Source organism: Haemaphysalis longicornis, unplaced genomic scaffold, assembly GCF_048455015.1.
Source record: "Haemaphysalis longicornis isolate Haplotype H1 unplaced genomic scaffold, Haemaphysalis longicornis Haplotype H1 scaffold_9, whole genome shotgun sequence".
In the NCBI taxonomy this organism is placed as follows: Eukaryota; Metazoa; Arthropoda; class Arachnida; order Ixodida; family Ixodidae; genus Haemaphysalis; species Haemaphysalis longicornis.
The window spans coordinates 125,464,368-125,536,456 of NW_027526460.1; positions in this window are offsets into that span (position 1 = coordinate 125,464,368).

The following is a 72,089-nucleotide window of genomic DNA, read 5'->3' on the forward strand; positions in this document are numbered from 1 at the left end:
CCAGGAGCGGCTGGTTCATGACCGGGGGTCCAGTCGATTCGGACTTGGCAGCCTGATGTTTGGAGCGCAGTGATTTGATGAATAATGTGGTGGACAGAAGGGTGGGTGGACATGGGATGACAAAGTTCTTGGAGAGCTTCATATGAGTCTGTTAGGATGCGAAGGTTGGGGGGAATGGGGAGATGGTAATCGTACATAAAGTAGTCGAGAGAATCGTGGATAGCGATGAGCTCCGCGTCCGTTGAAGTAATATTGGGAATACGGTGATATTGGGCTCCCATGATGGATAAATTGTCCGGGCTGATCCATGCTGTGCCGACGTGTGGGTTTATGTGGCTAGCGTCGGTGTAGACGTCAGTTTCACCCGGTCGTTTAATTGAGGCAAGACGTCGGCAGCGTTGCTGTCGAAGCTCGGGCTTCCTGCGTGCGACGGGTTGATAGGTGACGGATTGAGTGAAGTGGGGCCGCTGCCATGGGGGTATTGGGGCTGGAAAATTAGGTAAGGGAATATTGCTTCATTGATCCCACGCGGTGAGGAGCACGCCTTGGTGGGTGAGTTGTCGTTTAAAATTGTATTGATCCGTTTGTTCCTGAATGATGCGGTCGATTGGTGGGAGGGTCGCTGCTTGTTGGAGGTTTGCAATTTTTGTATGACGTGGGAGGCCAGTGATGGTGCGTAGGGTGGAATTGTGAAGAACTTGTAGCGTGCGTCGTTGGGTGCAGTTGAGGTCATAATGTGTCTCTCCGTACGAAAGAATGCCCACCGCTACTGCCCTGCCGAGGGTGGTGATAGCCTTTTGTTTGGCTCCCCCATGTTTGTTTGAGAGCCGTCGGAGGGTGTGCTGCACGAAGTTCCATTTCTGCTTAAGGCGATTAAGCCATATTGTGGGGCTGTTTCTGGTTCCAATGTAGACTCCGAGGAGTTTAATTGGTTCCAGTCTGGCTGACACAGAAATGGAGGCGACACTGACATGAGGTGGCACGTAATCGGTGGGGGGTTGACGGCCGAAGATGGCGAGGAATTCTGTTTTGTGAGGTGCGAGGGACAGGCCAAGGTCGGGGAGGACCTTTTCGAGTCCCGTCACTGCGCACTGGAGGTCGGTAATCATGGCGTCTTGATTTGGGTATTGGGCTGATTCGGTCCATATAGTAATATCGTCGGCGTAGATAGTAAAGCGCGCTGTGGACTCAGTGGTGATCCGTCTTGCTATTCTGGTCATGGCTAAGTTAAAAAGAGTTGGGCCAAGTATGGAGCCTTGTGGTACACCCCTATCAAGGTAAAAGACTCGGGGAGACCAGCCGGGGTAGGTTCCGTGTAATTGAATGGGGCGAGCTTCAAGGAAGTTTCGGATCCAGGTTTGAGCTTTCTGGCTGGGAAATGCCTCAGCAAGTTCTTCAAGGATTGCTTGTTGGCTAACGCAGTCGAAGGCTTTCTGTAAGTCTAGTGCGAGAAGGTAGTCGGGGGGTTGTCGGGAGTATTTCCGGTTAATCACCCGTCTGAGGAGCCAGAGGCTGTCAGCGGTGCTGAGATTAGGGCGAAAACCTGTTTGTGAGGGGTGAAAATAGGGCCTTACGAATTCAAGATAGTGGGCGATTCGGTTATGGATGAGCCGTTCTATTAGTTTGCAGATAACGGGAGTAAGGGATATCGGTCGGAGGTGCGAGAAGTCGTCGGGGGTTTGTTGCTTCTTGTTTGGTTTCGGTATTGGAAATATAAGCGACAGTTTCAGGTGGTTGGGGACGAGTCCGGTTTCCCACGAGTGATTGAGCTGTTCGAGGAGGTGCAGCTGGGCTAGTTCAGGTAGATTTCGTAGGTGAATCCATTGAATTCCATCGTGGCCAGGGGCGGATTTGGCCCTTCCTTGACGGAGCGCTGTAGTGAGTTCAGCAAACGAGAATGGTCTTTCAAGTTCAGGCACTGGGTCGTGTATAGTAATATTTGGTAAAGGTTGCGGAGGAGTAAGTGAAGCGTGAGGAAAGAAGCTGCGAAGGAGAGTTTCTTCAGTTAGGGAGTAGTTTTTGCTGGTGAGCATTAGAGTTGCCACTATTGGTGTGCGGCTGCGTTTTTTGTCACCAAGGCTGCGATGAAGTTTCCACAAAGAACTGAGTCCAGGGAGTCTGCCGAGGTCGTTGCATAATGTCGCCCAGTTGTCGGCGGCCAGTTGTTTTTGGTAAGCCGTGATCGTTCTGTATTGGTCACGTATGCGACATAGAAGGGAATGTCTTCTGCCGGAAGTACGATAGAGTTGCGTGAGGTACTCCATGCGCTTCCATAAGTTGGCCAAGTGGTTGTCAAAAGGAGGGGAAGTTTCGTCGCAAGTTATGGTCTCTTTTGAGGCAAAGTACGAGTTCCTAATTATGCCAGTCATTTCCTCCAGTGAGGACGGGGGATCGTATTGTAGAAGCTTCTCTCGGAAAGTGGCCCAGTTCAAATGAATGCGAGTAGTCTGACGGTCTCGTATGCGTTTTCCTCGAAGAGTTATGAGTATAGGAAGGTGATCACTACCCCAAGTAGTGGAGTAGGGGGCCCAGGTTTTCACAAGGCCCGGGGAAGCCCATGTTAAGTCAGGGGTGGTATCGGTATGATTGGGATGGAGGGCGATCCGAGTAAAATAGGTGGTATCATTGATAAGATGAACGTTGGCCACTTCGGTAGAGTCGAGGAGGTATTTTGCCCTACCGGAGTTGGTGGGATAGCCCCAGGTAGTGTGGGGGGCGTTAAAATCACCTCCGATGAGAATGGGGGTCGAAGGGTATTCATTTCTGATATGTTGGAGCCATGAGAAAGCATCTGAGCATGTTTGATATCTGGGTCTGTAGTAGGCGGAGACCAGGATGAGCTTCTTGGCCCTGGGAGGACAGGCGATGATTGCGACAACTTCGTAGAGGGGGGAGGAAGAAAGCGGCAAAGACAACTGAGTAGCTGGGACAGAGGAGTCAAGCAGGATAGCTGCGTGGCCAGGAACTTGGGAGTTGCGTGGAATAGAAGGATTGATGAAGACGTTGTATCCTGGCAGCTGAGGGGTGGTGAGGGTTTCATGAAGTAGGAGGGCGATTGGTTTGATGTGTTTTACTTTGGCTGCGATTATTGTCTTGGCCGTCGAAAAGCTTCTGCAGTTCCATTGAAGAATGGTGGGAGGGTTATAGGTCATGGTGTGGGTCGTGGTGGGACTTTGCGAGGGGGTTCAGGTATGGGTTCCGAAGGTCGGACGTTGGTGATGACTTGATGGAGAAGGTCTCGGATTTGCCGGAGCTGTCCATCGAAATACTCATGCATACGACGACCATCCTCCAAGCGGGCGAGGCGTTCCTGATGTATTTCGGTTCGAATAGTTTGAAGCGTTTGAGTTAGTTGGGGATCGTTTTTTGATTGAAAATTAGTGGTTTTCTTGTAACTGGGGCTGCGGTTGCGGCGGGGGGCTGGAGTACCAGATCGGTTTGGTTGAGAGGTAAACGATGTGTTCGTTTTAGTTGACTGGGCTCGCTTGAGGTCTGCAATTTCTGCTTTGAGTTTCAGATTTTCAGCGCGGAGAGCATTTAACTGGTTTAGGATTTCGGTGAATTGGGAACTTTTGTCCGTTGTTTTGGAAGAAGTTTTGGGATCGTTTTCAGGAATATTTTGTTTGAAACGGTCAGCCCATGAGATGCCTTGAACTTTGTCCTTGTTGGGAGAGTTCGAGCTTGCTGTGGGGACGCGGCCAGGGCATGTGGGATTCAGCGAGATGTGGCCAAATTCATCACAAACGACACAATATATGGATGGTCCGCAGTCTTCTTCATCGGGATGAGTTTTGCCGCAGGAGCGGCAGACGGTTTGGGAAGGGCAATATTTGGACAGGTGGCCTATATTGTGGCAGTTGTGACATACCATACGGCGGGGTTGGTAGGGGGACACTTTTACTATGGCCATGTAGTATTTGATCACTTTTGGGGGAGTAGGTGAGTCGAAAGTAATAACGGCCTTATTAGTGCGGCCTAGTCGGTGGCAGTTGAGGATCTGTGCTTGTTCAGAACGAAGCCACTTTTTGATTTCATCGTGAACATGAGATTGCGCGTCGTGTGGAGCGCCCGGCCTGGTCCAGGCATAGAGTTTCTTACAGTATACTTACTAAGAAACTCTATGGGTCCAGGCTTGCACCACGTGTGGAACTCCCCCCTTCGTCGTCTTCGGCGCGGCGGACCCGTGGCCCGCCGGTCGCTACAGGGCTCCCCGGCGTATAACCGGAGGCCGTTGGGTTCCCCACGTGAAGTTTTAGATGCGACGCTCAGAGCATCTTTTGTCGGTGGCCCTGTCCTTCCTGCGTGCGTCCGTTGTCCGAAGCCACTCTCCCCCTCCTCTCTCGCGAGGGGCATTGGATTGGATTCGATTGGCTTGGCTTGGATTGGATTTGGATTGGATTGGATTAAAGTGGATTGTGTTGGATAGTGTTGCGTCATAGCCACGGCACTCTCTCTCCGCGGTCTCCTATCCTTCGGGCGCGCTGCGCATATAACCGGTGTGCCGCTCTCCGGTGGCTTTTCGGTCGACGGTTGCTCTCCCCTTGCGCTTGAACCCCCCTCAGCGTCGCATCACACCAGGGTTCCCGCGAGGGGAGGTGGGCGTAATTTTTTTGGTTGGTTGAGCTTGGGAATTCCGGGGTAGGGGTCGAAGAGAAGGGGGGGTGAGAATTGCAAACCTGCATCTTTGAAAGTCTTTGCACTGCTGGGTTTCCGCCTACTTCTCTCTCCCGGAATCCGCTGTCAGTGTGGGTAGAAGCTTTAAGTCGGACCGCAGTTCGTCTGTATCTCCAGCTTTGCACCACAAGTGCAAGCTGCACCAATTTGATTCCAAACCTGTTCACTATCATTATCATCACCATCATCAGCCTGTCTACGGCCACTGCAGGGCAAAGGCCTCTCCCATAGATCTCCACTTATCCCGGTCCTGTGCTAACTGCGACCAAACTTTCCCACAAGCTTCTTGATCTCATCTGCCCACCTAGCTTCCTGCCGCCCCCTGCCAGGCTTGCGTTCTCTAGGGATCCACTCTGTTACCCTTAATGACCAACGGTTGTCAATTGCCTTCGTATTACATGTCCTTACAACGCCCATTTTTAAATGCAGAGCATTTCAGTAACTCACGATGTCACCCGCGTTGGCGTCCGTAGTCCGCGTCCGCATCGCTCCCCCTACACTATATAAAAAAATACTTGCCGGCGCCAGGTTTCGATCCTACGACTCTTCGGGCGGAACGCAAGGTGCACGGTACTCTACCAACTGAGCCACAAAGCCGACACAGAACGGAAGGTTACGAACGTGCCTTATATCCTTGACTCATTCAACCGTCGGCCAGAGGTGCGCCCTCTCCCCCGCGTCCTCCTCGTCTTCTCTCCGCTCGCAACGCCCTCTCTCGCCGCGTTCGGTTCGGGCGCACAACAGGTGGGGACGTGCGCAACACCCTCTCTCGCCGCGTTAGGTTCGCGCGCAAGAACAGGTGGGGCGCTCGCATCGCGCTCTCTCGCCGCGGTCTGTTCGCGCTTAAACCACATATGTCGTTCGCGCGCGCTGCGGTCGCTAACATCTGTGGCGTGATCGTGACGTCAGCATCACGCGTTCGCGTGGTGGCGATTTCGGCGCTATAACACTCTCTCGCGGGGGGCATTGGATTGGATTCGATTGGATTGGCTTGTATTGGCTTGGATTGGCTTGGATTTGGATTGGATTGGATTAAAGTGGATTGTGTTGGATTGTGTTGTGTCATAGCCGCGCCACGTTGCGTCATAGCCGCGGCAGGGGGTTCACGGCACGTTTCACCATCGACTTCATCGACAATGTCTACGCTGGAAGACAACAATTACAACAACAACAACCAATACGTAATCCATACGACTTGCAGGCGCGCCCCCCCGCAGAAATGCTCTGCATTTGATCGTGCCCCTCGCGAGGGGGATGTTTTCTTCTTCGGTCGCGGTAAAAACGACGACCGCTTTTTTCTTCCTAATTTCTACTGATAATATGTCCTTAACACGCGTTTGTTCCCTGACCCACTTCGCTCTCTTCTTGTCCCTTGACGTTACACCTATCATCTTCCGCTCCATTGCACCAAGGCTGCAGCGGTGGCGTAGAGGTAAGGAAACCGCCTCGCGCGCACAAGGACCGCAGTTCGAATCCAGGTGCCCCGCAATATAAAAAAATCCGCGTGTTGATCGAATTGCTGAAGAAGGCTTGGGTTGCGGCCTGATCCCGGTGACCATTGCCGGTAACGCACTCCCTCACCAAGCTGGATTGACAACCCTGGTGTAGTAATGGCCACAACCTCCCATGTCTGAGCCAGTTATAACCCTCTGTTCTCTACAGAATCATTATTTTAGCCGAAAACTTCTTAGTATTGGCAACGCACTTCAGGAAAACCCGTATATTGTGCAAATCCCTCTTGCTAGAGTGCGGTCTTTTGTTTTAGAATGATAATAACAGCCATTTATCGTCATCATCATTGTCACTTCTGTCAAGCGGTCACACCCGCTCCACCTAGCAGAGAACGCAGCGCTGTTCCACCAGCCGTGTTGGAGGTTCAGCCGAAAGCGACCGGCACGTACTTGGGTACCTCGGGCACCACCGCCTGCGGCGAGCCCCATCGGAGATTCAACTGGAAGGGGTTCAAAGAGCAGGAAGGATGGAGGAAAGCGAGCCGCAGCAGCAGCAGCAACAGCAGCAGCAGCAGCGACCGCAGGATGAACGATGACCGCAGGTGAACGATGAGGTGAGCGGGGACGAACAGCCTAAGCACGCCGGTGACAGCGACAGAGAGATCAGTAGGCTGGCTGCGCTTTACAACAGTTTGCGCTTCGTCAACCTGCCACCGGATATTGGTCCCGGCGACAGCGACAGAAAGAGCAGCAAGCTGGATGCGCTGTACAGCAGTTTGCGCTTCGTCAACCTGCCACCGGATACTGGTCCCGGCGACAGCGACAGAGAGAGCAGTAGGCTGGCTGCGCTGTACAACAGTTTGCGCTTCGTCAACCTGCCACCGGATACTGGTCCCGGCGACAGCGACAGAGAGAGCAGTAGGCTGGCTGTGCTTTACAACAGTTTGCGCTTCGTCAACCTGTCACCGGATACTGGTCCCGGCGACAGCGACAGAGAGAGCAGTAGGCTGGCTGCGCTGTACAACAGTTTGCGCTTCGTCAACCTGCCACCGGATACTGGTCCCGGCGACAGCGACAAAGAGCGCAGCAAGCTGGATGCGCTGTACAGCAGTTTGCGCTTCGTCAACCTGCCACCGGATACTACGCCCTTTGTGGGGTTTTGGGACGAAGCTGCGGCTTCTGTGCCGGGGCAAGAGGAGCCTTGGGCCGCAGCAAAGCCGACTGGTGCCAGCTCTCCGGGACTTGGACGGGAGTCCACTTCGTCCAAGTACAACGGGCGCTGCTCGAGGGCCCGGCAGATGGCAAAAAAAGAAGTGCGAAAGCTGTTCTTGGAGCAGGCCAGAAAGGTGACCACCGACGAGCTCATAAGGTGGGCCGTGTGGAGGATGTATTGCTATGCGTCAATCCCGGACATCTCCACCGCGGTCTCGATCCTCAAGGACCTCGGGTCCCCGAGCGAGGTCCACTAGTACGCGAAAAACCTCTTTAGCAGCGGCCAGGATGCCGTGAATTTCTAAAATGAGTTCTTGCAGAGGCGGAAAAAGTGTCTCAAGAAATGCTCGGCGGGAAATTCGAGGATCCAGTCGCGGTATCGCCGCCCAGGGAAGCTCCGCACGATGCAATGGAATATGGCACTGTGGAATATGTAAATAAACATGAAGCGACTATCGAATATGTAAATAAACAAATTCAAACCTAACGCAATGCGTAGTGATGTGTCCTTGAGTGTTTACATAAGAAGAAATCCTCCAGCTTCGCTATGAATTTCTGGAACCTTGCGAGACTTAGTGCAACCTCCACCAATTTTTCGTTCGTTTTTTGACAGGACGCCATCGGTCCAACTAAGAAGGTTTTCGCTTTAAAAAAACGATTCCATTACACTCAACATGAAAGCTGTTGGAAGCGCGGAGCAGTGATTCGGCATGTGTTTTCTTGACCTTCCTGAACTTTAACCGCACGATTTGCTTTCCGTCACTGTTGTTGAGCCTTGACTGCTGTCTGATGAAGCTGGGGATTTTCCTCTCTTCGTTGACGCTTGGCTTCTGCTTCACGTTGTCGCGCAGACGAATCGGCCCTCCGGTGTCGCTGTCTATCGCGAGCAAGCGTCGGCTGTTGCACGAACCGTTCGGCGTCCATGGCGGGAAAGACAGGCTCTTTGTTCGCGGGGTCTATTCCGAAAGGCTGTGGCGCCTTAAGGCCCTAGCTGAAGTGCTAGTGCTTGGAGTTTGCTTGTGGTGGGACTTCTACACCTGCCGTATTTTTATTACGGTTCCTACTCGTTCCCTAAAACGCAAGCTATGACTCAACAAACATGGTCATGTAAGTGACCGTGCTGCTTATCTAAGTTCGTCACTATTGTGTCAGACCAGTCCAACGCGTCCGACGGTTGTGTTAGGCAGTGTCAGCCGCAAAGTGCCGCACTAACTGTTTCGGTGTTTATGTGTTCGTTTGTAACTTTCATTGTTCACCCCACAATTCTTACTGCTAGAAAAAGAAAATGTGTCCCGGATTTAAGCGCAAAAAGCTCGTTCGGCAAGCTTATAAGCCCTGCCTAATTTGCGTTTGCTTTTGCCGGCCTCAGCCAACCACGCAGCTGAGTACATATGCGATTATAGGTTCTGTTGCGGGAAATGAGCTAGTGGATCTCATTGCCATTCCCTGTTTTCGTAATTAGATAGAGTATTTGAGCGAAGTTTACATTAAAAATGGTGCGCCTAATATTCTAACGAGAAAATCTTTCTAATGAACCAAACTTCTGTTTTGTCTGCACGGCCCATTTAAGCAGCAGTAGAATCGGAAGAGGTGGCGCGCCTTGAAGACCGTATGTAAGGATCTACATTACGGAGTGAAAACCAGACGTTTGGTCTGCGGATTTATTTGCTCGTCGATTGGTGATCTCGCGGGAGGGAGAAAAAGAACTGAGAAGCCGCTTTGAGCCGTTCCGATCTGACGAAGAACTTAGCGACCTCAGGGTGCACCGAAGAGCATCAGCAGAGCCACGCGTGCTTGCTTTCCGACACCAGTCCCATTCGTTGCTTGCAACGCGAGCTTTTAATCGAGGCGCGGCGCACCTGAGAGAAGTATCAACTACCAGCAGGTTCAGTGTCATCGTGTAATTGGTGCCTGAACTTTCTAGCGGCAGACGTGCAAACTATGGCGGCGGGAGGATGTTGAACCCCCCGCTGGGGTATGCTCCAACATTATCATCATCGTGTTCATAATCTTGTCATTAAAGCTCAGAACCACGTTTCGGTCTTCCATGACACTGAACCCTGCTCGCCTTAACACCGTCTACAAACAGCGTGTGCTTGACGATTGATGAAGAGGGCAGGGAGCGTGCCACAAATCTTTAAATTTTGTTAGTTTTTTAAATGCAGGACATTTCAGTAACTCACGATGTCACCCGCGTTGACATCCGTAGTCGTAGTCCGCACCCCTCCCCCTACACTATATAAAAAAAATACTATCCGGCGCCTGGTTTCGATCCCCTGACCCTGCGGGCGGAACGCAATGTACATGGAGCTCTACCCACTGCGCCACAAAGCCGACACAGAATGGGAGGCTACGAACGCGCTTTATATCCTTGATTCATTCAAACTACGTCAAGAAGCTGCTGATACAACGCATTCACTACCTGTGGGCGGAACGCAATGTACATGGAGCTCTACCCACTGCGCCACAAAGCCGACACAGAATGGGAGGCTACGAACGCGCTTTATATCCTTGATTCATTCAAACTACGTCAAGAAGCTGCTGATACAACGCATTCACTACCACCAACTCCCCAAACACTAAACGTTAACGCAATACACCCACCCGCTATGCGACGCATTTACTTGAGTCCCCCTCGCGGGGAGATGGGCCCAATTTTTTAACCAGTTTTATCCATTATACAGTTTTCTTTTAGCGCGCGTTACGTTCTATCACGAAGCGCTGAAAAACGAGTGTCCTGGTGTTCTGGTACCGTGACCACATGAGAATACGGCGACGACAGGGGATGCCGACCACTCGAGCCCCAAAGGGGCTTCGCCCCTAAAAGTACCGAGCTGAAGTGAGCCTGCGCCTCGTGAGGAGCATCCAGCGTCGGTGAGCTTGACCGTCGAGAACACTCTGCACAGCGTTCGTGGCGTGATCTCTTGCGTGCTTTTCTACTCACCAGTTCACGTGCATTCGGGCCTTAAGTGGTGAGCACAGACGCCGAGTTCGCGAAGCCTGTTGCCGCGGGTTCTAGCGCGTGTGCGGTTCACTTTGGGAGAGATGAAAGGCTGCATATGTCTGGGCCTGCCAGTTCATAGAGTTAATACTACTGACTCTAGAGGAAAGGGTGGGGGGCCAGCCCGTGCACTGAACCGTGCTAGACCCGAGCGAAGCCATGATGCCACCCTTACAGCGTTGCCCGCTGTCTTTTTGCCTACTAGAGTTGGCGGCAGTACTTGGTATTCATTTGGAAACTTACGAATTCCATCATGGCAGCCTCTGTAGCAGCGAATGCGGAGGCACAACTTTCGTGTGTCAAAACGTTATGTGAAGTTTTTCCCGGGGTGGGTAGCCAATGTTTGTGCCATGTTAATGCGTTCCGGTGGTCTCCGCGATCGCGCACTCCTCCTGGGAACAGGTGTCCTTCGGGCGTGGCAGCATCGGGTGCTGCCTGTGCCACTATCGCGCCGTCCGAATGGACTGCAACGGTCGGCCTTTCGGGTGACACAGGAATAGCGAGTGACGCCACAGTGGCGCGAGTAGCACCAGCCCCTGACGCTTCGCTGGCAGCGGCCGGTGAGGAGCGAAGTAGTGGCGATTGGCTCCCCTGCCTGCTGGCTTCCTGAAGGGGAGGCTGAGGTTGCCAGGCGAGGCCTCACATGGTCAGCGTGTCGGTGCCACGTGGTCCCGTCCGACATGCGGACGAGCAGTGATGACGCACTGGCAGGAGAGACCACATGCCGGCGGACCAGGGTAGACCAGGCAGTAAATTCCTGTCAAAAACCGGAGCCCCAGACTGACAAAGGCCCAGGATGGCAACCCAACCGTGGTCCGCTGCTAGCTTCTGCTTGAGCTGCTTCATTAGCGCTGTGGACCGGATGTCTGGATGCAACATGTCGAACAGTGTCTTCACCATCCGGCCCAACAGGAGCTCGTAGGGGTCACGGCAAGTGACGTCGTGGGTATGGTCGGTATTGGAAGAGGACCTGGGCAACCTGCGTCCAAGAATCCCCAGCCTTGCTCTTCTTGAGCTTGTCCTCCACAGTTTGCACCACCCGCTCGGCGCACCATTCGACGCAGGGGGGTACAGCGGATTCCGTTCTTCGTCAGCCAGGCCAGGTACTCCTCGCTGGCGAAAGCGGGTACATTGTCGGACGCGATGACGTACGGCAACCCCTGGGCTGCGAAGACTTCCGCAGCGCCGCAATGATTGCTCCTGCCGATAGAGTGGTGACTGGTAGTACCTCCACCCACTTTGAGAAGGCGTCCACCACCACCAGGAAGTAGTGGCCCTTGAAGGGACCCCAGAAATCCACGTGCAGGCGGGACCAGGGTCTCTCCGGGAACGGCCAAGGGGGTGATCTCCACACGACGCGAGGCCCGCTGGTTCTCCTGGCAGACTTGGCAGCTCTGCACCATGCGAGCAATGTTCTTGTCCAGGCCAGGCCACCAAACGTGGGACCGGGCCACCATCTTGGTCTTCTCCACTCCTAGACACCCGCGCGCAGCAACTGCAAGGCCCTGGACCGCAGGCTGTGCGGAATCACCACCCTGGAACCCCACAGCAGGCAGCCCTGCTGCAGGCTCAGCTCGGTGGCCTTGTGGTGGTAAGTCCTTTCCGCCAACACCTCCCACTCGGGACACTACCTTGACCACCTGTGACAGGAGACAGGACTGGGTTCCGGCTGGTCGCCTGCGACACTGCCGATCTGGACAGCACCGCCGGGTAGAGAGAGAAACAACTTTATTTATGCTCAGGGATCAGGTGAGGGGGGTGGGGGCGGTCCAAAGGGCCGCCGCGACCACCAGGGCCCGGGTGGTCACCAAGCCTTGACTCGATGCCTCCGTGTCGCGCAGCGCCTGCTCCCAGAGGGAGGGGGAAGGAAGGGGGGGAAAGAGGTCTGCTGGGCACTCGCACAAGGAATGATAGTGAGTGTCGAGGGCCCCGCAGGCAAGGCATGTTGGGGACTCAAAAAGGTGTGGGTGGGTGTGAATGAGCTGGTCCCTTCCCAGGTGGTAGACCAGCTGGTAGCTGTAGGCCGCAAGCCTCAAGGCCCGGCGCACCACTCTATAGTGATGCCTGCACTGGAACCGCCTTATTAGGCCCCAGAAGTCTCAGCAGCGCCTTGTGATCCATGACCGCCTCGAACGTTCGGCCCACAGGTACTGGTGGAAGCACTCGGCCCCGAACATAAGGGCCAGGCATTCCTGTTGTGCAGCATGAAGACGACGGGATACAAACGACGCAGGGTGTTCCTGGCCAAATGTGCCCTCCCTCCTTCCAAATGGGCACAGTCAGGGTGACAGTGAAGGCATAACGGAAGTCTTCCTGTCACAGCGACGAGAGCTAGCTTGTATCCGATACACAGCTGGTTAGGCAAATCGTCCAGTGCCGCGCCCCATTTCAGCCGTGGCACAATGGTGCGTGTCATGGTGCTGAAGTTCGTACATATTGTCGTACGCCACTTCCGTCTCTTCAACAACACTTCTGTGCTGCGCGAACCCTTCATTTATCTGGTCGTCCGGGGCATTGTGCAGGACCCAGTGCAACTTGGCGCGAACGTTGCTGGCACGGGTCAATTACCAAGCCTTTGACGGTGATTTCTTACTTCGCGAGCACTTTCTTCTTTCCTTTCGCTCGTAAATGTTACAGCCCAGATATGATTCATCTGGGAGGTGCCGAGGGAGGCGATATCGGCGAGCACAGCGTCTTGCACTAGCGCGTCACGAAAGTCTTCAACTCGGTACGGTTGGGCCTTAACGTTTCCGTGCAAAAAAATGGTACTAAAAACAACAGACCGGGTTGGCAGAGTGGGCAGAACAACAGAGTTAACACTGGTCTCCTTCACCGTTCCTGTTTCCGCGGCGAGACTTGGGCCGCAAACGCCGCTCCAACGGAGCTCATGGTTCGGTGCCCACACGCTACGGTGGCCGGAAGTGGAATCCCTTCATGAACGCCAAGCAACAGGTGCCGATTCGCGCCGTACACCCCGAAACCAAACGTTACGCATACGAAGTGCACACCCAATAGTTGCTGTGGGCATTCTAGAACAGGGGTGGTACCTACAGAGTACCAGATACTCGCAGTGCGGAATTGGCCAACCAAAGATACCGTCACAAGAAAGCTTCGTGTTCAACCATCGTCATCGTTAGACAGAGATTGCATGATTTTCTCGTCTCGATGCACATATTTCCTAACAACCTCTGCTCGTCAAACATTTAGGAGGTTCTGTGACGTGGGGTAGCAACGAAGGATTCCCCAGCCGTTGTTTTTGGCCTCTCGCGTGCGCCCACACTTCTAGTTCCACCGCGGTATCCTTGGGTTGCGCGGGGAACAGGAGGTAGTTGGCTGTTGCTGAACACGTTTGTTTCACATTTGTATGGCAATTTAACGCTGCTGTGAAACAATGTAAAAAAGGAGCGTGAAAAATATGGCGCCACGGGTCCCGCGACCGAGAGAAGACGAAGTGAAACATCCCCCTCGCGAGGGGCACGATCAAATGCAGAGCATTTCCGGGGGCGCACGACGTTAAGTAGTTTGCGTTACGTTAATGTTGTTGCACTTGTGGCAACTGCTGACGAGAGAGCGCTCGTCAGCAGTAATTTGAATAAGTCAACGATATAAGGCGCGTTCGTAGCGTCCCATTCTGTGTCGGCTTTGTGGCGCAGTGGGTAGAGCACCATGTACATTGCGTTCCGCCCGCAGGGTCGAGGGATCGAAACCGGGCGCCGGATAGTATTTTTTTATATAGTAGGGAGGGGTGCGATGCGGACTACGGACGTCAACGCGGGTGACATCGTGAGTTACTTAAATGCTCTGCATTTAAAATAAAAACACAAAGAAGGTTATCGTTCTGTAGCTTGATCTTTGGCTTCGGCCATGACAGGCTGTGGTTCTGGCAGTCGGTCCGAGCCAGGGACCGGTAGCAGGAGCTTCTGCTTCATCCGTAAACTGGTTTAACGACTACCAAATGCTCCTTTGCGACTGCTACAGTTCTACCCTTGTGTGCTGTAGGCCAGCTCTGAAGGGAATTCGGTCTTATTTCACTCGGGAGTAAGGCCAGGGCCTGAGCTTTGGAAGTCGAGGTGGCATGGATTTTTCCGCGGCGTCGATGGTGTCTCCCGTGATGGGTTGGGTTGCCTCTTCAATATGTAGGTGTTTTATAGATGTGTTGTGAAGTTTAGATGTTACTGCAAATGATCTCCAATTCGCTCTTGCTTCGGCGGCAGTGACGGCGAGATCGAGGCGTCGCTGCAGCGCGCCATCGATGACGTCGAAGACCAACTGCAAGGCACAGGCCTCACGTGCTCCCCGACAAAGTCAGAGCTCCTGATCATACCACCAAAACGAAAAAGCCGAGGAAACAAGACTGAACCCAATATCAACCTCCGGACGCGCGACGGGATGACCATCCCGCGAACGAAGACGCTGCGTATCCTTGGTCTACACGTCGATGCGCTTGGGCACAATGGCCTTACCATCACAAAGCTGGAAACGAAAATATTAACAGCCGTAAGGCTTATCAAGAAGGTGGCAACGAGGCATGCAGGGATGAAGGAAGGCAACCTCCTGAAGCTGGTGCAGTCGTTTGCGATCAGCCACGTGGCCTACGTCGCGGCTTTCCACGACTGGACAACAGCGGAGAGCCGAAAGGTTGATGCGCTGATACGCAAAGCATATAAGACGGCACTAGGCCTTTATACACACACTAATACAGAGCGCCTCTTAGAGCTAGGAATACACAACACATTAAGCGAAATAGCAGAGGCACAACATACAGCACAACTCACAAGACTAGCACAGACAAAGACAGGCAAAGAATAGGTTCTCAAACGAGGCTGCAGGGGGACAAGGACCGATCGCCGCTGCCGCGCGCGCTGCTTCGCTTTCTGCAGGTTCCACCAATTCCCAAACATATACACCCAGAGATGAACCAAGAACGTCGCCTGGCCAGAGCAAAGGCCCTCACCGCTACATATGCCGCGGACACTGGTGCATACTATGTCGACGCGGCGGCATACCCAGACCGCCCGGGCACGTACGCTGTGGCCGTGGTCGCGGCAACCTCAGGGGAGCTGTACACGGCGGGCAGCGTATGGGCTCGGGACTCCAACCAAGCAGAGGAGCTGGCTAGCCCTAACTAACCCAAAGTGCACAACAGTGTTAAGCGACTCGCGTAGTGCGGTTATGAACTTCGCTACAAACAAAGTGTCCTCGTGCGCGTCTAGGGTGTGCGGGGCCCTACCACAACGACTAGTGCCAGTGACCATCAGGGCCCTGCGCATATGGGCCCGGTGAGCACGGGTGCGAACCGTAACGAGGAAGCAGACCGAGCAGCGCATGTGCTCACCGGCCACGGCACTGCCCTGAGCCCTCGACCTACGGAAGGCGACAATGACGGGATGATACCGGTTGGCACATATAAAGGGGTGCTGACCTGGTATCGAGAAAACAGAAGGACTTATCCGCCACCACACCGGAATCTCACCCGACGGGAGGCAGTACTGCTACGACAGCTGCAGGCACGCGCAATATGGACGCCAGTACTCGCAAAGCATGTGTGCCCGGAGGTATACGAAAGTGATGTGTTTGCGGTGTGCGGCAGGGATCGAGCCACCATGGTGCACGTGTTATGGGAGTGCCAAGAGACAGACCCACTCATGGACACGCTGCCACCACGCCTTGCCAGTGCGGTGGCCAGCACAGACTGCAACCTACAGCGGGAGGCCGTTCAGCTTGCGCTGGCGGCCCTTGAACGCCAGCGGCCGAACACGCTGCCTCCCCCCCCCCCCCAGGAGGCCGGCGACAGTAGGTAACATCTCGCAGGCAATAAAGATGTTGTTTCTCTCTTGTTTCTCTTGCTTCATTGAACACAGAGAGGGGTGCTTGCGGCCATTCAGGCATACATCTCAGAGACCAGGCACCTGTCCTGGTAACCTGCTCAGAAAAATAGGTTTTTTCCTTATTCTCCTAGAGATGACATCAACTAATATACTCCAACTCTGTTATTTGCGTAAAAAAGGTACTTTGTCAAATGATCTCAACGATGGAGCCAAAATTATCCAGGTGTTCAGTTATGGCCAACCTCTCCTCTAGGGATACGCGTCACGGCACTGATTGGAAGCCAGGTTGGTACATTGCCTTGTGAAAGAAGACGACGACTCTCGGAGCTGTGCGGACGCACGCTACTCGAGCCTGCCACAGGGATGTTGTGTCTGCCCTCCATTCTTATGTTGTGGCGACAGGCCGGTTTTCCTGCTAGCCAGCTAAACATTCACACATACCTCATTTTTCTTCCTGAATCTACTTTCATATTATACATATTTAAAAAATTCTGTTGGGTATTTCCTTTTCTAAATTTTGGGATCTAAAATAATATAGGTCACATCCTCATTAGGCACAAAACTTCTTGGCCAATCCCCCGCGTGGGTATGTGCCATGGTGGGAGGCAACCAACCAACCAACCAACCTGCGCGAGTGACCGCGGACCTGACCCACCTGATGTGGGGTTGTGAAAGACACGACGCGAGTGACGGGAGGCCGACCCTCCCTCCGGACGTTACGGACTCGATCGGCTCTTCGGAGCGCGAACACCAGCTAAGGGCTATCCAGCGGCTCGAGGCTGCACTGGGCAAGCAACGGCGAAAGGAGAACCCGCACTCCTCTCGGCCTCCTCCTGCGGGAGCGAGGGCTAGGGGAGACAGCGGCGGCACTCCAAGTAGCCCGCGCCGACCAGACGCAGGCCTCGGGGTCGGCCCGACGCCGCAGCGAGCGGCGAAGACTACGGGACGGTGAAGCCCTGCGAGCAGTAGTATTAACTCTATGCCTGCGAGGCCTGACCCGTCCCCGACTGCAGGAGATCCAATAAAGTCCTTTCTCTCTCTCTCTCTCTCTCTCGTACATTGGAGCTGCCTTAGCGACGGGCTTGTAATACCCGCAAATACATTTTATTGTAAACAGTACCTGTGCTGCCACGTCACATCTTGTGGTAGAGGTGCGGCGCCCGTGGTCCTTTCCCCAGTTTAATTCTACGGGCCCATTTTATAGTGCTAACATTAATATGTGCCGTCAGTGAAGAACCAACAACATAGACTCAATTGTACCGCACATTAATGTTTTTTTTTTTTCAAGGCACATGAAGGAGGCACGTTTGGCTTGCGTCCCTGGCCATACGGACATCAGGAGCAACGAGCTAGCGGACCATTTAGCTGATCTCGCTGCCACAGCTCCAGTTCGATTCGCCATACCTAACCTGGCTTTTTTTGCATCTTCAAGATTAAGACGACATTGGCACTTAGACGCTACTCGTTCAGATGCACTCCTATCCTTTCAAGAGTATCAACATTTAAAGTTCAGGTGGGATGTTAATTATTGTAGTTCTCGGCAATGCGAAGTGACCTTTACGGAGCTGCGCTGTAGGATAGCGAGGTTGGATTTCTATCTCTTTAGAATAGGGCTTTCACCTTTCACGGTGCCAGGTACCTGAAACAATCGAACACTTTTTTCTCGCCTGTCGCTGCTTCTCGGCAACTTGACAACTGCTTTTGGAGGCCCATATTGAGCGTTCGGTGCTGGCTCTATCTGTTCAACTTATGTTATCTATCGAGTCATCAAATTTGGGGTATGCAAAAAGGGATACATGTAAAATTGTATTCAAGCTTTTCTTGCCGCTTCAGGTCGCTTGAATTGCTGAAGGGTACTAATTATTGGGCAACTCGTGTTTTAATCGTAACTAAGTTTTATTTTACGGCCTCCGTCTTACCGGAAATAAATTAGTATTTTTAGAGGTCCTCAGGAATTTCAACAAGTGATTTAGCCCTTGCGACTTTTTTTCTTGTGGGTACGTGCCAAGACCTTTGAGGGCATCATCATCATCATCATCATCATCATCATCAATATTTGGATTCGTCCAATGTCTGAACGCCACCGTCCTGCCGTCTGGGAGACGAAAAACGCAGTGTCCCATCGACGTTCGTGGAGCAGAGAGGCCTCCCCTCTCAGTTGGTGCCCCGCCACAGCCCTGTGCTCGCCGTCCCCGGGTGACCCACGGACACTGCTTTGAAGACTGCGGTCGATCGGGAGGCGCCACCCGCTTCTCAAGGTACGAGTGCGTGGTGAGATAGGATAATACCTCGGGTGAATCGCCGTCACATCCAATGGCGCCATCTTCCTGTTCCAGCGATCGATCCTGGGTCCGCACTGGCGTCACGGCGGCCAGGTGCTGCGGCCGAGGTCAGCGTACTGGAGCAGTTGAAGCTCAAGCCCACCCGTCAAGTGGCCGACTACAAAGCGCACCCAAGCAAGACCGAAGCCAGGCTGTTTGAAGATTCGTCGGCGCCGCAGGTAAAACGAACGCTAAATCTCGCCGGGACGCACACGATAGCGCACGCGGAGCACAAGGGCGTCCATGCACGCGGACATGGAGCCGCCCAGCCGAAGAACGAAAGCCCCCCCCCCCCCAAAACGCAGCGGTACCAGAAGGTTTACTATCAGCTCGCTCGCGCTATGGGTATAGTACAATCGGATACTTCATGCTCTACATACCAGGGCAGTCGGCGCTTGCCGCCACTGCGTTTGGTTGTAGTGGCACGCAGAGCAATATAGTTACCTCTGCTTCCTGCGACGCCTCCCTCATTTTGGAATGGGCGTGAATCCTGCTTTGGGAAGTGTAAACCGCAAATGCATGTTTTGTTAAACGTGCTTTGCTTTAACTTTGTTGTAGATAAAAAAACGAAAGAATTTCGTTGCAATGGAACACCAAAGGAGCGTTGGAATGTGTGGCGTAAATGTGCAGAGCCCCCCCTTCCTTCTCACCCCCTTAGACGTTATGGATGTCGTTTTACTCGGGCTGAGTTTGTCCGAATAACGCCACTTCGAATTCTGCTACAGAATCCTGTTCAGTTCTGGAACTGTAGCAGGATCCTTCGAGGTAATATTTTATGTCCTTGTCATTTCGAGCAGAAAATGCAACTATAGTTCATTTCAGAAGCCGCGTGCAGCACTGTACGGACTACGCTGTTGTAAACAGTCCACCCATTGAGGGCGGTTAACTCACAGTGAAGCAAAGCGACCGTAGGCGCTGGGAGCCTACATTTCCACCTGCCCAGTGGGGAAACGGAAATTTACGTCCTTTCAATGCCCCCTTCACGGTGAATTATGCGTGCTCAGTGGCCGTACTGTTGACAAGTGTAGCATGTACAGTGCTGCACGCAGCTTCTGAAATGAGCGAATGACTCAGCGTAGCAGAACGCCGCGGGTGCCTCCGCCGTCACAAGGGAACCACCCCCTTGCGTTCACGCGGAGTGCGAGGACGCCACTTCCCTCACTAACCGATGCCAAAACGACAAAGGTACACAGCACTGTCTATAGGTGGCGCTTGCTTTTTACTATGTGAACCGATAGACTGCAGTTGTGTTCGTGCATTCGCTTTTTTTTTATTCGCTGCTCTGGTCTTTGCGTGTGTATTCACGAGCGTTATAGAATCTAAATAGTTGGTGTACATACGCTCAAAAACACCATGGCTTGTGGACTCTACTTACAGGATGGTGATATCCCCTTCCGAGATAAGTACAATCCAAGCCTTGCGATGCATAATATTGGTAATAAACGCGTTGGGATGCCGCACCCCCATCTAAACCGACCTAAAAGATTTCCAAACCACTCTCATTTACAAAAAGAGGGCGCAGAATTCAACCAAGAAAACATTCTGCAGTAAAAAAAAACTGAGAGGTCTTGCGAAAATTCGGGAACTGCAGGGACTGGAACCTATACGGCGTTCGCGCTGAAAGCCGCGACTCTACACATTGGCTACCGAGGCAGAACAGCCGAGTCATTTTAGCAGCTGCTCAAATATTAGGATTGTTCAAGGCGAGCCAGTGGACGGCGCTGGGTGCGCACAGGAAGTAGCGGGCTTGTAACCACAGCAGAACGGAAGCTCCCAGCAGGATGACCATCCTGGAACAAGGAGGACGCCCTCTGGTGCTCGCCCGAAAACTATTGAATTTAAATACACTACCTTCGCCTTAAATTATTGATAACTATTCGCTAAACGTAGGAGGTACTGTGCCTCTAAGAAGTGCGTGCTACGTGTGTAGAGCGTTGTGCCAGGACCGAAATGCTGCCTGATCAGGTATAGAACGTCGCCGGATTTCACGGGAGGCTGCACAACAACAGCATTTCCTCACCAGGCAAGGATTTGGCATCCCTGGTTGAGTACATTTGCTAAAATCCCCCCAATGGCTATACAGTCACACTGTCGGCCTCCAGGCACTCGGCTGGCGTGGCTGGAGGTCTTTGGGAGAGGTCTTCGTCCTGCAGTGGACACAACCGGGCTTAAGCTAAGAAGATTCGCTAAACGACGAACACACGATCCCCGGGGGCTAATTCTGGGCCGACATGAGGCTCAGGCCATTTTAAATAGTTGGAGCAGCAGATATAGTTAGTTGCCCCTTTGTCACCCTTACGCAATCAGAGCGTGGATTTCTATATTGTCACGATTCAGAGGCGTTTCCTCTTTGTTGGGGGTGTTCCTTTAACAGTTATGCTGTGCGTTAGTGTGTTAGTGGCATTGTTAGTGTGATATTAGCAATCTTCTTTTTAGAACATCGCCTTCATGCTTAGCGAAAATGCGAAGGAATAATTGATAGACAAAATTTAAAAGCAAAAGTTCAGAAATAAAATGGGAGAGCTGTCACAAACTACTGCTCATACAAGAAGTCGTTCCAGAATGCCAGTCAACGTCAGTGGTTCGGTTTCATTCTGTCCTCGTGAACCACCTGAAGAAGCGACCTCTTTCGAGATGAGCGGAGATTTCCTTCAGGTATAACTTGCTAGTGGACGTCACTTAGTTTTCGAACCACTGTATAAGGACCGAAATAACGTCGTAACAGTTTCTCAGAACGTCCGAGAAGTCGTACAGGGCTCCATACCAAAATTGTTCTCCATGTCGGTATACCTTACCTCTGCATGGCGTTGGTTATCGGTTACAGTGGTGAGCTTCGGTAGTTCATTGGCGCTGGATGTGGTGTCGCGCAAGCTTTCCGACCGCTTCGGCGTGCCCAGCGAATTCGGCGGCGTCTTGTAAACGCGCGAGTTCTATCAGTAAGGAAGCAGTGTTACGTTCAGCATGGGTGTGGCTTCGCGCCAGTGAACTAAGCGGCAAGGAGTGGAACTCGTTGTTTCTTAGAAGGTAGTACATATGTCATCCCAGTTAATGTGTTCATCGTCAACGTACATTGCAATAACTATGGTCTTGCCTAGCTGCTCTGTGAGCCCGTTCGTCTGGGGCTGGTACACCGTGCTTTTTGCGATGATCAGTATACCTTAATTTCTCGGTCTTTGAGTGCTGTTGTGAACTCTGTGCCTCTGTCGGCTATGACAACTACTCTGGCGTCAGGGCGAACCACGATGTTCTGGACAAAAAAAATTGTGGTCTTGGCCGACGTTCCTCCGGTTAAAGATTTAGTTTCTCAATACCAAGTAGTATAGTCAGTGGCAACTACAATCCACCTGTTCCTGGACGTTGATGGAAGAAATGTCCCTGGTAGATCCGTGCCCATCTGTTGAAATGGCATGCTCAGTGGGTAAAGGAATCCTGCTGGCCTAGTAGGCGCTGTCTTCCGTCCCTGACAGCAGGGCACATTTTGACGTAATGCTTGGCGGTCGCAGCGATCTTCAGTCAGTAATATTTCTGGCGAACCCGGTCTAGTGTGCGGATGAAGCCTGCAGGTTCACTGAGGTGGCATACACGCAGAACATCATAGTGTCGCCTTGTAGGCCCAATAAGGAGGTTCGCAGCTCCGGTAGGGTCAAGCCCCCTTTTATAGAGTTTCCCATTCTGGAAAAAAAAGGACGAGATGGAGCGCCTACAGGGGTGGCCTTCGAGGTACTCCACCAGTGACTGTAGCTTGGCCACTGTTCTCTGTTACTATCTGGGCAAGAGCTTATGCTTGCCAAGACCTCTAAAAACGCCGTATCGTCTTCCGAGTCAACATGGTCCCTCTCCAGGTGAGGTCTCGTGACACGCAGTTAGCGTTGGTGTGGCGTCTTCCAGACTAGTAGACGATTGTCACGTCAAACTCTTGAAGTCTTAAGGTTAGCGAGCCAGCGCAAACAGTGATGGTCACTGATGACTCGAAATCGTGGGCCATCTACAGGCACGGGCGCAACATTGTAACCGCCCATACTACTGCCAAGCGTTCCTTTTCTGTCGCCGAATAGCTCGCCTCGGCTTATGACAGAGTAGGACTAGCATAAGCAATGGCGCGTTCCGCACCATCCTGCCACTGCACGAGGACCGCACCAAGACCAATGTTATTTGCATCTGTGTACAGTTCCGTCTCCGCATCTTCGTCGAAGTGTCCTAAAATAGGAGTAGTTTTAACCGCGAAGCTACTAAGCAATTCGTTGTTCCGGCGTTTCACAAAACTCAGCATAACAGTATAGAGAACAGTAATCACCGGCACCGGCCGTATATGAACCTGTGTCTAGTAGATCAATGGAGTTAAGCTCGATCGTCTTGCCCACTAGGTTAAGACCATGACTTAGCATCCGAGAGTCAAACGGCTCACTCACTCAGCTGTGACTGACAATACAAGACGAAGAACAAGAGTTGATTGAGGTCTTTAACATAGATGAGAGTGCTCAACTACACTCGATTAAAACTAAATACACCTTTGCTTCAACTAAAAGTCTCACGCTCATGGTGTGAGCTTTTTTACTTTTTTTAGACGCTTCTTTACCTCATTGAAAGCGCTACACGTACTACACTGGCGGGCGGTGGAAGTACGGTCGCTGGTCTTTTCGGGGGTGGACTGGCGTCTAGGCGACCTAAAGCGTCGGGGCGAGCTAGACTGGCGTCGTTGCGGCGGCAGAAAAGGTCATGAATTGGCAGCCAGGTACTGTCGCGGCGGCGTTCCCCGAAGCGGGGCCGCGGAGCATCCGGAGAAAATCCCCGCATGCCCATTCTGTGATAAAGGCACTGGCGCAGACCATGTCCGGCTTCACCGCCAGTGGTAGCATAGGAGTCGTTTGTCCGTCGTGCGCCATACCGCTTTTCTGGAATATTGACCTGAGCACCGTTCGAATAGCCCTGAAATTGCGGCATCGATGGAGGTTGTAATTGCGGGGACACGGGAGCAGGTATGAGTGGCACGTTGGTGTGCGCTTTACAGTGTACGCGGCGCTGCTTTGTAGCACGTAACAGGGGCGCTCTTTGAAAGTGCAGAAGAAGAATGCATCCCCTGCCAGATTTCATAACGGGCTTCATCGAAGATGCCGTTGACTGATGCATGGCTGGTGAGGTAGTTTCTGAAGCTTCTCCCGTACGACGCTCCTTATGAGCTCCCGCAGATAGACTGCACCGCCAATACCCTGTGACAGTGCATGGCAGTTCGCGGCTGCTAGGTCAGTTTGACGGCCGTACTGGAGAGACCGTCGTTGGAGCGCAGGTACCCGCGCTCGGAGGCCCGGCCCCGACGCAGCCGTGGTGCCGCTGCGGATGCTCCAGAGGAACCGCAACTACGAGGCCTGGCTCCTCGACCGGATGCTGCCTCGCATGCAGCGAGAGAGCCGCCTAAGTCTCGCCGACCGTCTGGCCATACGGCTCAAGCTCCACAGGCGGCTTAAGGTGGCCCCTGCTACCGCACTCGAGGGCTGCAAGTGCCCGCCGCCACTGCAGCCAGAACGACGACCACGACAACCACGCGTAAGTCAACCACAACGCGTACGGACAACCCCATGTTTTTCAGGCAGAATAGAGCTCGATTCCTTCGAAACTTCACCCAACTAAATGGGTAGGAAGTACGCTCAATCGCAAATTACCAACAAACCTGTTTGTTTTTTTTTTTTCGTGCACCCCTTGTACGCCGTCCCGGTCAACGCATATTGTCTCTCTATCTTCGCTCCCAGTCCTTTTTCGCAGAGCGAGAGCTGATGATTCTTTTTTCGCTGAGCGTTGTCTCGCAACGGAGACGAGCTCTAGAGTTAATTCACTGAGGCGGGCTTCGCACACAACATGGCCTCGGCGATCGGCTGCCGGCGGCGCGTCGCCGGCCATCGCGGAGGCCATGGCACACAGAAACGGCTTTTCTGTAAGTGGCATAGGTGGCGCTCTCGCTCTGAAACGCCATTAACTCTATGGAAACGCCAGACAAAAGCGAAACCGCTAAGCATCATCATCATCAGGGAATCAAGGACTCCAACCTGCTAAATAGCGTATATATTAGCTGCTTCTAAGGAATCGCGAGACAGAAAGAGCTTGGAATGGAATTCGGGATGGGAAAAGAAATAGCAGGAACCGTGGAGGAATTCTACAACATTACCGAAAGGTTCATGGTCGTTGCGACTAAGCTGAATAGGTACATAAATAGGTAGTAGGTATTTTAGGCGCCTATGCAGTAGGTAATAGGTAGTTTAAATAGGTAACAGCTATTAGGTAGTTTAAATAAATAGGTAATAGATAGTTCAGGCGCCTATGCAGTAGCAACGTCTGTCTATAAGGATGGGGCTGTCGGCCGTTTCTACGAGGATGTCGTTTCGGCAGTGCATAAAAGATGCATTTAGTGAACGATAGTACGTTAGACATTAACGCAAAAGTAGGAGGGCAGTATTCGTTGGCGGGCGTGCACTAAAAAAGTTTGGAATAGGCAGCTGGAACGTACGAGGTGATACGCGGGCTGTATTTGCCCCAGACGATAATGGATAACCAGACGATAATGGATACGTTTCTCTGCAAACAAAGGAATATAAAATAAACGCTAGAACATCTCCCAAAAGTAAGACAAAAAAAATGAAGTTGACTCCACTTTAAGTAACTGAGCGCAGGATGCGCAGGAATTCGTCAGCTACTAAAATAACTCGGGAAATAAGCTAATAAACTCTCCTCGAAAACCCGGGAATTGACTGAGATGCAGTAATCCGGCATTGCCGGTAACGAAGGAGTAAATCAAATTGGTATTAGTGGGCCATGCCACAAAGTGACACGCACTCATGTGCATCTAGGGTGACGTATTCTGGTGGTATTTATGCCGGCTGCTTAAAAATCAGATGCAGATTGCTTGTTCTAACTTATATTTGAGAGCACGAGGCAAAGCCAAGCCTGTACATTAAAGTCGGGCTCAGTGGGAACCTTTTGCTTCACCGCGCAGATGCAGGCCTTTGGCAGCGGGCTACCTCTTTAAGCAGCCGTACATCTTCAAGTACATCAACAACAATGGTCACCGCCTGCAGAGAGCTCTCCGCGCTGTAGCGAGGACCCTGTGGTTTGGACGAGTCGGGAGCCAGCACCACGCAGGCAGCGACAGCTTGCTCACCGGCGCAGTCTTCTTCCGGACTGGGCCGTTCAATTTCCCCAAGAATATCTACTTCCTACAAGCCGTGCCCGATTACCGCCGACCGTCGAAACTACTCCTTAGATGTTCCCGTCCTGGCCGTCCCTTCCCAGTTCCTACGGGTCGTGCAGACTGGGCGCGTGATCAGCGCGGCACTCTTCTGCGACATTTTTATTCTGAAATCTAAAGACAGAATCTCAAGACCGGTTATCACTACCTTCCTTTTTGTGCTGGCAATTTTTACATGCGAATAATATGGTGTTTGCTACGGTTGTTGTTGCGTTTTTTTAGCTCGTAGTCTGTCCCAGCACCCTGGTATCCGATTATACCTTCCAATAAACGTTTTCAAGCGATCCGTCAGCATCAGTGCAACAGTCTGTGAATTTTAATTACTTCAGACGGCACTGGTGTATATGACCCACCCAATGACACCCACGGTTAAGTAACTGTTGGTAGTGGGTGTCACAGCGAACTAATTTTATTTGTGTGCGGCCGGTCATACAAAGCACATGTAACGCCACACAGACGACACAGTCCAACGAACACACATTCAGCCTGACTTTGTGAAGAATGCTTCAAAATGAAGGTCAAGTCTGTATACCTCGTTTTCTGTTTCGATGGACAGGTTTATGCGTGCTTTCGTGTACGTAAAACAGGAATGAACATTCGTAGTACAATTCGTTGTCGCAATCATCATAATCATCATAATCATGAACCTATTTATGTTTACTACATTTCGAAGGCACCTCCCAAAGGATTCCAGCTGCTCCTAGACTGTACCGTACGCTGTCATGTCCGAATGCATTGTTTGCACTTGTTTCACTAATTCATCCCTCCGTGACGCACCTGGAATAGGGCACAAAAATCTTGCACCCCTTCGTTTAATGACAACGATGAATGAATGCGAAACTTTCTCGCGATGGATTCTTTGGTTGGCCAATCCTGCTCTGCCAGTATGTGCTGCTCTGGAGTCACGCACCATTTTTTCTAGAATACCCACAGCAACTTCGAAGTGTGCACTCCGTAGGCCTAACGTTTGGGATTGGAGTGTACGGCACGAGTCCGTACCAGCTGCTTGGCGTGCAGAGAGCAATTTTTTTGAGTGGTTGCCGGTTTGATGTGTTAAACCCCAAGACAGTGGCGTTGGGCCTAACGTCCTACACTTCAAAATAAGAAGTTAGGCCTACGTTCCCATTTTGTCATGTGGCTAACAGCATTCATTACGACTCGCACAGCAACTCCTTTCTTCTCGTGACGGATTCTTTGGTTGTCAACTGAGTTTTCCAAAACGCTCCGACCAGGAAGGGTTTGAAAAAAGATCTGAAAGAAATTCTCTTTCCGGTACCTCTGTACCGAGCAGTGTACTCTGCAGGCCGAGGACAGGATGTTTTGTCCAGGGTTAAAGCTATGGTAATCCCAGCCTCTATGAAAACATTTTTTTCTAAATTGCACACCAACACACTACCTGTGAAAACATGGATGGAAGAGCGAGGTCTTTTTGTTTCTTGGAACCAATCGTGCGTTCTTTGTCAAAAACCTGAAACTACAGAACATGTGTTTATAGACTGTTGGGATGCCATTTTCTTCTGGGACGTCCTGATGAGAACCCTAAAGAAGGAGTATCCGGTGACACTCTATGGAATCAGCTTCCTCAGTGTAAATAATGAAGACGATGTACCGCATGATATGATCATGCTTTTATGATTGTATAGTATCTGGCGCTCTCGAATGGCGGTGCGCCATGCGGATGTCAATGCGCAAACAGTGAGCGCGTATTTCAGGGAAAAAGTAAACTATCTGTGTGAGTTGTACAAAGTGGAAAATCCTGACGCGGAAATCTTGTCAGTACTTCAAAAATTGGCATCATTTGATGCTTGTAGTAGTTTCCGCCAACCAAAACATGGTAGGCGCTTTTTATTACATCGTTGGCTTGTAAAAATGTAAAAAAAGGAAATAAAGACAAAAAAAAAAGAAAAAGAATGTTGAAACGTAGCAATCGTATAGAGAGAGAGAGAGCAAACATCTTTATTGAGTCCGGCAGCTGGGACGCAGCCTAGTCGTGTCGGGCCGCCACTCGTCGTCGGCTCCCTACTCATGCATTGCCTCCAGTGGAGGCAGCAGTTTCGGGGCGCTGGCGTTCGAGGGCCCCCAACACCTGCTGGACGGCCGTATGTTGTATTTCGTAGTCCTTGTCTCTGGTCGCACTTGCGAGAAGCGGCGGGAGCATTTTGGCTGTGTTGGCTTCACTGGGGTGTAGTCTACAGTCCCACAGAATGTGAGATATGCTGTGGCTCTGTCCTTCTTACACAACACACACACGTCGCTTGGGAACACTTCTGGACACATGTGTTTGGCTATCACCGGAGTCATTAGCGCATTAGTTTGTAGTTGTCTGTACACGACCGCTTCTCGTTTCGTCAGACGAGGGTGCGGTGGTGGGAAGGTCCGGCGGTTAGCTCGATACCACTCAAGGATGTCCCTATAGGTGGTGAGTGGCGACGCTTCGTCGAGCTCTTGCTCTGCAAGTTGGGGGCTGGAGCTTGCGCCGCGTCCGGTGAGCGCGTGCGCTGCTCGGTCCGCCTCCTCGTTGCGGTTGCTGCCCGTACCCAACGGGCCGGCGTGCGCCGGGAACCACCTAATAGTCATCGTCATTTCTTTGGGAGGTAGGGCCCCGCACACCCTCACTGCACTGTGGGAGACACGATTTGTGGCGTAGTTCACGATCGCTGTCCTCGAGTCGCTGATCACAGTGGTGCACTTCGGACTTGTGAGTGCCAGAGCGATCGCCATTTCCTCGGCGTGATGCACACTCTTGGCTTTGACGCTGCCTGCGGTGTATAGTTCGCCGGTGTTGGCGGCTATAACAGCTGCCGCATACGTGTTCGGCTGATTTGGGTACTTGGCCACATCTACGTAGTATGCTCCCGAGTCGTTGGCGTGCGATGCCGTGAGTGCCTTCGCTCTTGCGAGCCTTCTCTCTTGGTTGTGTTCGGGGTGCATGTGGCGGGGGATCGGCGATACGTGGAGTCTGCGGAGCAGGTCCTGTGGGAGTGATACATGTTCCTTGTCGTCTTGTAGTGCTTGATTTTGGTAGCCGAGCCGTTGCAGTATGTAGCGTCACGTTCTTGTTAGCGGTAATCTTGTAAGCTGCGCTGTATGCTGGGCTTCTGCTATTTCATCTATAGTGTTATGTATGCCTAGCTCAAGGAGCTTGTCCGTGCTAGTGTGTGGATATAGCCCCAATGCTGCCTTGTACGTCTTGCGGATGATTGCGTCGAGCCTCTGGCGCTCGGCTGATTTCCAATTGTGGAAGGCCGCGATGTATGCAATATGGCTGATTGCAAAGGATTGGACAAGGCGGAGGAGGCTTGCTTCCCTCATGCCTGCGTATCGGGTGGACACCCTTCGGATGAGTCTGGTGGCTGCCGATACCTTTGTTTCCAGTTTGCTGATGGTGGAGCCGTTCCTTCTGTTCCCGTCCAGATGAAGCCCGAGGACACGCAGGGTCTTGACATGTGGAATTGCAGTCCCGTCTCTTGTTCGTATAGACGCCGGCTTTATAACGCGAAGGACAGGTTCGATTCCGGCCACAGGAAGAGTTTTTTTTTTCTTTCACTTCACCCACCATGATTCATCATCATCGTCCGAGAAAGTTGACTCTCCTGCAGGGCGTATTGGCGTACAACGGCATCAGTGAGGACACTGAATCTTCGCTTTAATAGCTCCCTGACTAAAATGTTTACGCGGATCCAAGCAGAGTTTCGAGTGAAATTACGAAATGAGGTTTTCGTTTGGGTAAGCGTTTGGCCGTTTCAGCGTCCGCTACAAAGAGGTTCTTGTGCAGGCTGGGAAATAGGGCTCATGTACCTCTTTGTATCGTAAGACATCAGCAAACGGGCAGTATGAAGACAATACAATATCAACGTGAAAGCTGTCGGAACTGCGGAGCACTGATTTTCCATAGTTTCCCTTGTGTTATTCTTGTGAGTACATTGTGTTTGTGTTGTTTTTGCAATTCCGTTTGTATAACCAGAGTCCTTCAATGCTTTTCTGGTCACGAAACTTCTCCGTAACGCTATGGGAGAGCTTCATGTGGGGACCAAAGCTGTGGCGCTACGAAGGCGCGGCGCATGTAGGCTCCCTAGGTGAAGGTGGCTTGGATGGCGGCGGCCGCATTTGCAGTGCGCTGGAGCGCGAGCTTGCTGGTGTTTGTTGTGTGATATAGCTCTCTACACTCATCACGAAGGGGGCAAACTATGTGAACTACCGTGCTGTGTACCTGGTTGCCGCTCTGGCTATCGGAGTACAACGGAAAAGGCTTCGCTGTTCTGCCGCCCAAGCAGGGTGTCGAACCGGTATTTTTTCGGGTTCGGTTCGGGTTCGGGTTCAAGCCTTTCGGGTTCGGTTCGGGTTCGGTTCCGGAGCACCATTCCGTTCCGGTTCGAACCGGTTCGAAGCGGTTCAAACGGGTTCAAGCGGGTTCGGGAAAAAAAGGCATGAGTTTTTTTGTATTTTTTGTGTGCTCGGTTTTCGTTTCTCTGTGACGTCGGTATAAAAACGAAGTCATAATATAGGTTTGTTTGTGGAAATGTTTTGCTTTGGCAAACTTAAAGGGACCCTAAACACTTTTGTCAACTTTTTTCTAAATCTTGAATGCTTGCAGGACGTAGACAACCAATACATCCTCTACTTATATTACGGGGTCGCGAAGTACCTCGGCCAAAAATTACTGTTCTATGCCCATCAGAGAACTTACAAACTTGCTCAAAATATTTTTCTCTTCTTCCCAGTCTCGGCGTTCTTCGGCCGCTGGAATTACGTTATTACAGGGGCGTAGCGGCTATTTGCCGGCTTTCCCTAAATTACAGCAAAGAACTCACTTGATAGCCAATTTAAAAAGAAGGTCGCAAAATCAAAGCAAAAAAGAAGGCGTATCCGCTGCGACGTGCAAATCACGCAGTGCCGCCCCATGCTGGCAATGGCTATATATTTCTCAGCTCTTCCAGAAGCGACGTGAAGAGTGAAAACGTCTATAGAAAGTGTTCAAGAGTCCTGTTAACTGTACAATCCACTACAAAATGTTTTCTATGGTAGGCCATCGATTAAAACACTAACTGAAACGAAATAAAGGGTTCGCTGGGGCACTTAAAGGGGCACTGAGACAAAATTTTGAAGGCGAGATAACTTCGGAGATAGATCGGTGGGAACACATATACATCATCTGCAAAATATCAGCGGCGAATACAGCCTAGAACATATTTAAAATCAATTTTAAAGTGTGCGAAACGCAACCGAGCAGCAAGCAGAGGACCACGCGCAATCGACATCCCGATGATATTGTGTAAATAAACAACGTCCAAACACGTCACGAGTTTGTGTTTACCGCTTCCGCACTGCCGGCGTTTTTCTCCGGCTCGTCCGGCTCGCCGCTCCAATCGGAGGGCTGGAGGGCGGAGCTTCTGCTCTCGAGAACGAACGACCCGATCGTTGGCGGCGGAGGCGCCTTGATTTCGTCAGCTCATCGGGCAGCTGGCCGCGACCAAAGTTCTACAGCGATTCCAGGCACTCTGTTTCTATTACTGTTTATTACCATTGGATGCGAAAACGCGCCGGAGGCACGAAAAGCCCACTGAGCTAGCCGCACGGTCGCTGTGCAGGCGGCGGCCACGGCCGCGAAGTGGCCCAGGCCGGCGCAGGTAGCTCGAGTGATAGCTTGTTACCGCTGCACGAAATTGTCCCCAAGTCCCGACCATGGTGGCTTACATGAGAAAGGAGTTAATGATGCGGTGGCGGGTTGCATTAAAAATTGTCATCTGCACCGCTTACGAGAGCGACGCTCGAATATCCGCCGCAGTGCTAAGCCGAACACATCTGTAGGCGGACCTGTAGGCAGACCGGCCGGCTGCTCCCAGCGCGCGTCTTGCCACCCACCGTCTCGAGCGTCGCGCGTCGTTCTTTAGCCGCGGTAGCATTTGCACTCGCAGCGCCTGCGTCACATCCACGGTCGCTTTTTAATTAAGCACCTCACGAGATCAGTACGGGGGGGCATTTGCAGAAACTGCCGTCGATGCGGATTCGACAGTGCTACGGCGGCTCTGCTCTGTGATATCCCTCCGACGGTTACGTGGTCAGCTTTGTTCACACAAAATCCACAAAATCCATCGTTTCGCGGCACTCGCCGAAACCGAAACTACGACTGGCCACATTGAAAAGGCCTCTAATTAAACAACCGTCGCACGCTGAAGCAAATGAGGTTTCTACAGGTTATAAGTAGGTCACTAGCTACTTATCGCAACAAAAAAAAACAAGATGCAAAATTTTTGTGTCAGTGCCCCTTTAAGGCTGCATATATGTGTGTAGGTGAAATCAGTAGTCTTTATGGCCGCAAGTCTAGTTTTATTTATTCGGTTTCATTCATTTGTAGAACTTATTTTAACTTTATTCTTGGCTCAGAAACCCGCAGTTTCATATCCTGAAGTTTTCTTGAAGAAACAAAAAAATGGCTGACAATTACGATACTCGCTAATGCGAAATTTGAGTGCGGCGCGAACTGTAGCTTCCTCGGCGACGGCGCATAGCTGCTGCGTCTCAGGAAGCCTATCGCGTCATGAGCGAACGCAGTACTACTGCGCACGCTATACTCTGTCGTTATCTCGTTGCTCGTCGCCACCGGCGAGCATGTCCCTTCCCCTCACCTTTTCGCCGTACTTTCATCCTCCGCTTTCCTGCTTACTCTATCTTCGGTGGCCTTTTCGTTCTCTCTGTTACAACGAGGGCGACGCTAAGGGAGTAGGCGAAACCGCAGAAGCAGGCGCTTAAAAGCTGCGCTCTAAAACGTGACTCTACGTAGCCGTCGCTGTACTGCCTTGTTATCCACTCCCCTCGCCGAAGAGTGACGGGCCGGGCCTCGTTTCCAAATGACGTACCCTTGCTTCAGTCTTCTGGAAGGCAAGCGTGAAGCCTCCTGATCAGTTGGAAGCGCCCCGGTGCCTCCTCCTCCTCCTCATCTTCCTTGGTGTGGCACACTCGCCAGAACCTTCCGGACAGCCTCCCTGCAGGATGTTCATATCCCCGTCCGTCCACTAAGCAGACGACCCGTCCGTCCACCATCGTTTTTTGGTACCCTAGGGTGTCTCCGTGGAGCGGCTTCGCGCCCATCCACCCCTCCCCGCCTCCCTTTCCCTCACTGGCCGGCGGGCCGCCCCTCGTCTCCAAATCCCGCAACATCGCCGGAATCTTCTGGCCGCCCGGCAGGCCGGCAGGCAGACAGGTAGTTTACTAGCAAGCGGCAAGCCTCTTTTTGGGGAAGGAAACTTATCTGGGTAGCAGAGAGGCTGTACGCCCGCTGTCTATTTTGTTAACATCAGATGTCGACGCATGCACGCGCACACGCGCGCACGCGCGCATGCGCACGTATTTTCGCACGGCGAGGGAAAAATTTCACATTTAAAATTAATTGGTTGGTCTGTTACGTTTTTTACTTACTCATAGTTTCAATGGTGTTTTAGCTTTAGCACGATATCATTAGCAATGCTAGAAGTCGGAAACTGTCCCGCGTCGGCGTCAGCACTCACTGTAAACCGTTGCAGGTGGCGTTTAAAAGGATGTCATTCTCCACACCTTCCATCTGCTAACATGCCGGTTAGACGGAAGGATAAGGGCTCACTGACCAGCGATTACAACTTGCTAATGACACTTCAGCCATCGGTGGATGCGATTGGGTCCTAGGAAAGATAGTAGCTTAGTGATGTCGCTAGCTGCGGTAATGGTCGCTTGTAGAGAGAGAGAGAATGAACTTTAAGTAAATGGAGGAAAAGTTTCAGAGAGGCGTCCTCATTCGCCTTGAGCTCGGGCCGAGTCGTCAGCCCTTTTGATCAGGCGCAGCTGATCTTCGAGGCTGGAGCTGGCCAAACGTCTCTCCCAAAGCTCCGTAGAAAGGTGGAGGTTTTAAAAGGGTGGGGAGGTGGGGGGGGGGGGGGGGGGGTGTTTAGGGTAGATTTGTTGCAGCCGCCCACTTGGTGTCTCAGGGTCCCAGGCCCTCCACACAGCTTGGTACGCTGAGACCACCATTTTCCACGGCCGCGATTTTCCCATGGGCGAAAATCGTTTTTACTTATTTTCACAATAAGCAGGCAAGTGTCGTCGTTGTTCCCAGTGTCAAACAAAATATACCACAAAATGCGACCTTCGTGTAAAGTTTGAGCGCGAACCGAGCAGCGGCTCGCTCATGAAATTTTTTTTAAATGTTTTAATTATCGTCGTAACACCCCGTATATTTGTTTTTAAAACCATTAGATGATTATAATATATGCGTTAGGTAATTATTTACTAACTTCAGCTCGAGATGTCACTCTTACACAAGAAACAACGTAACGGCGCAAAACGTGCATAAAGAAAGGCATTTTATAGCATTCAGGCGGTCGTCACCATAGAGTTTGTCAATATTACATGGAGCGGAAAGTGTCGCTGCGATCGCACGCCTACATGGGAATTGTGGGTAGTGTGCGAATCGGATTGGCAGCAAGTGGCTAGTACAAAGAGCTATGGATTAGGCTTCTCGACTCTGAAGTGCTTGTTAGTTCTGTTTTCGGTGTGCTTTTCCGTTTACGGGATGCCAATTTCTGGCATTCAATAGCTATCACAGATATGTCTAAATAACAGCGTGATTAGCACTTAACACATGTGCTCGCGTTAGCGGCGAGTTTCTTAAGATGAAGGGGTGACCACATGCAGTGACGGCGACAAGCGACGCCGAAAACGTAACTCAAAAGGTGCAACAGCAGAGTGTACTGGGTGACAGCGACAAGCAAAAAAAAACAAAATTAATACACTGCCGCCAATGTCCTCTGTCGTCGTCGCTCGTCGCTACAGTTCACTGTATCGCCGCTGCCGCTCGCTTGTGGGCTGCTTCTGGCCGGCAAAAAGCGAGTGAGCGTCCCAGCGGCCTTTTATATACCGCTTCGTACCGCTTGCCGTCTCCGCCCACACTACAGCCACAAAATAAGCTACGCTAGCCCGCACTATCCGTTTTCTGCACACATTCAGTTACGATTTTCGCATCGCTCGTCGCCGCCGCTGCGTTTACTTACCCCTTGAAGCATGAAGCCTTGGCCAAGCCTTGGCCTTGAAGCCTTGGCCTTGAAGCCTTGGCCAAGCGCAATGATACAACATACATAGCTACTCGACAAGCCAGTATTTATTTGCCATTTAACGCATTCATGCAATTTCATCGCGCGTGCTTGAAGACTTACTTGCGGTAATAGGCTTCGCCTCTAAGTTTATTTAAATCTGCTTGGACAAAGCAAATAAATACGACGCGATTGCATCATTCTTGCATCTCTGTTGCATCCGCTTCGCCTGCCGAAACGCGTAGCATACGATAATAATACTGTATTGAGAGGAAGCGAGAGCACAGTTTCAGACAATCTAAACAATTTTTTTTCAGCTAAATATTACAAAAAATCAAAGAAAACCTTACCCAGTTTGGAGTCTGTAATAATTTAAAAATAAATCCTGGACGGCCCGCTGTATCTGGTGGCGTGAGCTAAAGGCAGCACTTCTGGTTTTTTTCTTTGTAACACTCAAATTTGTTTTTAAACATAAGCCCTCTAACACGGTGTCTTATACAAAATAAAATTTGTTAACAGCGCCACTTTTGGCAGCAGTTTTTTAAACAAAAACTCAATTTGCGTAGCCACAAAGTCGTTGCCGGCCATGCCACGCCGAACATCCGGCCGAACTGCACACTATAGCGGCACTCATGGAGGCGTGGAGCACCTTCGCCGAATCACGTTGACGCTTGCGCCAGATTCCACTCTAGGTGAGTTAGTGAGAAACTCTATGGTCGACACATAACTTTCCGGCTATTTTTTGCGAAACTAAATTTCCTGATTGGTCGAGAAGGAGACCGCCGCAATATTTACAAATGCCAAGGACCCCAAAGGTATTGGGGTTAGTACGACCCTCTAGTCCACCTTAACCGACCCGCTAATTCCTCTAATCCAAATTAATCAACACACCAATCCTACTAAATCGCATTAGCTCATCCACTCATCTCGCAAATCCACTCCAGTCTACCTGCTAATCCGCATTATTCGACTTTTTTTTCATGGTACCGTTAACTTTAAGGCAGAGAAGATTCAAGATAATACAGAAATTCGGTCGCATCTACCTTAAAAGTGGACATTAAAAACCCCCCAATTTTTTTTTTTCATTCTCATGCTCTCTGAGAGCAGAAGGTACACAACGGCACTCTACAAGAAAAGGTACCGATGACTTGGAGAACTGGGAGTGTTCGTGTCTCACCGCTGTTTTTATATAACTGCCTATTCAAATTAAAATGAGTGGAAGATATGGATTCATTGTTGATAATGTCTCTGAATGCCTTCACAAGGGGACAGGAATGCACTCAAATTAACAACACATTAACAAGTTTACACAATATTAAACACCATGTCGATAGAAATCATGAGGAACAATCCATGATGTGCTGCTTCGGAATATACGTTCTAAGTTAACTTTGTCTGAATGAAAAAGCAAACTGAGGGAGTTAAGCAGTATCTAAAGCAAACTGATAGCATATGCGGTCAACTTTACATTAAATGATGGTAATAATAAGCAGAGAACCTGGTGGGTTATTGTGGCACTGCAGACTGCAAAATATTTTGTGGTGCTGTCGGGCGAGTGGTAAAAATATCTTCAAACACAAGGTGGGGCACCATAATCGAAAACTAGAAATTACAGTTTTGAAGCCCCGGAACCGGTTCGGAACGGTTCCTTCAATTCGTTCCGGTTCGGGTTCAGTTCCAAAATGGCGGAAAAAATACGGTTCCGGTTCAGCTCCGGTTCCGGGTGAAAATTCGGGTTCAGTTCCGGTTTTCGGGTCGGTTCCGGTTCCGGTTCGACACCCTGCTCCCAAGCGACCGCGAACAACGCGACAGGTTGAAGCGAGCCATTCCAGGACAGGAGACGGACGCTTTCAGCTTCGAGTCGAAGGCCGTTCGTGTGTGCGAGAAACATTTCGACCCTACTACGGACATTATTCGAGCCGATGAGTTCAAAATAAGTGGGCAATCTGTGCTTCTGCAGCGCGAGAAGCTCAAGCTCCGCGTCGATGCCATACCCCGGATATTTGAAAACCTGCCGGCGTATACGAAGCCCAAGCCGCGGTCGCACTCACAACGAGAAAATCCGTCTGCAAAATGTCGTCGTGTTTAGGCTCTGAACAACGATGGGACTGCAGCTATTGTGATTTTGGTTATCCAATCAGACATTTTGAATTTGGAGAGCGGAGCGTGGCTATCTTTGCCTGCATATATATATATTTTTTTAACTTCATCGCTGCGCTTGCCCAGGGGCTAAGGCGTTGTGCTGATTAGCCCAAGGACGCGGGTGCCCAACCGCTTTTCTGATGGAGGCGAAAAGAGAAAACGCTTGTGTGTTCGAGATTTCGGCGCTAGCTTACCTGAGTGGTTAAAATTAAACCGGAGCGCTACAGTACGGCGCGCGCCCCATTGCCGGTGTAGCGTCGGCACGTTAAACCTCATAATCAATCAATCTATTTTTTAACTTGCCGTTTGGGTGGGAGGGGTGTGACAGGCACTGAGGGGGCGAGTTTTTATCTGTTGACACCCTATGCCTATGAGGACAGCCGAGAAAGTCGCTCAAGGCTGTAGCATTTATTCCTACCCTGGCCCCTCCGCGCGCCCATTATGCTGCTTCCATTTTGTGATCGTTTTTTTTCTGCTGTCCACGCTCACTTTTCGAATATCGAATATTTTCTTACATTATTAGCGCGCTATAAAATAGTGCAAACACAGCGCTAACCCAACGTGCTCTATGCTTGCACACCTATTTGCTCAGCGCAGCATGTCGCCCAGGCCTGAATACACATTTAATTCTGGCACTAGTTATCTCAAATCATGCAGGCGGCTGCAAAGGCTAGTCAAAAATTGAAAACGTCAGATGTCCGCCTTCTCAAAGCGAGAACGTAGCGGTGCCTGCCGCAACGAACGAACACTAGTCAACATATACGCCTCAGTAACACCGGTGGTCTTGCCTCAGTTTCACAGCTGAGCTACGCGACAACAACTGACTCAAAAACATGCACACTTCGCTCGCGTTTTTACAGGTGGAAATGAAGAGCAGATGAAAGTAGGCGCGTTGCCGACGGAAAAACAGCCGGCCCGCAAGCGTCGTCGCCCGCCGGCGAAGCCTGATGATGATGATGATGATGATGATTAGTGGCTTTCCCTTTGAATCGGGGCGTCGGTTGTCAGCAACCGACTTGCCTGTTTTATTACGTTTACATGCCCTACTCCCAGGTTAACCTATACATTTGCTTCCTCCATCCCATTTCTCCCTCTTTTCTGTTTGAAACTCATCGCCCCCACCCCCCTTTTTTCTCCCCTCGCTGTTCTAAATTCTCGTCCGCATGATTACTCCACCTGCGTACCCATCCCTTCCCTGCTTTTCCTCCACCACCACTCCAGTCGCCTCTTCGTCACCTCTATGGCCTTGAAGTTGAGGTTCCCCCTCGCCCCAAATCCCAAAGCCTCTGCCAGCGTCGTTTCCCCCTCACCCCACGGTGGCCGTATCTCTGTGCAGCTCCTGACAATATGTTCTATAGTTTCCCGATCACTGCCGCAGCATGCACACGTTTCATCCTGCTGCCTGTAGTTACCCGTGTATGCCCGGGTTCTCAGGCACCCTGCCCGTGCCTCGAAGAGCAACGCACTGCCTCTCGTATTGCCATAGAATCCCTCCTTCTTAATTTCCCGTTTCTCTGTCCTACAAGTCTCCAGGGTTTTTTTCGCTTCCATTCTCTCTGCCCACTTCGTCGTCTCTGCTGCCTTTACCTGCTTTTTAACTGTTGTGTAAACCCCGCTTTCCCCTACCGACTTTCCGTACCGCTTGGTCAGCTGTCTGGTCCTCCGTCTCCACCGCGTGTCCACGCTCCTCAAATACAGGTACTTAAACACCCTCGCGGCCCATTTTTCGTCCTCCATGTCACGAAGTCGCTCCTCAAACTTTATCTTGCTCTGCGCCTCCCTCGCCTCGAAAGACGACCAGCCCATATCCCCTTGTACCGCTTCATTTGTAGTTTTACTGTGGGCCCCTAGGGCCAATCTGCCTACCGCCCTCTGATTTACTTCCAGGCCCGCTTGGCTCTCGGGCTTCATGCACAGAACCGAATTAGCGAAAGTTAATCCTGGTACCATGACCCCTTTCCAGACTCCCCTTACCACCTCGTATTTGCTGTATCCCCAGAGGGCTCTATGCTCCATTATAGCCGCGTTCCGTCTTCCTTTCGTCTTAAGGTGAGCCTCATGTGCCTGCGTGTAATCTTCGCTGTTGTTCAGCCATACTCCTAAATATTTATACTCTTTCACCAATGGTATTTCTACTTGCTGCACTGATACTGTTTTGTGCTCCTCGCCGTCATTAAAGACCATGATCCCCGATTTTTCTGTGCTAAAGGATAGCCCTAGGTGCGTCGCTTCTTCACCGCATATATCCATCAAGCCCTGCATACTTATCCGGTTGTCCGCCATCAACAATATGTCGTCTGCATACATTAGTCCCGGAGCCCGTTGTTCCACCACCTGCCCGTTTTTCATGTAGGATAAGTCGAACCCCATCGTGCTGACTTCTAGCTTCCTTTCTAACCCCGTCATGTAGATCATGAACAGCAGCGGAGAGAGAGGAGATCCTTGTTTCAGACCCTTGTAGGTGTATACAGGCCTATTGTATGTTACCCCCTCCCACACTATTTGCACTTGGTTCTCCCGGTATAGCTCCCTGAGTAAGCTAATGAATTCTGCCCCAACTCCCTCGTCCTCCAGGATACTCCAAAGCCGCTCCCTGTCTACATTATCATAAGCCGCTTTAATGTCCAGAAAGGCTAACCACAAAGGTCGGTTTTGCATCTTCGCCACCTCTATGCATTGGCTTACAACGAATAAGTTGTCGTCTAGTCTTCTGTCCTTTCGAAACACATTTTGAAGTTCCCCTAATTTCCTATTTTCTTCCACCCACTGCTCTAGTTCGAACTTCACTGCCTGCATTGCTAACCTGTACAGCACTGACGTGACGGTTACTGGCCTATACGAGCTTGGGTTTGTCCTGACTCCTTTGCCCTTGTACACTAAGTTCATCCTGCTCATTTGCCACGCGGCCGGTATTGCCTTTTCTTCTATCCTTGTTCTGATGGCTTGCAGTATCTTTCCCTTGCTCTTTGGTCCTAACTGGTTAATCAACTCCATCGGTATCCCATCCGTGCCTGCCGCGGTATTCTTGGGGACCTTTTCCTCTGCTCTTTTCCATTTCAGCTTGTCCCCATCTATCTCCAGACATTTCGGCCTACCCGCCGCGACATCTCTGTGTCGCTGCGGGGCCTCTTCATCCACCTTACCGAACTTCTCCGTGATGATTTTGTGCAGGTATGCTAATGCTTCCTCTCCCTTGAGCATCTGTCCCTGCTCGTTTTCTATAGTACTGCCCTCTGTGGGACTCGTACGTTTCCCTAATGCCTGCACATGGTTCCAAAACCTTTTCGGCGCGTCTCTACCCCTTCCTCGTATTTGCGCTACCCATCGCTCGCTGTCCCCCTTTATTTTCGCCTGCACTAATTGCTGCACTTCCTGTTTCATTTGCTTATACTGCTCCCATTTTAGGGCCACCTCCTCCTGATGTCTCCCCATCCTCTTGGCCTGCCTGTGCTCTCTAGACGCCTGTTTACGCCTCTCTATCGCCGCCTTTATTTCTTTGTTCCACCAGCTTTTGGGTGTTTTTTTTTCCTCTCCATCGATTGGCCCCCTCTGCCTTGACTATTTTTTCCTGCATAGTCTTGATGAGTCTGTCATATTCCCACTCTTCATTTCTTTCTATGTCAGCCTCAATGCTTTTGGCTATATCCGCAATTTGTTTGCTGTTTAACTTTGTGCGCTGCTCCGGTCGACCCGTTTTTTTCGCCCCCCAGTTTCCCAAAACTCAGGTTTATGCGCGTTAACAGGGGCGGTCCTAGCGGCAGCTTTTGTCCCTGAATGAAACTTCGGCCGGAGTTTCGTGACCAGAAAAGCATTGAAGGACTCTGGTATAACGTTGCCTGGTGCAGGAGGCGTTGCTTTTACTTTCTCGCCAAGAGGGGCTGCGGCGATCTCTCTTGACTAGTTTCAATATCCGCCTTGTGCTGATACCGAAAGTCATCAAGACAGGGCGACGCTGCCACTGAAAGACTTATAAAAAGACACTAGAGTAAGTTTTCATTAATTTGGAGCAACTAAGGCATTAATGCACGATGTTTTCCTTATAATATATTATTGTGTACTCTCTCCCAATTTTTTACCAGTATCACGGGAGCGTCGGCCGTTCGGTCGATCAGCGCCTTATGATGGAGTGGCAAACTCGGCGAGAGTAGCCGCATGCGCACTAAGCAAAGGCCGCTGCTGCCGTCGTCTGCTAGGCAGTTCCAAGAGCAGACGGACCCCCGATTTTTGTTATTTGCTTATCACACTGCCTGCTTCAAGACCAGCCATGTGGCGCCGACTGAAAACAGAGTAATCGGCGTTGCCGAACGAACCTTGCACTGATCGAACATTGCGCTCGTCAATGCTGACTACTCTGTTTTCAATTGGCGCAACGTGCCTGGTGTTAAAGAAAAATTTTGAGTATAGCAGGCGGGGGATAAGCAAATAAAAATCGGGTGCGGCCGTCGGCTCTTGGAACAGCCTAGCTAGCAGACGACGGCAGTAGCGGCCTTTGCTTAGTGCGCATGCGGCTACTCTCGCCGAGTCTGCCACTCCATCATACGGCGCTGATCGACCGAACGGCCGACGCTCCCGTCATATTGGTAAAAAAAAATCACGCCATATCCACGGAATGAATGATGATAAGTGGGGCGAAGCTCGAGAGGGGGAGATCATCGGTAACCGTAACTCTCCCGTGAAAGTTCGCCCATTACATCATTAAGAAAGACGTAAGACTGTGTGCGTACATTGTACAAATCAACTTTTATTTTCGGAGTCAATGCTCCCAGGCCCAGACCTGGTGAAAGACCCCGCGCCATCGAGGACTACCCCGCACCACCACCACAATTTGTCACGTAGGATGGGACACAACGGTAAAGAAAGAACTTTTATTTAGGGCGAACTTGTGCCCGAACAAGACGAGAGGAAACGAGCAAAGGTCCTTGCGTCTCGTTCGATCTCCGAGAACGACTGCCTGCGTTCGTGGCGTGATCTCTTGCGTGATCTCCCCCTCGCAGTGCACGTGCGCTCGCGCCTCCGTTGGCGAACACAGACAAGCTCGCGCTCCCGGTGCCGAGTTTGCGCTGCCGGTTGCAGCCGGTTCTTGCACGTGCAACGCGGCCCACTTTGCGACATCTCCGAAAGCATGCGGCGGTCACGTACCACGAGACACAAGGGATGGACAGACCCATGGCTTTAGGAGCTTCGCCCCTAAAATTGGACGGGTATACTTATTTGCGGCCTAGCACCGGCAGCGTCCGTGGCAACGGCGCAGTTCAAAGATCACCCCAACACTTTGCATATATGAGTACTTTGTGTCTCTGTGGCTCAGTGGGATAGACATTCGCTGCGTACCGCGAGGGACTCGGGTTCGGTCCCGACCCCGACCAGAGAAAGCGGTTTTCGTTTCGAAGCGCCTGTTTCGGTGCGCGGCGCCGTGGCCCCAGACGAACTACTATACAACAAGCCGGGCCCATAAAGTGCTCCGCGCGTAGAAGCGGGCCGATTCGCCCAAATTCTTCAAGTGTTGGCGCTCTCATCGTCGAGTGCGAACGGACCGCGCTCGCCGTTTTTTAAATGCAGAGCATTTCTTTAACTCACGATGTTATGCGTCCGTAACTCGGCGTCCGCAGCGAGCCAGCACGTGCGCCCCTCCCCCGCTCCTCCTCGCTCTCAACAACAGGTGCGGGCGCGCATGCGCGTGCTCCGGCGCTGAAAGAGGCGTTGCAGCAGCAGGTGCTACCTCCTCTCCCTCTACTGCGCGCGCTACGAATATGAATGAATGAATGACATTTATTAAGATGGGGGAGGCCACATGGCCGTAGTTGGGGAAGGGGAAGAAGGGATGAGGGGGAGGTGATCACTTAATCGTTAGAGATGACTTGTTGGAGATCGATGATCAGTGATTTCTTTGTGAGGGGGATTGTAGACCCCATCTCACACTACCCTTGCCAGGCCACTCTTAATAGAAAACACACCTAGAGCATGCAGAAAATTGGGGTCTTCGTACGGGGGATCATCAGGGGACGAGTTGGGGGGCAGAGCACTGAGCAAAGAATCGCGAGGAGATGCGAAAGCTGCACAGTGCCAAGTGAGGTGCTTGAGGTCTGAAAAAACATTCTGCTGGCAATGAGGACAGTACGGAGAGCCTGAAGAGTCCAAATGGAACCATTTCCGAAGTGTAGAGGGTGTGAGGGCCGCATTAGCGATTGTCTTATTAACAAAGATTTCTGCGGAACGGGGTAGGGTGAGGACACCATGCAGGTAGCCCTGCGGAGTCTTCTCAGCGAGCCGCTTTCGGCTAGAATATTTAGCATGATCCAGTTGGGAGCGCGGATGTAGACCTGGATCTGGTGCAAGATCGGGAGCAATCAAGGGAGGTGTTGACTGAAGGCTCTCCCGCGCTGCATTATGAGCAGCGTGATTGCCGACCCCCTGGGTCACATGCCCCGGAATCCAGGCTACGCGGACTTGCGTTCCGTTTCGGGCCAGTAGGTTAACCATGGCCTGGATGTGATGAACGGTAGGGTGATCAGAGTAAGCCCTATTGAATTCTCTGATGGCGGCGTGTTAATCAGTGAGGAGACGAACCCTGGGTGGTGGTGGTGCACGAGCCATGTAGGTCATGTGATCCAGGGCTCCTAGGAGACCATGGAGCTCGGCTTGAAGAGGTGACGGGGCGATGGTAGCCATAGTAGTGGCGCCGCTAAGATCAGGGCGTTCTTCGCAGTGCCAAGCCAAACCGATAGAGTTGTCTTGTAGGCTGGCGTCATGTCCACCTCGTTTGGTAGCCTCTGTGCCATGCATCGGCGGAGGGCGCGCAGACGCGGAACGACGCTAGCTCGAGGGATAGCCGACCGTTGTGAAGAAACCACGGTATTTCGAATATACTCGTTGCCCGAGCGAAGGATCCGCGGCCCGACGTTGACGTTTGGCCGCGGCTTCTCGTGCACGAAGTTCGGCGTCGGCAGCGCGCTTCAGACGCTTGCGTTCGGCGTCGGCAGCGTGCAGTCTGCCGCCTTGTCTTCTGCCGCCGTCGATGAAGAGGATGGCACGATGTCTTGAACTGGTACTGCAACGCTGACGTTGGCTCGCGTCGCGTTACTGGTTGAAGGTGTTGCTTCCATCGCTTATGAACTTCGACGATGGCGCACTGCCCTCCCGAGAGGGATAATAAGAAAGAAAAGAAAAGAAAGAAAAGAATAATAATAAAGATCCAACCGATTGCCCCGCAGAGAGGGTGGGGAGCAAACGATGGCAATAAATAACACGTTACGTACTTACGTCTCTCTCTCTCTCTCTCTCTCTCTCTCTCTCTCTCTCTCTCTCTCTCTCTCTCTCTCTCTCTCTATCTATCTATCTATCTATCTATCTATCTATCTATCTATCTATCTATCTATCTCTCGTCTCGCGACCCAACTACCCAACCCCTACGACAACAACAACTACAACTACCACCGCCTACTACCACAACCTACGCCACGTGACCACCCCCAATGCTCTGCATTTACTCGTGTCCCTCGCGCGGGGGCATGCGACGGAATTTTTTTTTAAGTATATTTTCACACTTGTAACACCGCGCTCTTCCGCAGTGCAACGCTGCTATCAGACCCGCAAATTTCTTACAAGCTGTATGTCACTTATAACTACGGTACGAAGAAACAAAAAGGTCACAAAGTAGTGTTTTTAACTATAGCACGCCATAGGTAACAATTCGACATTTTAGGTGTACCTAAATAGAAGCTCCGCAAAACTAGGCAACGCAATTTAAACAGTCCTGAGCATTGCTGATATTGAACGTCGCGTTATAGGAGAGGACCTTAGGGTCCCAAGCACTGCGCCTGCCTGGAGGTGCGGAATCGCAGAGATACTCCAAGGTCCACCGGCTGTTCGAGCAGGTCTGGCGTTCCAGCTCTGACCTTTTGCTATGCACGAAGTATGAGGGAAGGTGCTGATGCTGAGGACACCGCTAATTTTGGCCCACGGGAGTCCAGCGCGTGGTCTGCAGCCAGTGCGGAATCTCCCGTCGTCGTTTCTCTTGCTGCAGAATTCCCGGCGTCGCCCGCGGCAGCACCGCCAGTTCGGGACGGGACATCAAGGCTCGTGGATGAAGCAGGGACCGCAAAAACGAAGTTCTCGCCTCTTGGAGTCATGCGCCCGTCTGGGTGCAGCCTGGTTGGGAACCATGCGCCCTCGCCAGGGCTCGTGTGAACGGGGAGTGCCCACAGTGCTGCATTGGTGCCGAACACCTGGTAGGCGTGCATAAAGGAGAGAAGAAACTGCTCAATCGCACGTCAACCCAACGACCGTGCCATCTGGATCCTTATCTCGTTTGGCCATAACTAAGGGGCATTATTAATTTCTGAATTTAGATCCCAAACAACGCTTATTTGATTTGACCTCTTCCACGCGAAGGTCACGAATCTAAAAAGTGTGGGGTGTTCAGCGCCGGACGGCGAATTGGCCCAATCGCGTTGACATGCTTCAAAGCGTCCGCTCTGCGTGCGAACGCCGCATTGATCCTCCGTATCCCGCAAACGGCATCACCCTACTGGTGATCCTCCGTCCTACTGCCTGTATTTCAGCACTGCTGCAGAAGCAAATCTGACACACTTTATTTGGCTCCGTTTGCCAAACCTTACGCCCCATATCCGCTGAAAGCCCTATCCAATCCTACCGAGATATCCCCCCTCCTTCTGCGACACTCAACGACCCCGATTTTCTCGCTGCCCTTGGGTGCTTTGCTCTCGAGAGTGGCCTCTCCAAGGTAGTCTAGTCAATATCTACCACCCCTGACTGTGCATTCAGGAACTTATTCTTCCTCAACAGGATCTTCAAGAGAACACCTCCTGACCACCTCTTCGTTCCCCGTTTCCCCCATCCATCTCCCCGTTCGGCTCCTGGGTCCTCCTGTGAATATAAGGCTCACTCACTCACTCACTCACTCACTCACTCACTCACTCACTCACTCACTCACTCACTCACTCACCCACCCACCCACTTACTCACTCACTCACTCACTCACTCACTCACTCACTCACTCACTCACTAATACCCCTGTCACACGGGCACTTTCAATCACGATTGAAGTGAATCGCGATCGAGTTTTCGAGCGCGCTCGGCGTACTGCCGCTGCTACACGGCACGTTTCAATCGCGATTGAGAAGTTGCACGGGTTGCGCTCGTGTTCGCCAGATGGCGCTAACCATGTAGTTGCGGCCGGCATCTGCTAACTTCGCGCGGTCGTAGGTATACGTAACTATGTAAATATTACCTCACGCTTATTTGGGTCAAGTTATTTGACACAATTTGTGGCGTTAGTTGAAGTTGTTACATTCGGTGCCATTACTGAGCGGGGACGAGAGTATCGCCGCTTTCGTTCGATCGCGCTTGGAAGCCTCGATCGCGCTTGAGAAACCAGGATTGAGTTCGAGCGGGATCGAGCTCGATCGCGATTGAAACTGCCGTGTAGCAGGTGTCCGATCCGGATTGAGCTCGATCCGGATCGACTCAATCGCGATTGAAAGTGCCCGTGTGACAGGGGTATAACTCACTCACTCACTCACTCACCCTCTCAACAACTCACTCACTGACTTTTTACGCACTGCGACTGCCCAAGCACAAGCAAGCGCTCCGGTGAAAGCAATAACATTTCGCGCTCCATTCCTAACAAAAATCTTAGAGCAATTAGTACTGAGAAGGGATTGGCATGCATCAATAGTGAACGAAAATGACAGGCACACCAGGCAGGGCGAAACACGCCGATACCGCAGGCTGAACAAACGCGTGCTGCTTGCATAATTGCGAGGATTTTTCTGCCGTCATCAAGCGCTGAGCGAGCTGTGGTTGTCACCCGGGTCGACGAGTTTTCAGCAAACTATCGTGTTTACCGCCACGTACGCCCGGTTCTCAAGTTCTTCGTCCGCAACGCCCTCCGAGACCCGTCGTCGGTCCGCTCGCCGGTATTTGTGGGATCGACGTATTCTCGTACTTCCGTATTTCCTCCCTCACAACCACGCAAAAGGGGATTTTTCGACGCCTCGCATCCTTGTACTTCCTAACAGCGTAAATTACGACTCACGCGATTTCAGAATCAATCCAACGGAAACACCAAGTGAACCCCACGATGCGTCGCATCTACAAAGGGTTCCCCTCGCGGGGAGGTGGGCGCAATTTTCTACGTAACCTGGTCATGTCAAAGTTATGCTTAGGGCAACACGACTCAAACATTACGCAATTCACCTTTATCGCAACATTGGAGGTAGCTTTGACCATCTCGCTATACCTCAAGATAAGCGTGAGCTGATTGACAGGACAAGGAAAGAAGCTGCCGCATCTGGGGCCCTGGACGTCGGGTTTTACCCTTGAGCTCTCCACTGTCTGTTCACCCCCACTTCTGAACTCCCACTATTTCTTACTCAACAAAGGTGCCCCCCTCTCTCTCTCTCTCTCTCTCTCTCTCTCTCTCTCTATATATATATATATATATATATATATATATATATATATATATATATATATATATATATATATATATATATATATATATATATCTAACTCACTCACTCACTCTCTCTCTCTCCTATCTCTCACTCTTTATTTCTCCCTCTGTCTCTATCCTGTCTCTGTCTCCCTCTATCTCGCCTCTCTGTGTTCCCGCCCCCTCTCTCTCTCTCCTTTAGCAAACACAGAAACGTTCACTCTAGGCATGACATAAAATAACCAATGCACCGACACTGTCGTTTTCTCGCTCAAGTAGACCAACACTCTGAGGCCGCCACCTCCCTCGCCAGCATCGTATACGCCACGCAACCGCAGATGTCTTCTTTCTTTCCTGTGCCACGGCGATTAGAAAACGTCTTGGCTAGTCTTGTTCTCTCCAGTGAGCTTCAGTACTTGGAACGCGTAAATCGTATATGCGGCAAATCCGTCTTGAGCACCCCTAGGCGTTGACGTAACGCTATCGCATCTAAGTCCCTAAGCGTAGATATCGTCTGAAACTTTTTCTTTTCCCCTCTGCGGATTGGCGTAAGCAGCGTAAGGCCCAGCAACCACTGCACTAGCGGCGCCTCATGGAGATAAAAGCAACCGGACCTAAAGGCTAAGATGCCCGCTCTTGTCGCCAGGTGGCGAGCGCAAACTTGGAGTCGCGAATTCTGATATAATTGTTTTTCTATCGCAAGTGATGCACGCATTAAACTCAACCGAATTCGACGTCTGCTCTCAATACACCGATATCAGCCTTCTTTCTTTATTCTTTATTCAGAGATTACCCCGCATTGCCCGAAGGCGCTACAGCAGGGGGGTTACAGCATGGACATAAACAAATCTTCATTTTTACAGCACACTTGCGCTTCAGACAACCTATTCCACTCTTTAATGGTTTTTACAAAAATGACTTGGCGAGTAGGTCCGTCCTGGTACGCCATTCCCTTATTTTAAAAACATGGTCAGTTCTATGTGAACGGTAATGAGGTTCTTTGAAGTAGTTTTCTTTGTTAATTCCTGTTTTATTGTGAAATATTTGAAAAAAGAACTTTAACCGCAATTTCCGTCGTCGCGAGGAAAGCAGCTCCCACCCAAGTTCATTCTTCATCTGAGTACAACTATCTCCCCTCTTGTACCGTCCCAAGACGAACCTAGCCGCTCGGTTTTGTATTTTCTCAAGTTCATCAGACAGTGTTACCAGGGCTCGCAAGCTTGGACGTTCCCTGGTTTCCCTATAGGCGGCGTAAAAATCGACGCCCCACGTGACCAACCTACAGGGCACTTTTCGACCATCAAGTCCACCAGACGGCGCAAGCGAAAGGTTACTTTTGGTATAGAATACAAAACATTCATTCTGTGACTCAAAGAGCCAACACAGTTCGCTTACAATGTGTTGTTTAAAAATATTATTAACAAGTTCCGCATCAAACATCCGTTGAGCAAAAATGTAAGCAACTTTTTACGAACAGCCGACTGGTGCACCACCTCGTTTCTGAATTCGCAACCACAAAGCCGGCAATTCAAATTGAAACCGCTGCAACGGCCCACCGTTTCTATGTGCGCGTAGCACTGGTTACGTGACTGTTATTGCTGTTATGTGCTTTTGCGTCCATCAGTTGTTGAGAGGACTGGCAAAACACGGGAATTGAGTGCTTGTTGAGTGACAAATGTGGGAAATTCCGCATCGGAAGACAGCTGTCGAGGCCAGAATATTTGATTCTTCCAACAGAAGGTGAGTGTTATGCACTCCGCTAGAAAGACTGTGCAAACGAAACCGTTGTCGCCGTCAATACCTCATTCGTGCCCTTCGTTCGAAATCTTAGCGCAAGTCAACGAGTTGTTATGGAAAAAAAAAATGTTGTCATGAAAGCGACGTACAATTGCAGCGGTCGAAATGAAATGATGTCCTGGCCTCTGTGAACTTGCGGATGTCAATAAACGATTTGTTCTCACTTGCTGCTCACTGTGGTCTGTGCCAGTCGAGGCCATCTGGTCACCTGGCGTAACATCACTTCACTAGCGCGGCGCAAGTAAACACGCGACCAGCGTGCCAGCCAGGAGCCAGCAGGAGCAGCCACGGCCGGACTCGACGCCCCTTTCGCGCGTGGGAGGAGGAGTCGAGTCCGGCCGTGGAGCAGCGAGCCGGCGGCCGCCGTGCGAGGGCAGCCATGCTATTAAGGAGCTCAAGAGGCCTGTGCAAAAAGCATCCGCCATGTTTACAAAGCCGTGTTTACAGCGCCATCAAGCGGGCGTACTGGGTAGTTCACGACGCCGCCACTACGCTTTTTCTGGCACTACAGGCAAAGCTAGACCTTTGCTTCTCTAAAATCCTCCCTGTTCTGTGGTGTTACTTGGGAGGGATCCCAAACGGCGCAGGCATAATCTAGTATACACCATTTTCCTTGCTAGAGATGGGCGCCGCCATTTGCTTTTTCTGACCGGACGCTAGCGCCGTCTATGAAGCGACCGCCGAAACTTCCGCGCTGGGCTGTTAAGTGCTCCGTTCTTTCCGTGCGTCTGCTCGGTACCCGTGCATTACCAAGTGAACCGTAGTGGTTTGGCGTTAAGTTAGCGGTTGCAGTGCTTGTGTGTGTGGGTTCTGTTTTGTTTTCATCATCTGCGGACGGATTTTAGGTCTTCATTTGCTGCCAGAGCGGAAAATGCCGATGCCGGCTGTTGCGAGCAGCAGTAGCAGTGTGGTGGTGGTGCCCCGCAGTTCCGCGATGCAAACGTACCGGTATGGCACCGACTGACATAGAAATCGATATCGGGGAGTAAATATGTGTTTTCAATGCCACCGTGCTCGTTATGTTCACCGATTAGTCATGTTTACGGAAGCGCGGACGTCGAATGCGAAGCGCGCACAGCATATGTGGGTCACGGTGATCCGTGCTCGCGATGGACTTTCGACGAGGCGATTGCTACGCTGTTGACATTGCAATGTAATATAATCTTTCTTAACTAGACTTATGACGGTTACTGACGAAACGAAATTACCTGGACGGAAAAATAACGCGACCGCACAACCAGTAAAATTACTATTCGAAGGTTGAGCAGAAGGGTCGACGTTCGGGCGAGTTAATTCTGGTTGATCATGGTCGTGATTATGATTGACCTAACTCTGCGCAGCGCATGTGGCCTGTCGCTAGGAGCCCACCTTTGTGAAACCGCTGCTTGCACCACAAATGCTTTACGCGACCAGCAGTAACTGTTTTGTAATTAAATTGTAATTAGATTCCGTGACAACGCAAAAGGATTAGAAGCTTTTCCTTTGGCCGCGTTGTGAACAGGTTGAGCTATTTTCCAAATGCAGCGTTCACGCGTATCTCGAGCTTCGTTTCCACATTGGGCTGCCCGCTTATCCGGCTATCGACCAGCAGTGTGCGAAGGAGAAAGTTATCCTTTCATATCGTTTGGCAGTGTAATGCGTTGGCCTGAAAAAAAGTAAACAAAACGCCGTGATTTCAAAGGTTAGATTAGGTGAAAAGGGTATTGTTTAATGCCAATCGGCTGTAATGACCAAACAATATATGGTATTTTAAATTGACTACAAGGAACCAGAAGTTATTGTAATGTTGTATTGTATCGGCGCTCGTGAAAGATCCCCAGGTGGTCAAAATTAACCCGGAGCCCTCCACTACGGCGCGCCTCATCACCCAGAAGCGTAGGGGTGTTAAACACCATAATGAATCAATTAATCAATCAACCAATCAATCAATGCTGTATGGTAAAGGATAAAGTTGCTTCTAACATTTCAGGGGGTTCCGTTCCCTGTCGCAGCTTTGCGTGTGGTAAATGGATTTTGCTCCGTCTGCTTGCCGTCCAAGTGCACCCAACAAACCCTGGAGTTGGTCGTTAGTACGAAGTCGTTGAGATTTATCAGCGGCATCCACCAATATCTCAACTCGGTGTGTGTTGGGAAGCGATGCAGCAAAAACACGCCGCAACCGCACTGCATTTTCTCCAGGCAGTGTCGTGCACATGCGTGCTGTCAGCGCTGTTTCTCGCTTTCTCTGGTTGTTCAATAACCCACCACCGCGCAGTGCTGACCAAGTGACGTTTGCGCCTTGAACGGCATCGCAGCATTGGCTAAAACAGTTGAAAGTTCTGCAAAAACTAAGCACGCGGTGCGAAATACCCCCTGTATACGCAGCGGAGCATACCGCGCCGAGCGATGTTAACAGCCCAGCGCGCACAGGCAACACTGGTCGGCCACCGAGAGAACTGGTTTGAGAGTATTTTCCTCCTTTCCCGGCTGCTTATGGAAAATGGTGTATAGGTCGTATACATGTCAAATAAGCCGTATTCTTTAGGTTTTGCTCTCTGAAGAAATATAATTTGTAAGTAAAACACTCATAATGCATTCCGGTGTTTTTAAGTTCTGAATGGATTTCCTGTTCATTTTTGCGTTTATTTTGTTTTCACTCTCCTGCCTCGTATGTATATTTTCCCTCTCCTTAATGGGGGAGGGGAGACTCCGCCCCTTTCTGTACGAAATTCTACGTATGTCATTCAGTCCCCGCAGGAAAAAAAAACACATTTCCTCTGTGTCTGCAGCGGAGTGACACAATCCAGAGCAAAAATACACCACGCCGCTGGCAGCATGACGAAGTAATACTGTGCGATACACGCATCAACACAGAAAGGCTGCAGGATATGAAGATCTTCCGAGACCTTCTAAGGTCAGAAGGTTAAGAAGGTCAAGAAGAATTGGTCTCTTAAGAGGGCGGCCATACAGTGGGGTTTGCCGCACAGTTTGCACAATAGTCAGGGCTAAACAATCTGCTATAGAAAAAAGAGGAGCTACGCCAACCGATAGAAGGACAAAAAGGCCGTAGGGCATTTCATTATTGCCCCATACGGACCATGTACAGTCAAACCCGGCTATAACGAACCCGGGTATAGCGAATTACGCTATATATTGAACAAAAATAATTCAGTTACGGAAATACATGGGAAACATATTCCTTATAACGAAGTTCACATCCGATATATCGAACTCTGCGCACCTAGAATGGCCGCCGAAATGCATGGTCTCGGAGCGGCGATTGAGATGTGGATTGGCCGTGACCACGGAGCAAGAGTTGCGACTTAGACATTGCGCCTCGCACGGGGCGACATGACGCCCGACACTTTCCGTAACTGCTTCCGGTGCGCGGGACTCTCGACGGAACGCGCGCAGTCAGCGAGTCCGGACCAAGACAGCAACATCGGTGAACTGTGGGAAGAGCTCCCCCACATTCCCGATGATGTCGCCAGTGAAAGCCGTCCGACGCTTATATTGAAGCGCTTTCGGCAGTCAATGTGCTCCGCCAATGCTTCTTCGATTTTGGAGGACGCGGACTCGAACTGGTGCAAATAATGTTTCGTGTAGAGAATGCTATGCTAGTTGAAGCCGCCAAAACGAAAGTGAAAACAAAAATCACCGCTTTTTTCTTTGCAAATTAGGCAGTTCAGGCGTAAAGTAGCTTTATTACTTGCAATAAACGGATTTTTTTGGGAATGGTAACGGCTACTTAACTGTGTTCGTGTCTGCATGCGGGGATGGTGGAGTTCGGGAGAGGGAGGGGGGTTTCTGCGGATTGCGAACTATAGTAACGATAAATTCGTTATAGGCGGGTTCGGCTACATCGAACTATTGAATATATCGAACTAATCGCGGTGCATATTGCAATTCGCTATAAACTGGTTTGACTGTATAGCTATATAGCCAATCGTATCACGTGTTACGAACAGATGGACTAAGGGACTATTTTGGGGAGTCACCCAAGAATGCTTACGCTTTAGAAATCTTTTCCCCGAGCAAAGCTGTATACGTATGAATACACGCCGTGCTGGATTTGCGCCTTTTTACTTAAACCGACAAACCTCAATTAGGATAATTTGAGGCTCTAAACAATGAGGACCGGAATAAAGACGTAGAGACAGACAAAGAGTATACAGACAAACACTCAGAGACAGACAATGTAAGAACAGACAGGCGCTTTCTCTGTCTCTACGTGTTTCTTCCGGTCCCCGTTGTTTAGCGCCTCAAATTGTTCAGTATGTTCAACCAACTCGCCCTGGTCAGGCTTTTGTCACCAAATTAAAAGCGCACTGCCTTTTTCTGAGTTCTCACTCCATTTTTCTGCATAACACAACAAAATGCACGCGTGACATGCCAACAGTCGCGCGCGTGGGTTGCACTTAAAAGCCCTCGTCTTTCAGCCTCGGACAGAATATCAACGACACCCACAAGCGATCCGTGTAATGACGACTTCTTAAGACGAATTCGTGTCCGAACCCGGTTGCACATACCAGCTTCTGCTGCCCAGGGTGATATCCTGACAAGTGCAGCAAATGTAAAGACAGGGCAGATCCTAGCGCATATACCTGCGGCTTGCCCGCAGGCGGTTGCAATCGCTCACAGAATCACTCAGGCGGAACAATGGAATACCGTGATGCTTAGCTCCGAACCAGCGGATCAAGTCTATGGCCTGTATTCAATAGTGAGGCGCGCATGCAGGCAACCATGTGAATGCGCCGTCACTGGTTACGTTGGGCTCCGCGAGATGGCGGTACTTGTCTGTGTCCGTGCTAAGCGCATGATATGCGCTGGACATTCCAAGCTCTAGCCCGCCGAACGCAAATTAATGGCTCGACTCAAATGTGAGTGCGATAAATAACAACTCTGTTGGCACCACCGTTTAGAATCGGGTTTAAACAGAATGGACGACGCACGCCGGTGTTATTTTTCTTCTTCGGCTTGCGGCCGCAGTGGCATAAATCGCGCCATGTTTGTGGCGCTTCGGCCATGTCCGTGGCCATTTCAGTGTTGCCAAATGAAGAAATTGACAGCTAAACTTTTCAATGAACACCGGCTATAAGCCATCCGGCAGGCCGAGGACACTGCTATACTCGGGTACAACTCAAGAACGGCAACGATGATTATGATGATGATGATGATGATGATTGCTGTTGGTATCCCCTTTGTAGCGGTGGGAAGACGTGTCATCTTACCAAAAAAAAAACTAATATACCTATGTTTCATACTCCTCGTTTAATACTAGCGCTGCTCTTAGGGCAGGCACAAAAAAGAACTTATTAGGCACAGAATACTTATTTTTTCTGTTACAGGTAGTAGCTGTCCTAGGCAATATTCCCCTCTCTACTTTTCTTCCACCAGCATTCTAATCTTCTTTTCGTCGTCTCGACAGCCTTGAAGTTAACTGCCTCTGTGCTACCCTTACATCCTAGGCCTTCTGGAAGCCGAATATTTCCCTCGTGTAGATTTGGATGGATTCTAACACTATGTGCATTCTAACACTATGTGCCGCACAATTTCTGTTTCTTTCCCGCAGACCACGCATACACCACCATTATGTGAATACTTCCCCACAAGGCTCTTATTTCGCAAGCAAGCTGCTTTAGCCTAAAAAACCAAAGCACTGTCCTTGATATTATTGTAGAAATTTTCCTTTCTGATGTCCAGTTTCTCAGCCCTGTACATCTCTAACGACGTTTTAGCTTCTATTTTTTTCTCTCCATTTGTTCTTGACTTGCCTCTTTTTTGGTAACCTTGGCTGTTTTGGCTGTTTTGAATTCTCCACTGTCCTTTCCGTATTTCGTCGTCAGCCTTCTAGTCTTCCTTAACCACTGCGTGTCCACGCTTTTCAAGTATAAGTATCTAAAAACCTTAGCTGTCCACCTTCGTTGATCCATTGCCCTCAACCTCATCTCAAAGCACATTTTACTCTGTGCTTCTCTAACTTCAAACGATGCCCAGCCCATATCTCCCTGAACTGCTTCGTAAGTTGTTTTTCCATGCGCGCCTAAGGCCAATCGTCCTACCGTTCTCTGGTTTACTTCAAGGCCTGATAGAACGTCTGATTTTAAGCAGAGTACAGCATTCGCAAACGTGAGACCCGGAACCATTACTCCTTTCCACATTCCTCTTACTACTTCATATTTGTTATACCCCCACAGAGCTTTATGCTTCATTATAGCTGTGTTTCGCTTTCCCTTAATTTTAAGTTGCTCCTCGTGAGTTCTTAAGTAGTTATCCCCTTCGTTTATCCACACTACCAAATATTTATATTCCTTCACTCTAGGTAATTCGCCTTGCTGGATAGACACTACGTCAGTGGTCGCGTCGTTGAAAACCATTATTCCCCATTTTTCTGCGCTAAAATTTAACCCGAGGTCGGTGGCTTCCTGGCCGCTAATATTTAAGAGCCGTTGCATATCGGTAGGGTTATCAGCTAAAAGAACAAAGCAGAAGTGGCCGCTGTGCCTCATCACCGTAGCCGGATGTTACTCTGCGCGGCGCAAGTGGTGAGTTAGTGGGAATGTTTTGAACATGACACGAGCTGTTTTCGTCATTTTTAGGACTTAATATGCTTATAAACTTTTCCCGCATCGACAAACAAACTACGTTGGAAAGTGCAGACGACATCACATGTACATTCATGGCTGTCTCCTTTCAAAACGCGCGCGCTCGTGGACATCCGGGTCCGTCGCTTAGGCCAACGTTTATGCTATGGCGGAGTGATACTGTGCATGAGCTATTGCCATCCGTGACTAGTTCTCGAGCATAGAGCCCGAGTATATGACCCTTGGCCCACGCCTGGGTCACCAGCTTCTCCCCATGAAATGAGTCTCTCTCTCTCTCTCTCTCTCTCTCTCTCTCTCTCTCTCTCTCTCTCTCTCTCTCTCTCTCTCTCTCTCTCTCTCTCTCTCTCTCTCTCTCTCTCTCTCTCTCTCTCTCTCTCTCTCTCTCTCTCTCTCTCTCTCTCTCTCTGGGAACGGCCGGGACTCAGTTTCGCAAGCGCACTGACCTCCGTAAAGTTTCGGCGAACCCCCAGGTCGAAGGAGTCACCGCGCTCCCTGAACTGGGGCGGGCGCGAGTGCTCGAGCGTGCTGCGGTTGCGGGCCACGAAGAGAAGGTGCATGCCGAGGATGCCGCCAATAATGAGCACTACCGAGGCGCCCACGACCACGAGGAAGGTGATGTGGATCGAGTGGCCGAGAAGTCGGCGGCGGCGGTTCGAGCGGCGTAGGTAGAAGGATGTGCTGGCTGAGGAGTAGGCGCCCAGGAGGACGGCGTAGAACAGACTGAGCAGGAAGAACTTGTACGTGCGGAACGAGACGCAGTTGTTGAACCACGGGCAGTGATGGTCCATCTTGGTGATGCACCTGCGCATGCGCGAGAAGGCGTCACGACTTACCCAGAGAGAGAGAGAGAGAGACGAAAAAATTTGGCTGACCAACACGATACTCCTAATGTGAAATTTGAGCGCGGCGCAAACCGCGCAGTCTTTTCGGCGACGGAGCATAGCTGCTGCTTCGGCGGCGCGCACCCCCATGGATTCTGGCTTCGCCGGCACTCCACCTCTACTCTGGCAACGCTACCTCCGTCTAAAGTGATCGCATCATGAGCGAACGCACGACGGCGTGCGCTGCTCTGGCGTTATCTTCAAGCGCGTCCCCACCGCGGTGCACGTCTACCAAGGCACCCTCGGCGTACTGCCCTCCCTCTCGCACTTTCGCCATACTTTCCTCCTCCGCTTTCTTGTTTGCTCTATATTCGGTGTTCTCTTTCTCTGGGTTACAGAGAGGCCGACGGCGAGGAACGACGCGAAACCACAGGAGCGGGCGCCTAAAGGCCGACCTCCATGCAGCGAAGTTTCTCGGCGAACTTGGCGCGGCGGACGCCGTGGTTTGACGCGCCGCTCAGTTTTCGTCCACCCAACCTCCATGCAACGTGACACGGCGAACGCCGCCGACGGAAGACAGGACAGGAAGTACAACGAAGTACGAGGCTGTGATTGGCTGCGGCCTCAAAATGCAGTTTGCCGCTTCCGGTCGCGTTCGCCGCCGCGCGTTCGACATCTAGCTCGCGTAGATCGCCGGCGAACAGCCGTATTTTCGACGCCGGCGGCAGAGCGGCCGCCGCCGGGCGACGTTCGCCGCCTTTTCGCCGACATTTCGCTGCATGGAGGTCGGCCTTAAGAGCTGCACTCTCAGGAAAACTTTAGGACTCTGGAATCAGAAAGAGGGGTAGGGGCCCATAGGACCGGTGCTACGTCGCAACGTCCAGTGCCCACGATGTCACCAACACTTTACCAGCGATGTCGGGGCTGCCCAGGGCCTGTTCTCATAAGGTGGGGTAGGGGAGAGGGAGTATGGGGAAGCTGGACATTCGCAAAGGGAATGGTAGTGCGTGTCCAGAGACCCACATACAGAGCGGTTAGGGGAGGTGAAAAGGTGGAGACGTGCACGTCTCCACCTTTTCACCTCCCCTTACCGCTATGCCTTCTCTCACCGCAACCAACTTACCCACACATGTGTGGGTAAGTTGGGTGCGGTGAGAGAAGGTATAGCGTTTGTGAAAATCTCTAGTGGCATTTGCGAGTGCGTTTCGGGTACCAAGAGTCACGCAGTGTGCATCGTGAATGTGCAGTTGCCTCGGTACGAAGTTCAAGCGCGAGGCTGTGCTGATGCGAGGTTATCTTAGCGCCTGCTTTCTTACGAACCCGTGGCTGTCGGGTGTTTCTGAAATAAGCGGGTCAGTGCGATGGGATTTAGGGGGCACTAAGAGTAGGAAAAAAAAAACACCTGTGTTATTAATCCGATTTTTTTTACAAGTATACGTACACGGCAATGCAAAGCCCCAGAGGCCAGCAGCTACAGGATGCCCGAACGACTGATTATGGGATCGCCAATTACGTCATAATGGCGTCATCACTGACGTAAGCAGTCCGTTTGTACGGCGTTATCTAAGACGTCAGTCAAGCTTGAGAGGCTGTAGAACTAGTGGGTCCTGCATTCGACAGAGAGGGAAGGAGGCAGAAAGTAGTCGTCAATGGCCTGTAGCGGGGAAGCCGAACCGACTGTGTGCATCTGAATAGACCAGAAAGATTGGGCAACCATGGCTGTAGCTAGGGCCGGGCATATCTCACCAAACTCCTCATTGGACACGTTAGCAAGGTATTTTCCTGGGCTCGTGATGCACCAGGTGCATATTCTAACGCATTTACGCGAGATCTTTTGGGTACAAACACGGTGCAAGTTTGAGTAGGTGTTCACCACTGGACAAGATGAGAAGATGCTTTCGCAACGAGAAACTAAATGTTGAAGGGGGTTGGACGACAAAATGAGACAGTGAAAATTTTAATGCCTAAATATCGAGGTTCAAGATCCATTCCATCTGGTGGAAATTCTGTTGAAGTGTAAATCTTTTTTCACTTTCTTAAGAAACAGAAAACGGCACTAGGTTTAGCGAGGAGTGGGTTGATGGTATAATAACAATTGCTATAACTGTTCCAACGCGGGCGTGAAAGATACGTATGCACGTAAAGAAGCGTTAAAAAGTGAGGCTTTGTGGCGTAAAACTCTGCCTTGACTGTAATCCGCGCAATCGTGGGGTTTAACCAAGTCAATTTAGAGCACCTGGTGACGCGTCAACTTTTGTACTAAGAAATTATGCTTTGCATACCTGCATACACCTTCCCCCGTTATGTTGAACATTTGTGACCGGACACCTACGAAGAAACTTTCGTCACTCCCCTCAAAATGCCAAGCTTATATTTGAGTCGTGGCAAGAGCACAAATTTTCGTTTTTGAGCATAAATAATACTATCCCTCACTTTCTGGCTCCGACTTGCTAAGTGCGGCAGCTACGAAGAAACACGTCGTAGGAATCTCACACCGTTTGATTCCAGGTATAACTCAAGTATGCATGTGTTATGTTTTCTGCCTAAGTTTCTGGCTTAAAGTTTGCCTTTGTTGACAGAAAGAATGGCGTTAGGTGAACTTGGACTCCTGAAATAACTAAAAGTTTTTTTCTCGGATGCGGAAGTCCAATCGCCTAGAAGCCATCAAACAAGGCATTCCTCTTTTTTCTTCAAATTCTTTTTTACTTTTAAAATCTTTTTTATTCTTTTTTTTTAATTGGGAGATTCTTCCGAATGCCCAACGATCTATGTGAAACGCACCAAAAAATTAGAGCCCATCTAAATCGTCGAAGAATTAGAGCCGTCTGCCGGTAGTGCGCCAGCCTTGCGCGGTGTGCTGTACTATTCGTTGTAAAAACATTAGGTTCTCGTTATGTGATTGGGGAAATTTTTACCGAACATCCAAAATACAGCCAATTTCGGACGTACGACTGGACGTGCGGAAGTGTTAAAACCGACGTCCAACGGACGTACATGGTACGTACATCGGCCCTGAAAAGGACGTCATTCGGACGTCCGCTAGAGCCGGAATGGACGTACGGCGGACGGCCGATGGACGTCTGGTGGTTGCTTGGGCTCCAACCTTCAAAGGCAGCGCGTGTTTCAAGCACCGCGTGCTTTCTCGTCACGTATACAGGCTATTGGCCGTAAGCCGTGGCGGCTAACTGTTTGGCAGATGTCTGTGAGTGACAGCCGCCTGCGCAGACTTTGAGCACTCCCCCCCCCCCCCCCTACATGTATGCAGATGGAGAACTTTACAATAAAACTAAAACCTTACAGGGTTAATAAAATATGCTTCTTGTAAGAAAATACTCTTCTGTACCATGGCGTGTGCAGGCCGATACGGCGCTTCGATTAATTGTGAATCTGTGATGGACCTGCAATCAAGCCATACTAACTTTTACGTCTGATAAAATTCGTTATATAATACTATCCATCAAGCCAAGAAATTAGTTTCCGGAAAGCGCACAATTATGTATAATTTATCACTGATCAGAGAGCACTTCATGGGCTTCGAAAATTCTCGCATATTAAAGCGGAATCATTTTCATCATCGTCGTCGTCATAATCATCATCATCATTAAGGCCCCAAGGACGCTGTAGCCCCGGGCCCCAAAGTTTCCTAATCCAGCACTGTAGGTCATACATGAAAAGAGAGTTATGCAAGTGTGCGCAAGGATGCTTCATGGCAGCATCCGAGACAGTTAAACACAATTGTCAGCCACGCTAATGCGCAGAAGGAAAGAACTTAATAGTGAAACACTTTTCACCTCTTGGCCTCGTCCTCATGGAATAACTGGGTCGTCGTCGTTGACTTCAGCTTGAAGAAGCCGTTTATTCCGGTATGGAACAATGACTTAAATGTATACCTTGGACGAGCTTCGCACCTTCGCAAGCAGCCATGGAGGGAGCCTTATTTCCCAAGTTCCCATTTCGCTGCGTTCTTTTCCCTATACGTGGTGCAGGCCCGCTACTATTACTTTTCGTATTACGTGACGCTAGGAAAAAAGCTGCTTCTCGTCCTTCCTACCTTTTGCAGATGGAACAATGGTGGCAGCGGTCGGGCTTGATGCACTGGCAGCGTTTGCAGTAGGCAACGAGACCACGCGAAGAACGCGTGAGCACGCCGCGTTCGTTCGCCATAGCCTCGAGCACCGCCTTCTTCAGAGCCGGGAATTTGGCGCAAGCTGCCAGTGCTTGGCGCTCGAGCGGGCTGAACTGGAAGCTCTCTGGCACGGGTGCCGGCCGCGTGAGCGAGGTCATGGCGTACGGCCAGAGGCTAAACAACAGGAGGAGGTGGTACACCAGGCCGAGGACGACACGCAGCACCTGCTCCTTGACGTACTTGTTGCAGAAGACGAACACGTAGGCGTAGTAGCTCCAGCTGAACGAGGCCATCACGATAAGAGCTGGAGTCCAGTAGATTACCCGCATGAGGACTCCGATGATCACTCTGACGACGCAACACAGCATGATCTTTTCTCCTTGTTCTCGGCGATCGAAGGCCTGGATTTGATTATGATGATAATGATGATGCCCTCGATGATTTTGGCTCGTACCCACAAGGGGTAACTGTCCAGGGCGAAATCGCTGATTGTGCTTCGATTGGTCTATAAAAGATTAATTTATTTTCAGAAAAAAAAAGCCAACGAAATGAAAGTTCATTGTGACTACAGCGCGAGCGGTTCTCGTACGTGCCGGCACCTTACTGCGCAGTCCACAACGCGTTGTTTTTGGCGGTTCCATCTCCCCGCGAGGGGGACTCGAGTAAATGCGTCGCATAGGGGGTGGGTGTATTGCGTTAACGTTTAGTGTTTGGGGAGTTGGTGGTAGTGAATGCGTTGTATCAGCAGCTTCTTGACGTAGTTTGAATGAGTCAAGGATATAAGGCGCGTTCGTAGCCTCCCATTCTGCGTCGGCTTTGTGGCGCAGTGGGTAGAGCACCATGTACATTGTGTTCCGCCCGCAGGGTCGAGGGATCGAAACCAGGCGCCGGATAGTATTTTTTTTTATATAGTGTAGGGGGAGGGGTGCGGACAACGACGGTGCGGACTATGACGGACGTCAACGCGGGTGACATCGTGAGTTACTGAAATGCTCTGCATTTAAAAACCCGAATTACCCAATTATTGCGCATTTTTCCCTTTGCTCCGCTTCCTTCTGCACCGTTGTGGAAGCCAGAAGAGGCTTAATTCCCTGCTTCTGAAGACTGACGCCGCCTTTTGCTCGTTGGGGACCAAGGGGACTTTAGAGCGCCATAAAGATATTTCTCATTGGCAGAGGTCTCCGGGTTAAAGGGCCCATTTCGCTATTGCCACGCATTTCTTTTGAGGGCAGTGACGACAGCAAATCGCGTGCCCGTGCGATGGTAGAACGTCTTGACGTCACCGTCGTTTTTTTTTAATCCTACGCGTGCACGAGAGCTCGCACTATCAACACACGAATTTATTTGTAGCCCTTCACAGGGCGGTGAGCTAGTTTTAAAGCAAAGCTTTACTAATTTCGTCCAGCGGTTTCGCCGCGGACGCACCAGTTCACCTTTTGAACGCCGACACACCCCCTGCGACACACCCCTGGAAGCGCACCGCGTAATTCGCTGGACCCGCTGTCTGCGATGCGCACAAGGCCCCGTTTTCAATCGTTCTGCTCAGCATGAGCGGCAGTCGCCACCGTGGTTGCAGCCGATTAGCTGTTCGGCAGCCAGCCATCCAAGCATGCGCCGCTGCGTCATCTCGGGCTACGTGACTCGTGTCGCGCCCGGCGAAGAGGAACGCCGCGTTCGCCGTGAATGAACGCCGCGTTCGCCGGGCCTCCTCCTGTGAGCGTTGCACGGGACCGAACGGCTTCGAGCCGTGGTCGGCAATACAGCTAAATCAAAGGTTAACCAAGCGAAACCAAGGCTCAACAAGACTAAGCCAAGCTTTTTGCTTTGCATAAGGTCAGCTCATGCTAAGCCGCAGTAATTTTATAACGCCACAGGGAAGTGACAATTCAGTGACATTATCCGTACCGTCACACCGGTTATCCCCCTGTGCGGTTAATCGTTCAGCGGGATTGTAGCCACGCCGACGTGTCGAGTTTTTCGCATCGGGTCCCGACGGGCATCGTGCATACGTTCGCTGTTTGCGGATGTTCGTCGTCGGTAGCCTCCCTGTCGGCACCCGGGTCGGTGTGGCTCTGCGCGGGCTCACCTCTCGCGCTCTTTGCCCATCCTCTCCCTTCGGACACCTATTCGCCTGCGGCCCTTCATATCCTGATCCAAAATGGCGGATACTGTCCATGGAGAGAAAACGCTTATTGAAAATATAAAGAGGTGTTGCGATTGTCCTAAAGGTGGTGCCCCACTTCCAGAAGAATGTCTTCCCAGCATTGCACTTGTGTTTAGAAGTGAAGCCGGCTTTACGGGGATTGGGCTGAGAGAACTGTAGGACGTTTGGCCTTAGGCTCGCATGGAAAAACAACTAACGAAGCAGTTCAGGGAGATATGGGCTGGGCGTCGTTTGAAGTTAGAGAAGCTCAGAGTAAAATATGCTTTGAGATGAGGTTGAGGGCAATGGATCAACGAAGGAGTAATGGTTCCGGGTCTCACGTTTGCGAATGCTGTACTCTGCTTAAAATCAGACGTTCTATCACGCCTTGAAGTAAACCAGAGAACGGTAGGACGTCTGGCCTTAGGCGCGCATGGAAAAACAACCAACGAAGCAGTTCAGGGAGATATGGGCTGGGCGTCGTTTGAAGTTAGAGAAGCTCAGAGTAAAATATGCTTTGAGATGAGGTTGAGGGCAATGGGTCAACGAAGGTGGGCAGCTAAGGTTTTTAGGTACCTATACTTGAAAAGCGTGGACACGCAGTGGTTAAGAAAGACTAGAAGGCTAACGATGAAATACGGAAAGAACAGTGGGGAATCCAAAACAGCCAAGGTAACCAAAAAAGAGGCAAGGCAGATTGAAACGAATAAATGGAGGGAAAAAATGGAAGCCAAAACGTCGTTAGAGATGTACAGGGCTGAGAAGATGAACATCAGAAAGGAAAATTTCTACGATAATTCCCAGGGCAGTGCTTTGCTTTTTGAGGCTACAGCAGGTTGCCTGCGAACTAAGAGTTTTGTGAGGAAGTATTCACAAAATGATGGGGTATGTGTGGTCTGCGGAAGAGAAACAGAAACTATGCGGCACATAGTGTTAGAATGTGAGGGTATCCATCCAAATCTACATGAAGGAAATATTGGGCTTCCAGAAGCCCTAGGATTTAAAGGTATCACAGAGGAAGTTAACTTCAAGGCTGTCGAGGGGACGAAAAGAAGATTAGAATGCTGGTGGACGAAAAGCAGAGAGGGGAATATTGCCTAGGACAGTTACCACTTGTAACAGAAAAAAAAAAAAGTATTTTGTGCCTAATAAGCTTTTTGTGCCTGCCCTAAGCAGCGCTAGTATTGAACCAAAAGTGTAAAACATAGGTATATTAGTCTTTTTTGGTAAGATGACATGTCATCACCCCGATACAAAGGGGAAACCAATATAAATCATCATCATCATCATCGAAGGTGGGCAGCTAAGGTTTTTAGGTACCTATACTTGAAAAGCGTGGACACGCAGTGGTTAAGAAAGACTAGAAGGCTAACGATGAAATACGGAAAGAACAGTGGGAATCCAAAACAGCCAAGGTAACCAAAAAAGAGGCAAGGCAGATTGAAACGAATAAAAGGGAAAAAATGGAAGCTAAAACGTCGTTAGAGATGTACAGGGCTGAGAAGATGAACATCAGAAAGGAAAATTTCTACGATAATTCCCAGGGCAGTGCTTTGCTTTTTGAGGCTACAGCAGGTTGCCTGCGAACTAAGAGTTTTGTGAGGAAGTATTCACAAAATGATGGGGTATGTGTGGTCTGCGGAAGAGAAACAGAAACTATGCGGCACATAGTGTTAGAATGTGAGGGTATCCATCCAAATCTACATGAAGGAAATATTGGGCTTCCAGAAGCCCTAGGATTTAAGGGTATCACAGAGGAAGTTAACTTCGAGGCTGTCGAGGGTACGAAAAGAAGATTAGAATGCTGGTGGACGAAAAGCAGAGAGGGGAATATTGCCTAGGACAGTTACCACCTGTAACAGGGAAAAGAAAGTATTTCGGGCCTAATAAACTTTAGTGCCTGCCCTAAGCAGCGCTAGTATTAAACCAAGAGTGTAAAACATGGTTATATTAGTCCTTTTTGGTAAGATGACATGTCATCACCCCGCTTCAAAGGGGAAACCAATAGCAATCATCATCATCATCATGTTAGCCTGGTTATTGTAAGCTGACTTTCCACCATTTTGTGTTGCACAGTGAAGTCTACTCGTAAATAAAAAAACGGGATAACTTCCCGCGAAGGTCCCGGAAGGCAATCTTCGATGACGATCGGGCCGTGGACGCCAAGTATAAGCGCGATGCCCGTCGGCACCCCTAATGCCGCGAGGCGGAAAACGCAAGGAGGAGGAATCAACTTTTACTGAGCCCAAGAAATCGGTGGTGCGCGCTGGCACCAGACGGGGTGGTTCCCTAGTTACGGGACCCATATGTTCCCAGCAGCTCCTGGCCCCTGTCTGTCAGTGCGAGCTGAGTCGGCAGGGCGGGGCTGGTCAACAAGGTCTCCCATCGCTCAAGGGGTTGGGGATTGGGGGTGTTGTGGGGAAGGGAAGGAGGGGGGGTCTTGAGTTTTGTACACTCTGTCAAGATGTGTGGCAGGGTGCCCCTCTCTCTTTTGCAAAACGGACAGAGCGTATCGTGTTCCGCAGGGTACATGAGGTTCATCAGTACGGGATGCGCAAGCGATCCCGCCTGCGCTCGACGCAGGATCGTCTGTTGCTGCCTAGTCAGTTTGGGGTGCGGTTCCGGCAGTCTGCGCCTCTCCTCTCGGTACATCCGGGTAATGTCCCGAAAGCTGGTAACCGGGTGCGGTAGCTCTTCCGGCTCGTTCTCGGCCCGGATTGACATTTCTCGGGCATGGTAGTCGGCGATGGTGTTGCCTGCTACCCGCGAGTGAGCCGGGACCCACACGAGCTCTATGGCTCTTCCCGGTGGCTTGCACTTGGACAGAATGGCTCGGGCCGCGGAAGAGATTACCCCCCTGCGGAAGCTTCCGTACGCTGTCATCGAGTCGGTGACCACGGTGTGCACGCATGGCTGTGCGAGTGCCAGGGCCACGGCCACTTCCTCGGCAACTGCGGGGTCTGTTGTCTTCAGGGACGCGCTGACGATCAGCCGGTCTCTGGACGTAACTACCGCCGCTGCACGGTCGCTGTGTTTTCGGAGCGAGGCGTCCGCGTAGAGGACCTTGGGGTTCTCTTCCAGCTTCCGGGCCATTGCTTTTGCCCGCGCGGTTCGCCTCTCGTCGTCCTTGCCTGGCGTCATGTTCCGGGGAAGGGGTTTGGTCAGAATGCTCATCTTCCAGTCTTCCGGAAGGGCTGCCTTGATGGGTACTGGCTCGATCTGCCAACCTATCTTGCGTAGGACGGCTCGTCCGTGCTCCGTGTGACTGAGCCGGATTCTCTGATTCGAAAGGTGGGCTTCGATGAGCTCCTCCACCGTGTTGTGGACGCCCATGTCTAGCAGTCTTTGCGTGGACGAGTATATGGGAATGCCGAGTGCTTGCTTCGTTGCCTTGCGAAGCATCGTGTTTAGGGTGTCCCTATTCGCCTTCGTCAGCTGGAGATACGGGGCGGAGTAGGTAACCCGCGACACGACGAAAGCGCGTACCAGGCGCATGGCATCGTCCTCTTTCAGGCCTCGGTTTCGGTTAGATACCCTCCGAATCATACTGAGTATCTATTCGGATGTAGTCCTGATCTTTTTGACGGCGGCGTGTGCCTTCCCGTCGCTCTGAAGTAGTAGGCCGAGAATCCGAATCTGCTGAGTTGGCTTGATGGCCGTTCCGTCGATGGTGATGGTCACGTTCGGCAGCGGCTCCTTCTGAGGTTTCCCCGGTTGGATCATGAGCAGCTCAGATTTCTGGGGAGCGCAGCTCAGTCCGCACGACTTGGCGTACTCGTGCACGGTCGTTGCCGCCCGCTGCAAGGCTTCCTCCACCCAGGCATCGGACCCGGCTCGGGCCGTCCACACCGTAATGTCGTCGGCGTAGAACGCGTGGTCCACGCCTTCGATTTGCTTGAGTAGATCGGGCAGGGGCAGGAGGGCCAGATTGAAGAGCAGGGGCGACAAGACCGACCCCTGAGGGGTGCCCCTATCGCCGAGCTCGACAGGGTCCGACTTCTCGTCCCCTATACTGATGGTCGCCGTTCGGTTTGACAGAAAATCTTTTATGTAGCCGAATGTCTTGCGGCCGCACCTGGTCTTGTTCAGATTCTGCAACACGCTTGCGTGGGATACGTTGTCAAACGCTCCTTTCAGGTCGAGGGCGAGTATCCCGCGCGGCGCGTGCCTCGTTGCCTGCTTGACGACCAGCTCGTGGAGTTGGACCATCACGTCCTGGGTGCTGAGATGATGTCTGAAGCCGTACATCGTCTCCGGCATCTGATCTGTTTCTTCGAGGTGCTTCTGCAGCCGGCGAAGAACCATGCGCTCCATAACTTTCCCCGCGCAGGACGTAAGGGAGATGGGCCGCATGTTGTCTATCGTGAGGGCTTTGCCGGGCTTTGGAATGAAGTGGACCTCGGCTTCCTTCCATTCCTCCGGCAACCGCGAGCTGTCCCAGGTTTCGTTGATGTGCTCTAGGAGGCCGCGGGCCGCTGCACCGCTCATGTTACCGAGCAGTTTGTAAGTTATGGCGTCCCTGCCGGGGGCACTTCTCTTATTGCTTTCGTCTATCGCTGTCCAAAATTCCGTCATGGTAAACGGCCTGTCCAGCTCGTCGTTGTCGGTTCCTTCGTACGTCTCGGGCACCGGGTACTGGCCCTTCTCTTCGTTTAGGTACCTCGCCTTCAGGTCTTCCAGGAGCCTGCAGCCGTCTCCCTTGTACGTGTTCAATACTTTGGTAAGGTTGCGATTGGTCGCAGTTTTGGTACTCAGCGGGTCGATTAAATGCCTCAAGAGACACCACGTCTTCCGCGCCGAGAGCTTGCCCTGCAGGCCGTCGCAAGTCTTCAGCCAATTTTCCCTGCATAGCTTGGCCGCGTGCTCGGCGATCTGTTTGTTCAAGATCGCAATGCGTTTGGCCAGCTTTCTGTTATGTCTCTGACGCTTCCACCGCCGCGTTAACGAGTGCCGAGCCGCCCACATGTGGGTAAGTCTGGCGTCCACGTACGGTACCTGCGCCGTCGTTGCGATTTCCTGGGTGAATTGCTGGAGGACCTGCTTCTGGTCCCTCGCCCATTCGGTGTAGGTTTGTTTTCTTTCGGCTTGTGCCGGCTCTTCCTCGGCCGCCACGTCTTGTTCTTGGGTATACTTCCTCATCTTGTCCCAATCCGTGATCCGCGCCGTCCCCAGCACAGCCCGATATCGGGAGCCTCGGATCGTGATGCGGATCACACTGTGGTCAGACCCCAGGTCCGCTTCTTCGCTCCTCCAGGTGACGTCTAGCGTGCCCGATAACCACGACAGGTCTGGCGTAGTGTCCCTCGCGGCACTGTTGCCTCTTCTGGTGGGTACGTCCGGCTCGTTCAGGAGGGCCATCTCGTGATCCTCCATTGCCTTGGCCAACGATTTTCCTCTCTTGGACTGGAACTTATAGCCCCACGTTGTGTGAGGGGCGTTAAAGTCGCCGAGGATCAGGAGTGGCCTCGTCCCCGCCAACCCTTTCGCCTGGCTCACGATGCGGTCAAACTCGTACTGCCGTTGTGACGGACGGCAGTACGCGCTCATGACGAATAGATTGCCCGAGTTGCCAATTTCTCTTGCATGAATTTCGACCAGCGTGTGCTCGCACCCGCCCTGCGCCGTGACGTGTTGTGTTGCCGCCACGTTGCTGCGGACGAGCACCGCCGTTCCGTTCTCCGTGGGGTCTGTGTAAGTGACGTACCCCGGGAGTCGTGGTTTCCCGTTTGTTTCCTGTAGAGCTATTACATCTGGCTTGTTTTCTTGCCCGTCAATGTGTAAAAGTAGTTCCGCTTCTTTGTTGCGAATTCCGCGGCAGTTCCATTGGTAAATTACGGTGGTGTCTTCCCCAGTCTTCTTCCTGTGCTTCTTACTTGGCCTCTGCGTCATCCTCCTCGGATGTCTCGAGTCGACCGCGCCTTTTCGCGATCGCATCTTTGATTTTCTCGGCCCGTTCCTTTTTCAGGGACGCAAAACGGTTTGTGGCTACTTTTATTCCTTCGGCCCGCTCCTTTTTCAGGGACGCGAAACGGTTCCTCACCGACTTTGTGGCTACTTTTAGCGCTAGGCGCTGGTGCTTTACCGAGAGCGTGTGAAGCTGACTCTCGACAGCTCCGAGTCGGGCGTCCATTTTGCCTAGCCTTTCGTTAATTTGGGTTATTGCGGACAAAATGGCCGTAAGCTCTCCTCCTCGTGGGATCTGTGTCGTTGCCGTGGTCGCGGTCTCTGCGGCCGCCGCTTCCTCTGCGCTCGCGGGACCCTCTTCGGCGTCCATCGCCTCTTGATTGCTGGATGCACGTTGCGTGGACCCAGCCGCTCCCGCCGTCCGCCCTAGGGGGGGCGAGGGGGGATCCCTCCGCGCCACCTTGCGCAAGCCTCCGGCGTTGTTTGTCGCCGTGGTGTTGTTTTGGGGTCTTGCATTTACCGAGCTGCCGTTACTCGCCAGCGTTTCAATCTTGCTCATAAGCGCCCGTATTTGGGCATTCTGCTCCTGGATCTGAGCGTTTTGGCGCTCTATGATCCTCTTAAGCTCTGCCACTTCGCTACTGTCCTTTTGCAGACTCGATTGTGAGTTAAGGTGTTGGGAGGCGGGGAGGGGTGGGAATGCGGTGTCGCTGGTTCGAGCGACGAGAGACCTGTTGGTCCAGCCCACCTTTTTCTCGGCGATCCCTCGACGTCCGGTTGACTCGTTCCGGGACTTCGAACTATCCCGGTAGCTCGAACTGTTCCGTTGTCTCGAACTGGCCCGGGACCCCGAGGCGGCCCTGGATTTCGAACGGGACGTGGTCGGGGATCCGGATCTCCCGCTCGAGCAGGGGTTCACCGTCTCCCAGCGGCGGTTGCCGCCGCCGTTGCCACCCCTGGATCGTGACTTCGATCGGGAGCGACTCTGGCGGTCGTTTTCGCCGCTACTGTTGTTGCTGCTGCGGACCGGCGTTTGCGACCGGCCCCGTTGTTTGGAGGGGCCTCTCAAGCTTGGACGTTCCCTGTCTTCCCTATAGGCGGCGTAAAAATCGACGCCCCACGTGACCAACCTAAAGCGCTGTTTTCGACCATCAAGCCCACCAGACGGCGCAGGCAAAATGTTACTTTTGGTATAGAATACAAAACATTCATTCCGTGACTCAAAGAGCCCACACAGTTCGCTTACAATGTGTTATTTAAAAATACTATTAACAAGTTCCGCATCATACATCCGTTGAGCAAAAATGTACGCAACTTTTTACGAACAGCCGACTGGTGCACCACCTCGTTTCTGAATTCGCAACCACAAAGCCGCCAATTCAAATTGAAACCGCTGCAACGGCCGACCGTTTCAATGTGCGCGGGGCACCGGTTTCGTGACTGTTATTGCTGTTATGTGCTTTTGCGTCCATCAGTTGTTGAGAGGACTGGCAAAACACGGGAATTGAGTGCTTGTGGAATGACAAATGTGGGAAATTCCGCATCGGAAGGCAGCTGTCGAGGCCAGAATATTCGATTCTTCCAACAGAAGGTGAGTGTTATGCACTCCGCTAGAAAGACGGTGCAAAGGAAACCGTTGTCGCCGTCAATACTTCATTTGTGCCCTTCGTTCCAAATCTTAGCGCAAGTGAACGAGTTGTTATGGCAAAAAAAAAAAAAATGTCACGAAAGCGACGTACAATTGCAGCGATCGAAATGAAATGATGTCCTGGCCTCTGTAAACTTGCGGATGTCAATAAACGATTTGTTCTCACTTGCTGCTCACTGTGGTCTGTGCCAGTCGAGGCCATCTGGTCACCTGGCGTAACATCACTTCACTAGCGCGGCGCAAGTAAACACGCGACCAGCGTGCCAGCCAGGAGCCAGCAGGAGCAGCCACGGCCGGACTCGACGCCCCTTTCGCGCGCGGGAGGAGGAGAGTCGAGTCCGGCCGTGGAGCAGCGAGCCGGCGGCCGCCGTGCGAGGGCAGCCATGTTATTAAGGAGCTCAAGCGGCCTGTGCAAAAAGCATCCGCCATGTTTACAAAGCCGTGTTTACAGCGCCATCAAGCGGGCGTACTGGGTAGTTCACGACGCCGCCACTACGCTTTTTCTGGCACTACAGGCAAAGCTAGACCTTTGCTTCTCTAAAATCCTCCCTGTTCTGTGGAGGCGCTACGGTGGGGTCCGCCTGCAGGACCTCTTTTCTCTCGGTTCCTTCTCCCAGCGTCTTCTTCTTCCTCCGCTCGGCGCCGTTCCCAGCGCCGCCGGCGGACGACATAGGGCGTCTTGAAGCGGGCTTTGCAGGCCTTGTCCGCGGTCAGGTGTTTGCCTCCGCACAGGCCACACTTCGGGACACATTCGTGGTCTTCGGCGGGGTTGGAGATTCCAACGTTTATAGAACCAAGGTCAGTTGTAAAACTTCGAAGTGTTTCCCGGCGCCGCCGCACCAAGCCGCATTGATGGCGCTGCAGTCGCACCCGGCTCCCGCGCGGAGCACCGGGTGGCTGAGGAGGCAGCTGAGGTCAGCACGTTCTGAGGGATACACCTGCCGTTGTGCGGCTAGCGTCTCCGCGCGTGCGTGCTTGCGTGCGCGTGCGTGCGTGCGTGCGCACTCTAGTTGTAGATGGTTAGGTGAGCACCATGCCGGCGTGTTGTGTCCCCGGTTGCACGGGTGGTTACAGGGGAAACCAAACCCAAAGGCGCTTTTCTCGCAATTCAAGTTACTTCGGCCTTCGTGTAGATATATGGTACCGTGCCAATGCGTGTCTTGACCGAAACATCTCAGCCAAATCGCGCGTGTGGCGTGAATTTTTGCCCTGAGGACATAGCAAAGAGCTACTCCCGCTTAATTAACAGTGAAAAAGTAGAAACTGTGAAAAAGTGAGGAAAGTGGAGCCTCGTCGAAGGAGCCGTCCCGAAAATATTTCCAAACCTTCTTCCTTACCTATCCAAGCCGCCGGCCAATAGAAAGAAATTTCCACGCCGAAACATGCAGATTGTTGCACAGACCTCGCCTGCACAGAAACCAAAACAAGCGCTAACGGTGCAGCCGAAGAAAGTGTTACAAATTTAGACGTGCTGGCAGCGAGCAGTAAACCTTCGTTGAGAGACATGGAAGGAGTTCGTTTTCCATTGGCGAGCTGGCGAAAGAATGTTGGAAGAGATTACAATAGAAGTTATGTTGGTTTTTTGTTGTTGTTGTTGTTCAGAAAATAGAGGGAAGGCTCCTTTTCGTTTAAAAGTGTTTCAATCGGGGAAGAAGTAACTATTTCGGTCAGCTGCTGTCTCCGCAGCA